This window comes from Pinus tabuliformis, chromosome 8, assembly GCF_031772625.1.
Source record: "Pinus tabuliformis cultivar Carrire ecotype Pingquan chromosome 8, CPIR1, whole genome shotgun sequence".
Classification (NCBI taxonomy): Eukaryota; Viridiplantae; Streptophyta; class Pinopsida; order Pinales; family Pinaceae; genus Pinus; species Pinus tabuliformis.
Genome location: NC_142294.1, coordinates 673,084,782 through 673,156,870, shown reverse-complemented (window position 1 = coordinate 673,156,870; position 72,089 = coordinate 673,084,782).

Here is a 72,089-nt window from a genome sequence, read left to right as displayed (position 1 = left end):
AACTACTATTATTTTACCATGGAAAATAGGTAATGTGCTCAGCTATATGTCATCTAAAAGAGCACAGAAAGCCCACTAAGACCATTGATTTGTATACAACTCCATATTGTGTTGTTGCTATAGAATATTATGTGTATCTTATGAGGGCATGTTTCAACAATGCCTATATTTTTTTTAATGTTCATGCTAGATTCAAAGATCACCTGTAAAATTGACAATAGTAAGGGAAGAACATCTCATCTTGACCAAAATCATAAAGTTCCAGGGTAGCTTTTGTGTTTGAAAAAATGAAAATGTTTACATCAGATATAGGACCTATGACTAAATGTTAATAAAGTGGATTATTTAGTAGTAAGATAGACTTATAGCCAACCTTTCACAAACCAATCTACCACGCCACATACTCTCACACCCATAAATAACATATTTATATGGATGAACATTCTACCTCAGTACTCGATCATATTCACATGGACGGATGATCCATCTAGTAGTCAATCGAGTATTGTTTCTTGAGAATTATCTTAAAAACTTAATAGTATTCCATGAAATTAATAATAGTATTCATTTTCTAGGTGCATGTTGGCCATGTGTTTAAATGCGTACCCGATATGCATGTAGTTATTGCATGCAACCCACTTGTCGTGTACCCTTTGCTAGTTAAAGCATGTCTACATAGCTCCTTTTCTAGTTTGGAATGGACACTCTAGATATGATGACGAGTCCCAGTGTTGTTCAGTAAGTTCTGCTGCCATGTTACTTAGTTTAGTACAATTCGCTGGCTATGTTACTTGGAATATGGTTTAGTATAGTTCACTCGCCATGTTACCTGGCATGTGTAGAACCTGTTATATGTACCCCTAGTACCAATAACAACAATGCTTGAGCTCCTCTTCTCTAAGTCACAACATGGGATTTTCATAGTTTCTTTATAAATTTTATTCAGAGTGAGGAGTGGTTAGGCTGTAGGAAGGTTTTGCTAATTAGTCGACCTCTAACTGGTTGCTAGCCTTAAGGATAAAGCAACCCCCACATAGAGAAGAAAGAAGAATTTATTAAACTACTCAGAAGAAGGAAGGTAATTTGGTTTGCTCACACTCTCGTGAAAGAGGCCTACTCCATTTGGCTATGGAGGAGGGTTCAACCATATTCCCAACAAAACAACAAAGACAAAGAAAATTCAATTTCCTGGTTACTTGCGACAACCATGGAAGTGATCAACACGCTCCCTAGTTTATCATGCATCTAGACCTCCCAGAGCAACGAACCCGCACTTTGGAAAGGCAAGAAGGTTGTTGGACCATGGAAGAAGGTAAATTGGTAGGATAATGTATTCACCCACAACTTAATAACTTTAAAAAACTATTTAATAATATTTGAAGCATTAATTAATTGAACTATTACTTTTCCTTCTAATAGTCAAGAGTTGTGTAACTGGTCTGGGGTGAGGGCACAAGGGGAAAGGAAAAAGTAGGGGTTATTGTCACTAGACAAGGGTAGGTGACTCTCACTATTACTAGTCATCCTCCCAATAATTCTAAATGGAAGAATTCTCTAATCCATGTCATTTCTTTGAGTTAAATATAATTTTATTGGTCCACTATACACATTTCTATTAACTATTGTTCGAAACCTATCTAGAGGTTTCCATTACATCATAGTTGATATGATTACAAAGTATATTCTTTTTAACATATAATAGATATGTGAGTAGCCTCTGTGAGTAAAAATCGAATAATTATATTTATTTTAGTTCAAACCTTTATTAAGTAGGTTTCACTTGTAAAGGTTCCCAAATTAATTTTTTTGACCTTTTAGTCTGCTTTTGTACTCTGAAAAAGCAACTAATTTGAAAAAAACAGAAATAATCATATAGTCCGGGATAGTCTAGATAGATTCATAAATATGCATGGCATACCAGGAAAAACTGAGCTTGAAGTAGCATTAAGTCATATTGACTTGGTTGGTCCTCTACCAAACAACACAAGAAATTTCAAGTGTACAAATAACTACTTCAATCTATCCATTCATTCGTTAATAATACGCGTAATTAAATTCAATTTACGCACATTTTCCACAAAAGATAAAGAATTATTGATGGCTCGAAGAAACTAACAATAAATTTGGAAATAAGGTCATCCTTTCATTTTTCTTTTACCTTTTGATAACTCGTGGGAGACCAAAAAAAATTTATTGAGATGGGCCTTTTCTAGATTTTCAAGATACAGTGGAGACTCCACTAAATATTTGTATTTGTATTGAAACAAATATAAACAAATTTTCTCTGGCCTCGATTTGACGCCAAATAAGACGATGGTTTTTTTGATTGATTAAAACGAAAAACCTTATTACGCTGATGGGTTAAAAGGAAAAAAAACATTTCATTAATATAAAAGGACTTTCATTAAATGCAACGAGATCCATTGGTTTCCGTGTCAAACTAATATGCACTATGAAAAACGATAACTATAGTCCCGAAAGCCTCGAAGGGTCAGGGACTAATAAGAACATACTATCAAAAAATAACATCTTAATTCCAACCTCTAATATAATGCTTATTTAACCCTACCTTGAATGACCATCATATTTTACAAGTGGGTCACTACATAAGGAAACAATGAGAGAACACATATGGTAGACCATTAAAACAAAATGTTTAAGTAACGAAAACCATTGAAAGAAGCAATACAATACTTAGCTAAATAGGTTTTCTAATCATCACAACCATACCTCATAAATTATAGTTCACTGGAATCATTATAAAAAAGAATCTAGCCTAAACCTCTAATGACATCATATACCTAAAGGGCAACGACACTTAACATGGTCAAATTTAATCACTAGGTCAATGTCCTTTTAGTCGATGTGTTTAATCAATGGTTAACTACATTTGTATTTGCTAATGCTTTTGATTATTAATTGTATAAAAATGTTTGTGAACGCACTGAACACCATCTGACTCTTGAGTGATTGGTAGCCTCCTGGTTTGCAAATTGATTTCATCAACCATTTTTTACTTATTATTAATTAGGATTCTCAGCTCTCTTATTGGCTTTACCTTGATTTTTTTATTATCATTTTGAAATTATGGTTTCTTCATGTTTTTATCAACCTATTAATCTTTGAATTCTTTCACGTGTTATTTTAAAAGCTTCTTTATTTTATTTTCTCCAAGGGACTATAGTATTTGTTCATAATATCATAAATTTCATCATTTTCCGTTGAAAACTTACCTTACCAAATCTAATGATGAAATCCATTTGACCTATCACTACGTGTACTCATTTCCACATCCATCATCCGAGAAAGAGCTATCCTATAGGGTTAACATATGAAAAAATGTGTGTATATTCTTGTACTTCTCAGGATCTTTATTGATCCTAAATACTGTTTTGAATCTTATTCTCATAATAATTTGTGGCCTCCACATGTGATTGCAACTATGATACTGTTTGTATTATTTCATGAATTTATTATGATATAGATACTCTAGGATGTTGTACTATATGATAAAAATATCATCCACCTCATCATCTACCTTTGGAAAAATCTCTTACCATGCCCAATGAGGAAATCCTTTTAACCCATAATTATATGTACTCATTGCCTATCCTTCATCTAAGAAATAGCTCTCATATAGGCTCATTCAATCAAAATATACATGCAACATTATCCATTGCTTCTTTAGATGTTCTATTAATCTATAACCCTTTTACAATATTCTACTTCTCATAAAAAAAAAATATGTGCCCCCCTCGAGAAATTATAAATCTAATACTTTGTGCATTATATCATGCATCTATTATGATATAAATATTATTATAGAGCATATTAAATTTGTCTACCCTAAATTGCAGTCATCCTATATCAGCTTAAAAAATGTATGTTGTATACTTATCAAGTTTACTTCATGCACTTTTCTATGAATATCTGATTATAGATATATATTATATTCAATCTTTTGATGGGGATTTTAGTTTTCCTCTACAATGATACTCTTCCTTTCATTCTCTAATTAAAATACTCATTGATCCATCTAATGGATCTCATGTCCTTATTGTTTCCATTCATATTATGGTTTACATTCATTTCCTTAATAACTTTCAACAATGTATTTGAATGGGTCATGACTTCATACAATTGTTTCCAATCACTTCCTAAATTATTCTTCCTTGGAACTACCATTATATTTAAGTTTCTGAGAATAAAACTATAGTTTAGTTCAAAATATTACCTTTTGTTTTCTCTATATCCCACATTTGACTATACTTCTATATATCTTTCACATAGAGGTTATGGTAGTTCTTATGTAGTATAATATAAAACATTGAAAAAAAAAAACAATGAAATATTGTTGACTTGAGGGCATTGTTTTGGTAGTTTCCACCTTAGAGTTGGTTATTCCCATGAGAAATCTTGACTTGTTTATTACTTTTAAGATATCCATGGTGGTTTTAATCATCATGTTTTGATTAATATTGGTTTCAGGGCACGCCTTATTTCCTATTTCCACCTCCTCTTCTTATGTAACCACACCTCCCATATCTACACAGTTTCATCGGCCTGTCAGGGTAAACTTTAGAGGGGGAACTACTATGACATGATCTAAACTCATAGTTCCCATTAAGGAATTGGGGTTGACCACAGAAGACAAAATGACTTCTCATAACATCCTACTGGGTCTACAGGTCACTCAGAGGCTGAGTAACGACCCCAGGTGGCCAAAACCTGAGCTAGACACCATTTTCTCTGACCTAGGTCTGCAATTGCTCCCAATAATCTATCCATATGGTGGAAGCCTCCAACCTCATGCACAAGCCTACATCCATGCGGGTGCAACCTAAAATGTCTAGTTCAGAGCATGTGGTCCCAAATTCTGAGCCTAAATTCCAGGTCAGCCTCTAGACCACTACCCAGAACTCATTGAGACTTTCCAAAATGATAAATAACATAAATACAAATCCATTCATACAAAACTTGAATAAATATTTGACCTAACTAGGCATAACTATGACAGTCATTTGATCAAACACATTGTGAACCTGTAATATACAGGTCATGAATGCATATTTAAACATAGCAGTCTGATACTTATTTGAGAATCGTCAAGGAGGTCTAATTCTCTCTCATAACAGGTGAAATAACATATATTAACTCATGAATTAATTAACCATTCATCAACAAATCAAAACACGTCAAGAGCCATAGCCAACATACATCATATAACCAACATATAACTATAAAATGAACAATATATACACCATGATAAACCAACCATTAGAGACACATAATAACAAGTATAATTACTCATGGAAATACATGAGGAAAAGATCTATTATTAACATATTTATATCCAACCAAGTCAGGGACTTCCACATGCAGATTTGGCTAAACTAAATTTCTCTTTCATCTAATCACCCCTGTGCCATATTCCAAGTGTGAATGTTGGATCTCATGGAATAAACAAAACAAAACCAAACCAGGGCCTCCAAACACCAAACCACCTCAACCTTCAACTAGTGATTCCACTTCATAATCGGACATCACTAACACCAACCAGATCAGTCTTTACCCAAGTTGTTCAGGGCTCCAAAATGTTTGTCCTGACTGCAGCTCTAGGAACTAATAACTCAACCCATTACTTTCTAGGGCTCTAGAGCATTTGTCCAACCCAGATCCAAGACCAGTAACCCAACCCACCAAGCTCTTGAGAGCATTTCTCCAACCTAGACTCCAGGACTAGTAACTCAACCCACCAAGGACTCGAGAGCTTTTTTCCAACCTAGGCTCCAGGACTAGTAACTCAACCCACAAAGGGCTTGAGAGAATTTTTCAAACCTAGGCTCCATGACTAGTAACTCAACACAAGTTCTTCCAGGGTTCCAGAGCTTTTTTTCCAACCAAAAGTTCTAGGAACTAGTAACTCAACCCATAAACATAAGGAACCTAAGCACCAATTAGAAACAAAAAGTGGGAAAACCCATAACACCATGTCTATTCACAAAATGGCAAGGCTAGGAAAACCAACTCTCAATCTAGGAAATCCTCCATGACAATGATAAATCATAACGAAATAACCACATAATACCATGCATGCAAAAACTAGCAAGGAAATCATACATGCAACTTAATACCTGCAAATTAATCCTGTTGTAGTTGTTGATCTTTTTGTTCGCTTACACTTCCCCACTTTCCTTTTCCTTCTTTATCCAAATCTAATGAAAACTATAGTGCTTCCATCATGCTCCAAGATTTTTGTATGTGTGCAAGAGTTTGATAAAGAGAATAGAATGAGAGTGCCAAATACTGGACTCATCCTCCCAGATTCCTGATATTCATTATTATATGAAAACTCCACGAATGGAAGATACTCTTCTCACTTTCTTTGCTAATGCATAACATACATTCTCAATATGTCCTCCAAAATCCTGTTTGATCCTTTATGTTTGTCCATCTATCTATGGATGATAATTTGTGTTGAAAGCCAACTATATACCCAAACCTGTAATTAATTTCTCCCAAAACTTGGAATTCAACTTGGCATCTCTGTCTAACACAATCTTCTTAGGAATACCATGCAACCTCATTATCTCCCTAAGGAAGACCTGTGATACCTCACTAGTTGAATTCGTCGATTTCACTAGAATGAAGTGAGATACCTTGAATCGAAATTGGCTACAATAAACCATCTGGATGCTTAAATTCTTCTTTTACCTATTGAAAATCCAAACATCTCACAACAAACCATGTCACCTCTTTCTTCAAATTTGGATAATGGTAGAACTTCTTAACCACTATAAATGTCTTCTAATATCCTGGGTGAACTGAATATGGCTTGACATGGAATTTCATCAAGATAGGATTCTTGAGATCACTTTTGTTTGGCACATAGATCATGTCCCTAAATAAGACCAAACCATTTATCATGAGATGATAGTCTGCGTCTTGTTCACTTGTATCCAACTATTGTAACTTGTGCTTAAGTTGTTCAAACTTTCCATCTTGTTGTCCATTCCTTCAAGATCCGATCTTATAAATCTATCCCATATGAACTCATAATTTCTATGTGATTTACTTGTACTCTCCTTCTAAGAGAATCTGTGATCCTATTCTCTTTTCCCTTAATGTACCTGATCTCGAAGTCAAACTCAATGATCGTAGCAAAACACCTAAAGTTCCTGGCATTCAAATCAAGTTGGTAGAATAAGTATATCAATCCTTTGTGATCGCTCATCAAGATGAATCTCATACCGAGAAGATAGTGTCTCCACATATTCAATGCATGGATGATAGATTCCAACACAAGATCACGTGTCACGTAGTTCTCATGCTCATTCAATTTCCTTGACTCATAGAATGCTACCTATCCTTTCTACATTAGGACTTTACGACATCCTCTCTAGCAAACATTTGTACATACCACAAACTCTTTGTCTGGATCTGCAATCCTTAGAACTACAACATTTGTAAGCAATTGCTTCAAGTTCTTGAAACTCATTGCACATTCCTCTGTCCATTCAAATTTCTTTCCTTTTCACTACAAAGATGTAATAGGATATGGAATCTACAAAAGTTCCTGATGAACCTCCTATAGTAACCTACTAATCCCATGTATGATATGGCCTCATCCACATTCCTAGGAGTTGCCCACTCCTTGATAGCTCTGATATTCTCCATGTCCACTACTATTCCTTCCCTAAAAGCCACATGCGCTAAGTAATGGACCTCTATATGAAATAAACTACATTTACTAAGTTTGGCATAAAACTAATGTTCTCTTAGCAGCCTCAACATTGTTGTTAAGTGCTTTGCATGCTCTTCCTCATTCTGAGATTATATCAATATGTGATTAATGAATACAATCACAAAATTAGCCAGATAAGGATGTAACACACTATTCATCAAACATATGAAAGTAGAAGGAGCATTAGTCAAACGAAAAGGAACCACAACAATATCATAACGCCCAAACCTGGTCCAGGAATCAGTCTTGTAGATGTCTTCTTCTTTGATTCATACCTAGTGATATCCTAATCTCAAAAAGATCTGCGAGAACACTACTGCTCCCTTCAATTGATAGAACAAGTCATCAATCTATAGCAAAGGGTTTATGTTCTTAATCATCACCTTATTCAACTACCTATAGTCAATCAATAACCTGAGAGAACATTCCTTCTTCTTCAAAAACAACATTGGGGCACCCCAAGGCAACACATTTGGCCTAATATATCCCTTGTTAAACATTTCCTTCAACTTCAACTTCAGTTCTGCTAACTCTATAGTGCTCATCTTGTATGGTGCTTTTGATGTTGGTGTTTATCCTATGTTGGCTTGTTGGGGCTTGACCCAGGTTCAGAGTTAATTAGCTAAACAAATCCTTGTACTACTGGCCCGTTCGGCAACAGTCCCTGGAGCACGGACTGAGGTCTCACCCAAAGTAGTATGGGATGGTGCTAGAACCAAGTTTCCACACCCTTGAGATGTCTGAGAGGTTCGACTTGTCCCATTGTTTGTCTCTGCACGCAGGTCACTTCACACACTTCCCTGATCCTCACGCCCCAATACACTGCCTTCGGACAGCCCTAACCAGGAGTTGTGGAGCTTCCGAGCTGCTTAAGCCATGCTCTGGGCTATTACCCGAGATCTTACTTATCTTCCTATACTAGTTAATTACCTCTGCATACTTGGATGTCTTACGTTATAATTATTTATACAAAACATTAATATAAGTTCACATAGCCAATAAATAGTATACTTGCAAATTATACCCAATAATATATTAAAACAGGAAAAGATGCACAGAAATATGGTAAACTTCTCTTTCGTTGATTCTTCCAACAGTTACAGAATTGACCTACCCTATTCACTCAGCTGCAGGGTTCCGCGCACTCAACTGCGGACTACTAGGCCTCTGCACACTCAACTGTAGAGCCTTTCCCTACTCTACGACCCAAAGACACACTTTACAGTTTTACTCAACCACTTCGACTTCTCATCCTCCTATTACACCCTTCTCTACACTTAGAGCCTCGCTCTATTTATATAATCCCATGGTCCACAGACCATGGGTAGGTCTATTAAGCCGACATTACATTACAAAATGAGGGCGGACAACCCTGTGACTCTATTATAATTTCACGCTCCACGCCCATAATTCGCGGAGCTTTTACAAAACGATTTGGTCAAAACTTGGGCTTTAAGCCCCAAAAAATGCCTTGGGGGGATTCCATGCCCAACAAGCCCCCATCAAAAACATCATGACTCGCCCTCGAGTCACTCTGTCGATGTGGAGATCTTCACGCAGAGACCTTCCAACTATGCTCAAACTGCTACAAGGTCGGCAACGCACTGAGTTGTTTCCTGCTCGATCTGCTGCATGGGTTGTTCCGAGACCGTGGTGTCAGAAGTGCTTCTCCGCATCTGTGCCTGTCTCCCCTACATGTGTGCGATCTTGCCTTCAATTTCTACTATGATGGTGAATTCCTTGTCGATCCAAGGCTGAACGCACGCCTTCAAGACTGCTTCCTTATGTCGTGCCACATCCACCTGTTCTTTCAGCGCTTTGGCCTGTTGCATGCGCGTGATCCACTGAGTGAGGGCCACCATCTGTGCAGTTCCTTTGACACTGTCATACTATTGTTGGAGTTCTCGTGCCTCTGTATCTAAGCATTAGATGTTGGGGTCCTCCTACAGATTTGTGAGGACCTCAAATGATTCTTTGAACATGCTAGTGCAGTCTCACACTGCACTGCCAATCTCATCCAGTCTTGCTGTAATAGCGGTAGCGCGTTGTTCTTTGAATTTCGGATGTGTGCCTCTGGTGGCCTGTAGATGCGTGCCTCTGCTAGCACTTCTACTGGGATGGACAGCTCTGGGACATTTTGACAAGCTTCATCTATTACCTGTACCAGCTGTCGATTCTACGACACCACTTCGTTAGGCTACAAGCTAAACTGTTCCATGTTGATTTTCTTCTTGCTGAGGACTTGTAGTGGGCAGCTCTCCCTTGCCCGCAGTTCTACAGTTATCCAATCCTACAGAACGTATAAGGTCTCTCACGAAAGTGTAGCGATGATGATGTTGAGACTCTTCAGCGTGCTAACTGTAGACTTGTCAGCCTCATTTGTTGTCACTAGTGCCCCTTCTAGCAGCATTATGGTATTCATCACCCAAGCGCGCAACATCTGTTGTGTTGCCGTTGTTCTGACTGAGAGGCTAGTCAAAAGGGTACCATCCCGGGGAGGATGCATTTGCAACTCCTGCAGCTATGCTCTGAGGCCCCCCAACACAATCTAGTTCTTCTACATAAAATTTTGGAGGGCCTCGGACGTGACATTGCGCACTATCTCGTCGATGTCGTGCAAATCACCCTCGGTTAGGGTGATCAGGTCAATAGACAACTTCGATGCCTTGACCTTCTTGTGCGGCCCTAACTGCTCAGTTGGGTGTTGGTGCTTCAACTATGTTGACATGGTTTGTGGGTCCCCGCCTCCCTCTTCTTCCTCTGCCTCCTGCCCACACGAAGGCAATTTTTGGCCCTCGCGCGCCTTCATGGCTACCTCCTACACTGCTGCTTCTACTGCTGCCTTTTCCTATTCAGTTGTTGTCTGTGCAGCATCCCGCACCACCCGTGCTTTTGCTGCCACTGCCTCCTTATCTTTTCTACCAACTGTGCTATGCGTAGTTTGGCCTCTTCTTTCTTCCTCTGTGCCACCAACTTCTCTATCTCCGCGATGCCTCGAGTGTGCAAATCCGGTGGCCATGTATCCAATACATTAAAGATGATATCGTCTGTGGCTACAAAGGGTAGCTTTCTCCATTGTTTGGCCAGGTCCTTGCACGCTCTGATGTATATGCTATGGACGTCCGCTTTAAATTCCGCAACACTCTGCAGGTTTTTGTAGACAGTGGGCGACAACTGCAACTTGCGGTTGATCCCCATTCTAAGGTTCATCTCCATGAACACCCAGAATATTTTACTGTCGTGGATCCTATTAGCATCCTTTGTGGCGCAGTGCGAAGCATACTTCACGACCTTCAACAGATCCCTGTCAATTGTGGGGAATTGACTATCTTCCAGAAATTCCCCTTCCACGAGCACCATGGACAACAGAACCCATGAATAATGGAATGTTTTGCCCTGTTCTTGAGCTTCACAAAAATTCTCCAAGAATTCCTTGCAGAGGAACTCGGACCAGTTAAACTAGACCCCCTCCGTGCACTGTTCAACAAGTGCTACCACCAACGTGGGTACCTCATCCGCGCGACACTTGCACATAACCTTATCGGCCAGTATTTGGGTCACCACTCGCACTACTCTATCATTGATGTTGGATATGGCGTAGCCCCTTTTCTTCTTTGCTAGCTTGTATTTCTTCATCATGGCCTCCGCGATGACCAAGTCACTGCTCTTCCCTTCCGAGATGTCTGTGGGGTCCTCTCCTTTGCATGGAAGTCGAGTAATGTGGTGAATCAAGTCTACCATGATAGGGATGGGATCCTCCATTCACAAACACCCATAATGCACCAGGCAGAGCAGCTGCTTGATGATGAAAATTGTTATTGGAGCACAGTGGAAATGCGGCACCTAGATCAGTTTAAGTAGCGCAGTATTTTCCACTTCGTGCAACCACTTTTGCGGCTCTAATTATATAACCCTCGTCGAGGTGTTCTACTTGGGCTTCATGAGGTGCGAGGTCTCAAGGTGAGGGAACTTCTCGTGGTCAGCGAGGTCCCAATCTTCAAATTTTAAGCTTAGCACCCGTCCCAGGTGCGTGCCCTCAAAAATAATGTTGTCTAGGAGGAGCAGGGTCTGGAGCAAGCTCTTGGTCTCATCAAGGTCCTTGGGCACTTTAGCCTTCCCTTTCCGCGGGGGGACATAGGCGGGCAACTTTGTCGAGGGGTGCGCAGGCTCAGTTTCCTCCTCCATGCCTTCGTCCTCGTCCTCTTCGATGATAAGGTCCTCTAGGTCTTCTTCTTCTTCATCAGTCTCTATGGTGACGAATTTCCCCTTCTCCTCCATTGACAGCTTAGTGCGCAGCAGGTTCTGCGGGGACACATTTACAGGAACTATTGATTGTTTATCCTTCTTTGCTCTTGGCGTGCATGGTGATTTTGGGATTTCTGCCACAATCCTGGTACCTTTCAAAGCATCCCCCACAGTCAGGGCCTGCGCGGCCTCTTCAGTGGTCATTTCTATTATTTCCATAACTTCCTTAACTACTGCCATTGTGTCCATCCAAAAATCTATCACTCGCGAACTCAGGGGCTCAATCAATGCTCGTCACAAAACAAACAGAGCTCTGCTCAACAGCTCAATTCACAAATGACCAAGCGTTGTTTGCTGGGTAGCCCTTTGTAATTTATAGCACTTTTTGAATTTGAATTCGACCATTCCCTCGAAATCTGGTTCATTAATGCTCCCTTGGTGGCAGATTTTCCCAAATCTTACCATAAATCGCATCTTAAATGCCTGCTACCCACTCCATTTGGTCTCAAGTCGAGCATCACATCATGAATAGTGACTTTAATGGTCACTTTCTGGCCAACCTGCGTGGCAGCGTAGCACCACGTGCGCAGTCGCAGACCTTGTGACTCTTTGCTTCTATGCCCAGTTCCAACATCGCGCAGATTCTGGGTAGAATAATTTATAGTCTCGCGCTTCCTTTCAACTCCCTAGAGCGCTAAGACTATACTTCCCTCAGCTAGTCAGGTGGTCGCACCACCTGTATAAAGTTTCATCCTGTCATCCATCACTTTTCCTGGAAAATACACACCTTTTATTGTTACAGGCTGCATCACATACTTTATCATCTGCAATGCGCTAACTTGGTCGATTCACTTAGTAATATGCAGTCCAAGCCAAGGCATCAGACTGACCAATTTACAACGATAGGCCTCAAACGTTTCAGTGTGATCGTGTGCATTTTGTCTTATCACCTTAGCCTTTTTACCGAGAAAATCTTCCTTTATCTCATCCATCAACTTCTTGACTTCCACATCTACCAGAGCGCTTTTCTTCCTTAATCGTACCCTTTCTTGTTCAAGTCCTTAGAGCCTAGAATTTCCCTGTTGGATTTCTCCTTCCAAGGTTTCGCACTATCGTATCTGCTGGTGCTATCATGCGCAGTCTAAGATTTTCATGTACTATAGGGCTTGCAACATTTTCTTTATACTCCAACCTTGGCAGTGCCTACGCTGTTAGGTTCTTGCACGTGGTCCTATAAGCCCATAGAACTGTTGGTACGTTCAGGTCCAAGTTAGTTGCTTCGCATTGTGGACCTTGTTCAACACTTCGCGTACTTTGTTAAGGGCTTCTGCATGGATATCCTTCTACACACTTAGTCTTTGCATACTTCGTTGTCCCAACCGGAGGGGTCGTTCGCGCCATTGCCTTACCCTCAACTGCTTACTGATCGTGTCTCCTACTGCTAGGACTATGTGCATTCGTATAGGTTTCACACCATATGCCTGTATCCACCTAGATAGGTGGGTGCGTGGGCTGTTTCGTCCAACAATCTTGTCTATTAATCACATCAGAGGCTTCCCAAACTGTGTATGCACCATTCTTCTGTAGTCGCACCAGTCCTCAAAACTTCTTTGGTGCATACCCCACCATCTTGCGGGCGTAGCTCATAGTACCCATTTCAGAGCATTGAAGTGTTGTTGTTTCGACATTTCTCTTTCAAATCTGTTCAGGAAGTCATCCACCTCACCTAACCCATCATATGTAGGAAGATCTCTTACCTATGTTGCTACGCAGCGCAATGACCTCATCATCATGTTACAGTTGAGCATGGTTATCTCGTGTAACTGGTTCTACCATCATTCTATCTCCTCGTCAGAATCTGATGAGCAGGAGGTTTCGCACTCCCATGAGATTCGGCCATACGCAGTTGGATTTACCTAGTCTTGCTTCCACACGGTTATCTTGTAGATGCAGTCCAGATCGTCGTCATTGTCGTAGTCACACACTGGCTCCGTGTAGCGCAATCCTTCTGCAGGGTCTAAAGGTACCACTATGCACATAGACTTTTTCTCAATGATCATCTTGTTCTTCTTCAAATTTATCACTCCATTCATGTCAGTGGCCCAATCTATTGCCAATAGCGCAGGGTAAGGATTGTTGTCATCAACAATCTCTATTACTTTTAAATCTGCTAGCGCGCTTGCTCGTTCGATATCTACTGTGATTCCTTGCAATCTTTGTACAGGTAGGATCTTTTGTTCGTTCTCCATTCGCAGTTAGATATGAGACCATTGTAGCGCAGGCCTGCCCATGCACTCCCATGTCTACTTTGGTAGGACGTTCGCATCCAATCCTATATCCAGAATCACTTGGTCCATCTCATATTCGCCAATCTACATGGTCAATCTCATCTCCCTTCCTATTCATATTGTGTGCTTCCCAAGCTTCCAGACTACACGCGGTTCTCCTGGTGTAGTCCCAGCGCATCTAGTTATGAGTTCTTGCAGCCCCTTTACAGCCTTGCTATCGTGCAACAGCTTCATGCATGTCTCCAAGAATGTAGTGAGAATTTATGGGTCCATTTCCAACTCCAGTCTATCTTTACTTCCTGAAGTGGAGGCATCAGCGAAGCTCCTCTTAGTTTCTATGAATGTCTCCTTAGCGTGCTCCAAATCAAATGCTGGTTCCTTCGCTGGAGCCTTGCGAACCCAGGTACATTCTTCAGGTTGCTTGCCTTTGTCATCCCTTGTCATAATTCCACTCCAGAGCACAATATAAACATTAGGGTCTTCCTCGTGTGGCTTAGACCTCATCATTTACAACTTCTAAGTTGGTGGAGGTTGGAGTGGTCCTTTATCGCGCAACCTCGCTATCAGTGTGGGACAATCCTCTGTATCATGACCAAACAACGTACAATACAAGCATGATGGTCGTGTTGGATTCATACTATCGTGAGCATAATGTCTTGGCCCTCCGCAATTGTAACATATTAGCTACCTATGACCTCCTCCTTATCCCCCTCCACCTCGGCCTCGTCTGCTCCCCTGAAATATAGTGTGCGCCATTCCTACATTTTGATTGAGGGGTCTCGTTTCGGCCAGAAGTCTATAGGTAGGAGTATGATCCATCATCAGCTCATAACTTCTACAGGTGTGCTCATCATGTCCCACTGACCTACAGAAATTATAGAACAACTGTTGTGAGTTTTGCGTATACTTCTGTAATAGATGGCAATTATCTGTAGCATTCTTTCCTCCTATCTGACAAGTTGTGCACCATAGTGCAGGTGTTGTGCTTGGTCCTGCTTGTGCCTTCGGTCTTAGTGGAATTGGCCCTCCTCCCAGAAGGTAATTCACGAACATTGGGCAGTGGTCCTTTTCATGTCCCTAGCCCTTGCATTTTATGCACCATACCCCATCGCACATCTCCAGGCGGGTTGTCCTGTCTTGTTTCAAACTCTGCATCTCAAGGCACAAGCTTTTTAGCTGTACATGAATCTACTGAAATCCTAGGTTGGGATCTTGTATCGGGGTATCGTGCAATCTCATTGTGAACTGCAAGGCCTCAGCTTAAGTGCTTAGCCTCTGTTGCGACAATGAGTTAAGTAGATGCGGTGTTAGCGATGCTACAAACCATTCGCGATGTTGCCCATCTGTTAATGTCATGTTCGCTTTGCGATTTGTGCACTTCAGTCTTTGATCCAACTCCCACACGGTCTCGCCTGGTAGCATTGTGATTTCCTTGAACCCAATGATCGATTGTGCCTCTGACTTTGGCCTACTAAATTCTTTTTTTATCGTAGCTTGGATATCCACAATCCCCACATTTGGATTGTCATTGGAATGCTTAATGTACTAGGTCAGTGCATGATCCTGCATAGTGCTAACCAATTTTTCCTTCTTTATATTGTCATCCGTGACTCCCTATGCTTCTCATATAGCTTTTATCATGAACCAAAACTGGTCCAGATCTTTATTCCCTACTCCCTTGAACACTGGTAGCTTTATCATGCTTGCCATACTGCTTTGCGGTGGTGGCAGAGGTGGTATGGGCGAAGACATGGGTGAAGACGGTGAAATTGGTGGTGGTGTGGGTAGGGGTGGTATGACCGGAATTCTCTGCCCTATCAGATTGATCACACTTCTTGGAGAGACCTTTGCGAGCTCTTCTTTGCCCCCTCATGGATGTGAAATCAAGGAGCTAGTTTCTAGTTCTTCGCTTCTATAGATTCTCCCACTTCGCGTAGCCCCAAACATCAATTTATTCACATAACCCGTTTTTCACATAGTAGCATTTTAATCCAAGTGTTTAAATATTTAACGTACTTACCTTGCAGTCCTTTGAGGAAGTGTCATTCTGCCTCTCTATAACTGATTGAAGTATCTACTGTGAATTCAGTGATGAATCCTCCTTTGATTCGATCAAGCCAGTGATCGACAGTGTGTGCGATCTTATCTTTCGATACTTCTAGTCTGCGCACCAATTCTGGAGTCCACACAATAGGTCTGTCGAGTTTACAACTTCCTTGGCTATCTGCTAGCTTCGTTATCCACTCGTATAACTCAGTGGGGAAGGATGCGAAAAAAACTTCGTGGATCTCTATATATAAGTAGCAGTCTAACCACTCTTCCTTTGACAGTCACGGATTCCTATTTTCTTGCACCGTGAATTCGTGAATCTTCCTGTCCAACCAATCTTCAATTCCTTTCTTTTTCGGATTCCAGTGATACGACATCAGACATCTCTATGTAGATCCTAGTCCTAGCAATAGAACCATTTTCTGGTTTGTTGGGGCCTGACCCAGGTTCGGAGTTAATTAGCCAAACAAATCCCTGTACTACTGGCCCTTTCGGAAATAGTCCGTAGAGCGCAGACTGAGGTCTCACCCAAGGTAGTATCATAGGGTGCTAGAACCAGGTTTTTGCACCCTTGAGATGTTTGAGAGGTTCAATTGGTCCCACTATTTGTCCCTGCGCGCACTTCCCTAATCCTCACACCCTAATACACTACCTTCATGCATCCCTAACCAGGCGTTGTGGAGCTTCTGAGCTGCTAGAGCCATGCTCTATGCTATTACCCGAGATCTTATTAATCTTCCTATACCAGTTAATTACCTTCACGTACTTGGATGTCTTACGTTGTAATTATTTATACAAAACATTAAACAATATTCAATATACTTTCAAATTATACAATGATATACTTGCAAATTATACCCAATCATATATTAAAACAGGAAAAGATGCACAGAAATATGGTAAACTACTCTTTCAATGATTCTTCCAATGGTTACAGACTCAACTTGCCCTGCACACTCAGTTGCAAAGACTTCCCCTACTCTACGACCCAAAGACACACTTTACACTTTTACTCAACCACTTCAACTTCTCATCCTCCTATTATGCCCTTCTCTACACTTAGAGCCTCGCTCTATTGATACAATCCCATGGTTAGTGAACCATGGGTAGGTCTATTAAGCCGACATCACATTACAAAATGAGGGCGGACAACCCTATGACTCTATCATAATTTCACGCTCCACGCCCACAATTCACAGAGCTTTTACAATAAGATTTGGTCAAAACATGGGCTTTAAGCCCCAAAACATGCCTTGAGGGGATTCCATGCCCAACATCCTAGCATCAACTCAATGGAAAATTCCACTTCCCTATGAGGTGGTAACTTTGAGATATCTACTGGAAATACATCTTGAAACTATTGCAAAACTGGGTAACTCTTCAAGACCTCGACATCCTCAACATCGTTACCTTTATCACTAGAAAAATGCATTGCGAACAAGACACACCCTTTCCTACTACTGCACTTGGCATGCATAGTTGTAACCATTATTATTGATGTCGCCTTCTTCTTACCCCGCAAGATTCCCTATTCTCCATTGTCATCCAAGAACTCAAAATCCTTATCATAGCATTCCACCTTAGTCTTGTGAATGTATAACCAATCCATACCTAATAGCATATTGCATGATCCCAACAGAAACACATTTAGATGCACTGATGTCAACATACTCTTCAACTCAAATGAACAAGATCATACCCTATGATGAACTCTTTTCTTGGTACTTGTAGCCAACTACACTAACCAAGACTCCGCATGCACTTATTTATTCAAACCACACTTATCCACTAGGTCAGGATTGGTATAACTATAGTTGGTTCCAGGTTCAATAAAAATAGAAACAACCTTATCATAAATCTTACCTTCCATCTTAATAACAGATATCTGATGATCAACCTACCTATATCCACAACTATTTGTACCTACTGAGAACTATAGATCAGTTTTCTTCCATCCTGATGTTGTGGACAATCTCTCCTATGATGATCCTTGCCGCAAGTCCAACACTATAAAGGCTTCCTGTCATCACCCTTGTTCTACTCTTTTGACTGAAATCCATATCCTCTGTCAACCACATTGAACTTCTTATATGGCATTACATTCTCATTGTTCTATGTATCATGTTGTTTACCTATATTCTTAACCCAATTTCTCTTATTCTTATCATTACCTTTCCAATCCTTCATGGACTCATTCTTGTGCTTCGATTACTCATAATAGTGTTTTAACTTTTTGATGGCTTCCTCCAATGAACTAGGCTCCTCAAACTCAATCCTATCTTTCAATGATACTGAAAACCCATTGATGAATATTTGAATCTTTTCTTTCTCCTCCTTAAGATAAGGCAAATATCTCAAAAAATCCAAGAACCTGTTATTATATTCCTCACAAATCATAGATCCTTTTCCATGTCATCGTAATATCTCTTAGATAAGTAGTTCTTCCTGAAAAGTCTCTCGAACTCACTCCAAGTCAACTCCTCTTCTTGAATGCATTTCACATTCTTCACATGTTCCCACCAAATTTCTACTTTTCCTTTAAGATTGAATGTAGTTATCCTGACTTTCATACTCTCTGAGTAATCATGTAATTTGAAGAACTTATTCATCCCAAGCAACCAAGCTTTTGAATCTTGTGACTTTTTCATTTCCCCATCAAATGTAGGGGGCTTTTCTTTCTTGAATTCCTCTCATAAGTATTGATTCTCACTCCTCCTATACAGATGGTGACGGTGATGATGATGTTGTCTCTCTGAACTAGAACTAGAATAGAACCCATGGTTATTACCCCCCTGTCAGGTGTATCCAAGAACCTACTATCCCTGATTGTATGATTGCTATCAAACCTGTATCCTGACTAAGACCTATTGCCATATTCCCCATTGGTCCTTTTTCCTATCCATGAGTGATACTAAGTGGTCTTTATATATGCAAGTCTGATAGACTGTGAAGGATGCCTATATTAACCACTGCTTGCTTTTCCTATGCTCTAGTAAGTATTTCCTATGACTAAATGATCCTATCATTATCTGCATTACAATTTCTGATGTCTTATTTCAAACTTCTCAATGTATCTTCTAGTTAGGGGAGTACGCATCGCCATGTTGTTCATCTAATCTATAGGAAGAACCATTTGAACTAGAGTCCACCATTTTTCTTGTCATCTTTGATCCTCTACTTCCTGCAAACATACCATGTCACTGATAAAACCAAACATAAACATAATCAACATACCTCAGTGAAGTTCATGGGAGGCTATCTCATCTACAAGATTAATCCATAATAGCACTATATATATATAATGAAATCAACATACCAATCATCTCAACATTGACATCATCAACCTCTACATCATGACACTACCACAACAATGACAATCACAATGCATGCATAACAAAAACATATACAACTGACATGCATGCATGAAAAACACATTCTTCCCATCTAGTCCAAGTGTTGAACCTGGGAGTTCTGATACCATTTTGTAACCACCTCTCCCATATCTACCTAGTTTCACCACCCCGTCATTGTAAACTTGAGATCAGGAGCTACTATGACATGACCCCACCTCCTAGGTCCTATTAATGAAGTGGGGACAACCACAAAAGAAAAACTGACATCTCATAACATCCTGCAAGAGCTACAGGTCACTTAGGGGTCGAATAACCACCCTAAGTGGCCAAAACCTAAGATAGACACCCTTTTCTTTGACTCGGATCCCGAAATTCTCCCACAACATGACCTCAATGCGGTTGGAAGCCTCCAACCACATGCATAAGACTACATCCATGCAGTTGCAACCTAAAATGTCTAGTTGAGAGCATGTGGTCCCAGATTCTGAGCCTAAATTCTAGTTCAGCCTCTAGACCACTGCCCAAAACTCAGTGATACTTTCCAAAATGATAAATGACATGAAGAAAGGCCATTCATAAAAAAATTGATAAAGGACTTGACCTAGATAGGCCTAACCATGACAATCATTTCTTCAAACACATGTTGAACATGTAATCTATAGGTCATGAATGCATATTTAAACATAGAGACATAATACTTATCTGAGAATCATCAAGAAGGTCTAGTGACCTCTCATAATAACTACAATAATATATATTAGTTAATTCATTCATTATCCATTAATTAACAAATCAAAACACATCAAGAGTCATAGCTAATATACATCATATAACCAACATATAAACAAAAAATGCACAATATATATAACATGATAGACTAGCCATCAATGACACCTAATAACAAGTACAATTACTCATGGAAATAAAGGAGGAAAATAGCTATTATTAACATATGAAAATCCAACCAAGCCAAGGACTTCCATGTGCCACCAGACCGTAGATTGGGTTGAACCAAATCTCTATTTCAGCCAATCACCCTTGTGCCATATTCCAAGTTTTACGTGGGATATCATGGAATAAACCAAAAAAAACCAAACAAGGGCTTCCAGAGGCCAAACCACCTCAACCATAAACAAGTGATTCCACCTCACAATCGGACATCACTAACATCAACGAGGTCGGTCTCTACCCAAGTGGTCCTGAGCATTCGTCCCAACCATAGCTCCATGAACTAATAACTCAACCCACAACCTTCTATGGCTTCAGAGAATTTGTCTATCCTGGCTCTAGGACTAGTAATTCAACCCAGTAAGGGCTCTAGAGCATTTTTCTAACCTAGGCTCCAGGACTAGTAACTCAACCCAAGTTGTTCCAAGGCTTCACAGTGTTTGTTCCAACCAATGGCTCCAGGAACCTGCTAAACTCAACCCACAACCATAAGGAACCTGAGAAACAATCATAAACAACAAGTGGAAAACCCCACAACAACATGGCTATACAGGAAATGGCAAGGCTAGGAAAATCCACCATCAATCCAGAAAATCCTCCTTGCCAATGATAAATCATAAGCAAATAAGCACATGCATATACCATGCATGCAAAAACTAGCAATAAAATCATACATGAAACTTGATACCTAGAAAGAAATCCTTCTATAGTTGATGATCTCGTTGTTCCCTTACAGTTTCCTGCTTTCCTTTTCCTTCTTTCTCCAAATCCAATGAAAACTAGAGTGCTCCCAACATGGTCCAATAATGCTCCAATATTTCTCTAAGTGCGCAAGAGTGTGTGTGAGAGAGAATAGAATGAGAGTGAAAAAGACTATGATGAAAAAAAAGCTTTAACTTATCCTTAGAAGTGTTTTTATTATTGAGGCCTCTATTTTCTTCCTTTTTCCTTAATTTTCCTCCAATTTCCTACTCATGCAATTATGCGACCTTTCATCTCCCTTTTCTCTTAATTTCCATTATTTTCATAAATAAAATGCAAATTAATCTCACTTTTCCTTTGTCAATTCCTTTACCAATTTCCATAGTCATTTATTAATCACAAGTGATCCCCATCACTATGTTTTTTTCACAACATTTAGCTTGGAATACATGTTCCATGACCATGGTCTTATTTTTATTTATTTACATAGGAAATCAACCAGGGTTTGTTACATCTTCAGAACAATTTTGGGTTTTTATGTTTCATCATATATAGCTACAATGATCCATATTTCATTTCCCCCAATAACCTTGGTTATTGTATAGTGGAATGATTGGTAGGATATTTGTGTTTGAATTTTTATTAAACATTAAAGTGTTAATATTTTCAGAGGATTGGCTAGTATGATCTTTCTGTTTATTCATATGTTATCTATGGTAATAAGGCTAGATAGGTTTCATATTTAAATTTCTCATTCTTCTTTATATTAAGGTAAAAAGGTTTTCTTTATTGATATGTGCTTATGTATTCTCCTATTAATGTTGTTGGTCTTGATTCCTCTTTTAGTGGGTTTCGAGTCTATCTTTATGATCAAAATTTCCTTCATTTCGGTTTATTTTTATCATTTCTTTTTTAAATTATTTTACCATTTCATCTCATATTATTTCAAAGACTTTTCCTTTTCTCAAATGTTTTTTTTTATTTGGTTCATAGACCCTAAAGATGAGTGACTGCTATGCCCACAAAATATTTGTACTAGGTAGATCCACCCAAAGGGATCACTTGCTATCCACTTAACCATAGAGCTTGACCCTAAGTGTGTCAAGAGATTTGAATTCATGACCTCTTCATAGGAAAACTGCTTTAATAACATACACTTAACCAATTAAGCTAACCTTAAGGCTTTTCTTTTTCTCAAATGTTATTGTTTCTTATTAACCTATTTATCACAATTCCTCTTTCCTTCAATTCTTTTCTATAATCTTCGATTATTGATTACTTTATTGTTTAAAATGTTACATGCTACTAAATGAACCATGTCATAAGAAGTCACATAAACTGAACGTAACATTAAGCTCATTTCTGTCGTCTAACATAAAAACTAACTTGTACTTTTCCTAAACAAGGGCAATATGCAGTGTTGCTACTTAGTACGTGCCTCTTATGCGAAATGTAAGACGTTATTGTAACTAAGATAAAAAAAAATACTACGGTATTTCAAAAAACGATTTAGGCTATAAATAGGAAAAAATAATATCATTATTTTTAAAAGTTATTGGTATCATAAACAAATTGGATGCCTCATGGAAAGATTGAAATTGTTTCTGGTTTGCTGATTAGTTATAGTTTAAGGGTTGTCCTAGCTGCAAATTCCGCTAATTCATACATAAATAATGTTTAATGAGATTAAATTTGGCTGATGGAATTTTTTTTCCACTTTAACAATTATTTTATTTTTTCATTTAGCGTATGTTTGATGAATGGTGAATAATCTCAGATGTTGACACAAAAAGAGTTTATGATACATGACCTATCACATTAAATTTTTTCTTGCTTTTAAAAATAGGTTTGCTTGATGAGTAGAGAATACTATCATATGATAAGATGAGGGAAAATATTTATGATGCATTACTTATTATATTATAAGTTTTTTTTTTAATTAAAATTATATTTGAATTGCATGATTTTTGTTGATGTGAAAATATCTTTTTATTCTAACACTAATATGCCATGATGCTAGTGAATGATTCAATAAATTGAATTAACCATTTTATGATATATATAAAATAAAAAAACCTAAATAATTAACTCAAGTTATTTAAATTTACACACTACAACCATAATAGTAAAAAAACAGTAAAGTAAAATTCATCCAAATCCCTCGGAAGTAAGTGTAAATAGTAACATATGCTCTGTATGCTATTCGTGAAATGTAATAATGTGTGAAATAAATTACAACGAAATTGACATTATTTATCATTAGATTTAAATTAAAATTTGATCTGATTTGATACGATGTTAATAGGATTGTCCTTAGAAATTAGTTCTTATAATGGATGACCATTATGAGGATATTGCTCGAAATTAATACATAATTAGTTCTTATAATGGATGACCATTATGAGGATATTGCTCGAAATTAATACATGTCGGTTTTATCTCAGATCTATTGAATTGGAAGCCATAAATTTATTGAACATAAAGCCATTAAATTAATATGGTAGGACTATAAAATTCAAATATAAGTTCGTCCATGTTATTTGCATCATTGTAACTTGTGTAGGGTAATGGGCAAAAGTGACCATTTAAAATATAGTAATCTAAAATAAATGAAGAAGTGAGCACTTAAAAAAGAGTAAACTCTAAAATAAGTGACGATTTTTCCATACAACACAAAATATTTTATAAAGATTGGATTGTAGACATTTAATATTAATTCAGCTTTAATATCCAAACTTAATGATGCTGTACATCTATGTGTAGTTATGGTTTTTTTTTCAAATTTTATTATTTAACCAAAAAAAATATGACATATGAATGGTAAACCCCATAAAATTAGTCATATACATGTTTTTAATTTATGATTAGGTTAAAATATATTTTTTTATAAAAATCATTAATTATTTTTAAATTTTTAAAATATTTATATAAATATTTTTTTCTCAAAACTTTAATAAACTTTAAAAAATTTGTTTAAAATTGTGAAAACTGATTGAAAGTCAAATTCGTTTTTACCTAAACAAAAACAAAAACAATATAACATTCTATCGATAAGTATAATAAACTATAGAATAATAATTTGTATTCACTAAACATAACACTTAAACCCCTTCCCACACTCTAAAATAATATTCCTTTATAGAAACTAAAATTCCATTTGGATTCTTTACCATAACTATTTTGTTTATGTGAATTTTCCATAAAAACAATGCTACATTTTGTTAAAAAATGGAAGATTAGACTTATATTCTGAAACTACTAGCTCACAAGTGAGCAAGCTACACCTGGAGTGCTCAAGAAAAGAATGCTCTACAAATTAATCATTAAAATCAGAATATATAATAATAGGGAGAATTAGAACTGACACCTAGAAAATAGGAACTAATCCTAATCTAGGACACACACACAACCATGAAACAAAATCTCTCCAATAATACATATTCTCCATTAATTTCAACACTCCCCCTTAATGCAGAAAGGGTTCTCCTGTACTCCTAACATCTTCCTAAACATTTCAAATTTAATCCTCCCAAGGGGATTGGTAAAAATATATGCTGCATTATCACAATTATTATAATATTCAATAAGAATTTCTTTAGATTGAACCTTCTCTCTAATAAAGTGAAATTGAGTACCAATATGTTTTATGTTTTTGTGAAACGCGGGGATATTCTCCAGCTTGATTGAGCTTTGGTTGTCACATTTGATAATTGTTGCATCTTTTTGTTCTTCTCCAACATGATGGAGAAGTCTCCTTAACCAAATAGCCTCACACATGGCTGCACACATTTCCTGATACTCCACTTCTACAGAAGATAAGGAAACGATACTTTGCTTCTCACTGCTCCAAGGAATTACCCCAAACCCAATATTGAAAGCATAACCTGTTATGGATGTTTTTTCATCCAGGTTTCCTGCCCAATCTGAATATGAAAAACCTGTCAAATTAACATCAGAAGAATTAGTGTACCTAATACCAAAATTAATGGCTCCTTCAAGGAATCTCAAGCCACATTTTGCTGCCACCCAGTGGTTCTCAAGAGGTTTTGACATAAATTGACTTAACACGTTGACTAAGAATTCTAAGTTTGGTCTAGTAGTAGTCAAATAAATCAGACTCCAAAATAGTTATCTATACAACGTTGCATCCACCTCTTTAGAATCATCCTCAATCTGAAGTTTAAGATTCTACTGTAAAGGCACTGAGTAATTCCAAATTTAATGAAATATGTGCTACTCTGAACTTTTTCAATAACCCTCTGACATACTTCCCTTGAGTGAGAAAAGTCTGCCCAGAGTCCCTCCAAACTTCCAAACCCAAACAATAATGTAATTCTCCAAGATATTTCATTTCAAAAACTTGCGACATCTGCACTTTGATTTCTTTAATCAACTCATGAACATTATTAGTGATAATTAAATCATCTACATATAAAGAAATCAAAACCATTTTCCCATTTTCATCAAACACAATATATAGATTTAGGTGGTTTTTTCTTCTCTTATAACTATGTTGCAAGAAAAATGAGTCAATTTTTTCATACCATGACCTGGGTGCCTATTTTAATCCATATAATTCCTTCTTTAATTTGCAGACTAAATTCTCTTGCCCCTGTTTTATAAACCCTTCAAGTTGTTTTAAATAAACCTCTTCTTTCAATTCTCCATAAAAAAATGCAGACTTCACATCTAGTTGATATAGACTCCAATGATACTTTGTAGATAAATCTATTAACATTCTAATAGTGTTTAAATTTGTTACAGGACCAAAGGTTTCCTCATAATTAATTCATTCTTTCTATGGGTAACCTTTAGCTACCAACCTAGCTTTATATTTGTCTACACTACCATCTGCTTTAAATTTACTTTTATATAACCATATACAACCTGTAGGTTGTTTCCCTTCTGGTAGTTCAACTAAATCCTGGGTTTTGTTCTTAATTATTGACTCATATTATTCTTCCATGGCTACCCTCCATTCATCATACTGACTTGCTTCATTATAATTTAAGGGTTCATCAACATTTAAGATACTAGTTATAAGAGCATGATATCTATATGTTGCTAGTAGTTGAGTCTTCTTACTTGATTTCCTTAGTGGCGGACTTTCCTCAAATCTGTTGTCCACACTCCTTAGTGTACTTGGCTTGCTCAGTGTAACCGCATCACTTTGTTCTTCTTTTTGTTGTTGTTGCACATGGCTATCTTTAGTTTCCTCATTGTTTTCCTCAATCAACAAAGGAATGTGCCACTCCTCATAGCCTTTCTCTTTGTTTCCTTCATCAACCTGCTCATGGAATATAACATCTCTACTCACAAACACCTTGTGAGTAGATGGATTAAACAGTTTGTATTCCTTAAACTCAGAACAATACCCTACAAATATTCATTTTATGGCCATTGCAACCAATTTCTTTCTATCCTCCTTGGGAATATGTGAAAAAGCTTTTGAACCAAATACTCTTAAATGACTAATTGCAGGCTTAAAACCATATAAAGCCTTGAATGGAGTCTTAAGATCAAGGCTCTTTGTTGGACTCCTATTCTTTAAATAGACTGCAATATTAATAGCTTCTGCTCAAAAGCCATTAGATAGGTTCTTACCTTTCCACATGCTGCGTGCACACTCAACCTGAGTTTTTTTCTTCCTCTCTACAACCTCATTCTGATGTGGAGTGTGGGATACTATAAACAATTGAATTATTCCATGGTCCCTACAATGTTTGACAAAATTTCCACGCTTATATTCTCCCCCTTGATATAAGCAGAGAATTTTGATGACCTTCCCTGTCTGTTTTTCAATCATACTTCTAAACTCTTTAAAATATTCAAATGTATGACTTTTATTTCTTAGAAAATATACCCAGGTATATCTTGTGCAATCATCAACAAATAATAAAAAATAATATGCACTGCCTAATGATCTTGTCTGCATTGGTCTATATAAGTCAGTGTGCACAAGCTCGAGGATATCTCTCTTTCTTATATTTGAATTTGAGGGAGATTCATCCCTATGCATCTTCCCAAGTGCACATCCTTCATAGTCAACATGTGAATTTTTTAAAATAAGGAGTCCATTAAGCATACCTTGCTTTTGTTGCAACAATAAGTCAGGAAGATTGATGTGTTTGAATCTTTTATGCCACAAATTCTTTGTTGTCCTAGATGTTGAAGTTAATGCTTGATGTGGTGCGCTCTTAACATTCAACTTGTACAAGCCTCCAACTCATATTCTAGATGCAACTGGTTTCTATTTATCTAGAAAATCCTTTATGACACAACAAGTCTTAGAAAGCTCTACCTTCAGGTTCTAATCTACAAGCATAGAGAAAAATATCAAATTATTTTTAATGGCTAGTACATACATCACATTCTAGATGCACCTGATATTGCCATTAGGCAGTATCATAGGAATGTCCACATATCCTTTGATCTGATAGTCTCTGTCATCACCAAGTTAGATATTAGCCCCGCTACTGGTTTTTTTAAAACTTTGAAACCAATGCTTGCTACCTGTCATGTGAGTGGATGCTTCAAAATCCACAAACTAGGTTTCAGCCTCATCAATTTCAATAGAAAGAGAAGAATCAAATAAAAACAATTTGAGTTCATGATTCTGGTCTTCATCGGCAAAGTTCCCTCTATGTCTCTTCTATCTATGTTGATCTTCATCAGTCTTTTTATTCAAACAATTTCGAGCAATGTGACCAGATTTACCATAGTAAAATCACTTGGTTCTTAAATCATTTGTGGTTGAAGACATGCCTTAATATGGCTTTCACTAGGGTGTACCACCACCTTTCTATCGTGTGCCTATTTTCCCTTTGAAAGCCTTTTTCTTCACCATCAATGTGAGATCCAAATTTTTGGGTTTCAGAGTCATCTGCCTCTCTTCTTCTTGCATCAAGATCCCTATCAATTCTTCAAAATTGGGGGCTTTCTCCCTCGCATTCAATCCTGTAATAAACATCTGATAATCATTAGTCATACCATTCATGGTAATCATGACAAGATCAATGTTTGCCACTTTCTCCCCTATGTCACCCAACTTATCTCTAAGATCTTTTATCCAAAAGATGAATGTAGCGACTGATTCATTCTCCTCCATTTTAATGAAGATATTCTTGCTCTTTAGTAACAATAAGTGATTTTTATTCTTTATCTCATATGGATCCTTGAGAGTAGCCCAAATATCATTTGTTGATTTACACTCTCTAATGTGAGGGATAATGCAATCTTCCAATGATAATTTCAACAACAATTTCTCTTTGTTCTCCCTCTTCTCCCAATCCTGAATTGATGCAGTTGTTCCTCCTTTGGCTATAGTCAACTTCAATTCATCCCCATTTGCAATCACCTATGCACTTTATCCGTCAAGCAGTGTCTGCAACTTGAATTTCTAGTTTGAATTATTTTACCCATTGAGCTTATTTCTCTCATTCAGGTATGCTTCTACAATGTGATTAGTCATTGTGATAAGATCGATTTATGGATCTATCACAGAATATACAATCTCCAACAATTGATAGCGATGCTTTCAATAAAAAATACACACAGAAGCGATATACGATCTTGACCAACAACAAAATTGGATACACTAAGATTAGATCAAGTGCCTACAATCTGTGGTTAAATGTAAATCCGACACATACCAAAACATCAGAGGATCTTGGCAATTTCACATCTAAAACAAAAATAGTGAAAAAAATCTCAGATTGAGATTTTGACTCCATTTTCACATAGCACCACTTAATGTCATATCATATTTTAGAGAGGACCACTGCGTGGGCAAAGCAGGATGAACAATGCCACAACCAAAACTATAAATATGAGAGGAATCCGGTGATCCATGTTTGATTTTATTACCGTATGTGCAAGTCATTGCACGACAAGGTTCTCGGAACCAAGGTTATCAACATATTTGGCATCAAAAACTTCAAAACACCCACAATCACAATTTTCCACTATAAATGTTGCGTTCAACGAACTTCGTGCCACCAAGAACCAAATACTCTTAAGCTCTCAAAAGTGAAAATTCAGCAGTTACCAAAATGCCTCTATGATACCATGAAAATCAATGAGCTCGAGCTGCCACTTTGAATCAGCAGTAAACCTACCACTTTGGCCACGATGCAACTAATGCTACACTGCCACTCTTACTCAGCCTCCTGTGTAAAGGAACCACTGCACCAGGCAGACTCAGGTCTACTCACACATCCACCTGTGTTCAGCTGCATGAACAACACCACCTTTCTCATGAACATCCACCACAGAAACAACCGCCAATCTCCAATTTTCTAATCGATCCACGCAGATGGCGATCTGCCAATCGTTCCACATAGCTCACCGCACAAGGGATCTCTTCCAAATCACCGGACGTTCCAACTGACCACATTTGCAACACGCAATTAGGAGGTCAGATCCACACTTCCTTGGAGTGTTGAATCAAATTCTTGTAGGGGATGGTAGAACAATGCGTAAATGAGCCTCAAACTCACGCTAACCTCGACCAAATCTTAGTTGACCAACATGTAAATTATGTCAAAATTCCACATTACTCCAATCTGCGCAAGAGAAAAAAAAATGCCTCTCTCCAGCCACCAAGGCTCTTCAATTCTTCCACCAAGTCACTCCAGCAACCAAGGCTCCGCACTGCCACTAAGGCTCACGATTCAGCCACTAAGGCTTTTGAATCTAGCCACCAAGGCTCTGCACTGCTATTGGGGCTCTCCAACCACCAGTGCTCAATTCTGCCACTAAGGCACTCACTTCAGCCACCAAGGCTCGCCATCTCTCATACCATGTTAAAAAATGGAAGATCAGACTTATATTTTGAAACTAGCAGCTCACAAGTGAGAAAGCTACACCTGGAGACTGCTCAAGCAAAGAACACTCTACATATTAATCATTAAAATCAGAATATATAATTTTACATCATAATAGGGAGAATTAGAACTAACACCTAGAAAATAGGAACTAATCCTAATCTAGGAGAAACAAACTCTCTCCAATAATACATATTCTCCATTAATTTCAACACATTTAAGACTATCCAAGGAGAGAAAGTATCCACATAAAAAATTAATTAGAAAGAAGTACCATGTTTTTCTCACACATGGAGATCTGCTTAATAATGAAAATATCATCAACATGGATATTTGCTTAGTAATGAAAATATGCTCACATATAACAATATACTAGAGAATTTGAAATTTTTTTTAATCTATTTGATTATTACAATTTTTTCATGGTAAATTAAGTCATTTAAAGTAATTCTCAAAAGTCTTTATATCAAGATTTAAAAAAAATATCGAATTTAAATAGATTTTTTTTAATATTTGAAATTAAAAATGAAAATAAACTCACTAAAATAGTGCTTTATACATTCATCGAGTTGTCTTAAAACTATTTTTATTTGGTTAAAAGTTCTCCTTTTTAAGAAAGGAAATAGGTTAACGACCTAAGACCTGTTAGCATTCCGTAATTTCTTAAGGCTATGAAAGAAACACATAGGTAACCATAGAACCACTTTTAATCTTAGAAGCTAGCCCTTCTAAACTAAAAGAGGGATCTCTCTATTGGATTTAGATTTGTTGTTGTGGGATTTTAGGCTAGTTTCTAGGTTTAGAGTTTGGTTTTTTGAAATGTTTAGCTAAAACTGCAAGAAAAGGCAATTGGGCAATGGATTCAAATTCATAGGGTGATCAGATACAGAAATATCATAACAGATTGAAACAAGGCAAGGTAGGCAGGCTATTATATCTTTCAATCTTTGTGGAGTGAAAGGGAGGAAAAGATTTCGATTCAATCTAACATAGAGAATTGTAGCATGAATTCTATATTTAATCTTAGTTTGAAAAAATATATATTTATTAAAATAAAGGACAGAGTGTAATTAAGCAAGTTCAGCCCTTCATCTTCTTTTAAACAATAGAGAAAGGAAAGGCATATGAAAAATAGAGATATAACAAGTTTACAAGAGAAAAAACATAACCAATTTTCCTGACACATGAATCTTGGAACGATCTCCTATATTAATGAAATGATCACTTTTAGCTCAGTGAAAAAATTTACATCAAAGTCTTCTTTCTTGATAGAAGTCCCAATATTTGTACTTCAATTTATGAAGTAATTATACAAAAATTATCAAAAATATCTTTATTTGAAATATCAATATTTTTACAAAATATCCTAAAACAGTTTACAAAAATAGAATAGGAATGTAGGCCACTAAACTGTTGTAGTCCTCTAGCACTATCTTCGAGGATTGCTATTGATGACTCAACCTGAAAATGTGTTGCTTTTTTGTTGAAGGCGAGAAATTGTTTTACCCAAGTAACTGGCATAATTTGTCCCATCTGTCTTCATTTGGAGTGGAAAATTTAACAAGCTTCCTATATGTTTCATCCACCTTGATGTACATTTTAAAAGTAGGCTTGAAAATGAATAAGTGATTTATCTCATGTTTTGATAAGAAAATCAAAATCCAAAGCTTCCATGAACATTTTTCTTATGATGCTTCCTTTGATAGTGGAAAAATTTGACTTATCCCTGGCTATGGTATAAAACTTCTTCTGATAATCATCTAACCTAATCAACTTCTCTCCAATTCCTATCAAACCTGGCAACCCCTTTAGATTTAGAATATTGGATTTCATGTAGAACTTCTAAATGCTTGACTCTAAATTGTGGCACTTGTTTTCCAGCTAAAGGATAAGGTTCCTTTTTGTAAGAACCCTCCTCACTTACAGAATTATCTCTATCTTGTCTTCAATTTCAAGGTCTTCAAATTCCTCTTTAGTATTTGAATTTATAATCCTGATCAGAGTAGTAGCTTCACCTAGCTTCTATCCTAAATCTTCTTTCACCTCTTCAATGACTCCTTTAGATCTTTGTACTAATTCCTCCTACTCAAAAATTCTCTCAATAGACTGCCATATTTAAGTCATGGTCTCATTCATTTCTATCCAAAAACTTTCTTTTTCTTGTGTAAGTGTTTGTGCCATTGCAGACTCATTCTCCAACTATTCAATTTTCTGAGTTAATTTATGAGTCTTTTCCAACTCTACTAGGTACACACTATCAATTTTCAACTTCTACTCCAAGAGATTATTTAGCTGAGTTTTCAGCTTCTCAATTTCCTGCCCTCTGATTGATAGTTCATCCATTTCTTTGATTAGTTCTTCTGAAGAATTTGTAGATTGTGCCTCAACTGTGATGGTTGTTGAAGTGGATGCCCCTGCTGTTGATGTAGATGCAATAGGAACTGCTGTGAGTGGAATGGCTGCCAACTGTGTTGATTGTTCTCTTTCCTTTAACAATTTCTCCATCTCAACCTCCATTTCTTTTATCTGTCCACTTTGTTCAATAATAATTCTGAACATGTCTTCCTTTTCCTTCTCTAATTGTCCAACTTCCTTAGTCTGTGGGTCTTCTATGGAGGGAATCTTGAGCTTCTTCTTGAGTGCTGCAATGTCAGCATTCCTCCTTCTAATAACATCTTCTGCAACTTTCACATTGCTGCGATCATATGCCAGTTTAATTACTAGATCTTCTAATTTGAGTTGTGATTGAATGCTTTTGACTGAAGCTTGTAGCCTAGAAGCTACCATTGCTGAAGTTGTCAAGTTCGATTACAACATCTCCCCTATTTCCTTAAGTATCTCTATTTGATCAATTGGATGATTTTGATCATTATTGAACAGAAAGATTGATTTCTTGTAATCTTCTAGAGTTTTTGGGAAAGGGACCTTAGCCTATAGGAAGGCTAATTGGATTTTCCCTTTCTCCGTGTCAAAGGCAGAGAGTAGTGTATGATGTGAGGACGCTATCTAATTCCAAAAATCTGTATAAGTTGTATCTTTTAGAATCTCATTCTTCTTTTTAATTTATATATACTTAACAAATATATTTAGTTAAGCTTCTTCATGAACCAATTCACCTGTCTGATAGGTATCTAGTGGCTCTTGGGAGTCCGTAGTGGATGGATATCCTACAAAAATATCTTCATTCCTAGGAAAAGTATGCGAGCCTTTCAAAATAATAGTGGACTGTACATTTTCCTCTTGAAAGGATTCTTCTATTTGATAGGCCTTTTGTCTATTCTTGTAAATTTTGAGCTCCTTTCCCTTGATTTCTATGACTGAAGGGGAAAGCTCATCCCTTGGCCTCTTGTCCTGCTTCTCCTGTGGTGTAGGATTTTATGCTATAGTTGTTGATAATACATATTCTTCTTCCTCCTACAAGGTGTTTTCCAGCCATTGATTCTAGTTCATGAATTTTTCAATCTCTGGCCTGGGAGTGTGAATGTAGGAGTAGTTTTATGTTCTACTCGTAGCTTTGAAAACACTCCCAAGGGGTCATATGACTAGGTGAAACTGATTTTGAATTTTATTTACTTTAGGAGGATGTATACTACTTTAGTTGCTGCTCTGGTATGGTAGATGAAAGGGCCCACCTGTGTTTTGATCTCAAATTGGGATTTCTTCTTTGCTACCACAGTATGCAACTCGTCCATGTAAATCATCCATCTTATGTACTCTAGTGAGAAAATTCTCATTGGGACAAAATTTGGAGACATGTAAGGTGTAAATTCACACTTATACACCCTAATCTCTGTGTAGTTCCGATAAAAGTATGAGTCACCTGTTTTGGTATGCTCACTGAGATGAAGAAATCTTTTGATTTCAGGTCCTATCCTTGGCTACACATTATTGTTTAATAAGAAAGATATTGTATATAATAATTGATCCTCACAAAGGAAGTCTAATGAATTACTAATCGAGCATTTCCTTGCTCATCCAATTTTTGTAAGGGAAACTAAAGCATATTTAAAGGTTCCCTCTATAGAAAATTTTAGGAACTTCTCATGAATTGCATCTGTTAGAAACTCATTGTAGTTGAAGATGATGGAGAGTTTCTCACATGTTGAAAAGTTTGACAAAAAACTTATGATGGCCTCATCAACCCACTGATCAGATTCATAGTCTAGTAAACATGAAAAATTGGAGATAATATGTTTTTTCATCTCAGGGAACATGAAGGATGAATAGGGAGGATTTTTCTTAGGAAATTGAGCATCCTTAGGGAGAGACGTTTCAAAAATTCTTTCTCTATGAGGGAAGGTGAGGTTCTTGTAGAATTCCATTAGGGAATCTATTGTAAAAGGTTTCAGAGGTGTGGAGTTTAAAGAGAATTTGGGAGATAGATTCAAAGGTGATTATGAAAATCATGTTATTATTTTGGGCCACAATTTCCCTATGACTAGGAATATATTGGAATTGGCACCATGAAACAAATTCATGGAAGTGGTAGGTCTGAGCGTAAATGAATTGGGGTAGGGAGGAGTCCCACAAGCCGAATTCATCACTGAGGTCATTGAATTTATGTTTTCACTAGTTGTGGAGTTTGTAAAGGTTGAACTCACAACTAGTTTCAATGATCTTATATTATTGGTCTACTAGGAGTTGATGATCCAAATCAATGACAAGGGGTAGAAGTGGGTTTTCCTCTGTAACCTTAGTTTTGCCTTTAGCAGACATACTGGACAGAAAATAACTGTAAATTTTGAATTTACCCACAAAATGTTGGTTGAAGACTAGTGGTTGGTCATACAGAGGTAACTCATTCATTGATTGGTCACAATGGTGGGCTGGTTCAATGATTACACATTGTAATAGGCTCTGTTGACTTACCAGATACTGGAATAGGATCTGATTACTAAGGTATCAGAATAGCACAAGGAAGGGTGAATGAATAGTCTTTGGCTTATTTTATAAGAAAAAATAGCTTACGTTTGTGATTTGGATGTTTAAACGGGAATGGGTCTATTATTGTGGGGATGAGTATGGCTTGAACAATTGGATAATGGGTGCATAGAGGTGCCATGTGGTGTGGTTGAGTTGATGTGGAGTGGGAAATGATGCAACCATGACGGGAGAGGAGAAAAGTGGGGAGCATCATGTGGCGACATTGTATAACAATGAGGTGGGGATGGGAGGTGCCACTTGGCGGAAGTGGAGTGGAGCGGGAGTGTAGGGGTGAATGGTAATAATAGACGGGAGAGTAGAAAGGTGGATTTCGGAGGGGGGTGGGGGGCTGTAAATGATTATAGGTGGGGGGTGGGTGGGGGTGGTGTCCGAAATGAGACAGGGGGTAACATGTTACAAAGGCAATGAGCAGTGAAATTGCTTTTTGGACCCCCCCACCCCGCCTTGGTTATCCATCGGAGGGGTGGGGGGGGGTCTGAACTCATCACCCACCATTGATCTGGGTGGGTGAGATCACGACCTTCCATTTGTGCATATATTTTATTAGAAATGACAAAAGTTGTTGTATCCAAAAAACCTTTATTAAAATTCTAATTCCGGTCTATAGAATGCGATTAACTAATATAATAACTTAATTAACACTATTTTGAGTGAGATTAGACTATGTGCTCCAATATTTATCTTTATTTAACTATTTTAACCACGATTAAATTATGCAATCAAATGTTTACTCTATTTACCAAGTTTAATCATGCTTAAATGATGTGATTAAACCAACTAACCCTACTTATCTAGCTCTAATGTGGCATTTTAACTAGTAGCACATCATTCTAAAGATATTTCTCATGCATTATTTTTTATTTTTTGAAATGCAGTGGCATTTAAATTTTCTCACTTATTGGGGTTTTTTCATTTTTTCAACATGATGATGGTGCTAGACTCACCAACATTCAGGGGATTTCCCCTGTATGAAGTCCCAACTAGACCTCATACCATTTGGTGTGGGATTCCCATTCGGTATGATGGTTCAATTGCCATTATCTTAAAGACATTCCTTAGCTTTTTCTTGTCATCACATGAGAGTGGTATACTCAGTGTTCAAATAATGAGGTTTGTGTGCTTGGTGAGTGCTTAGTGTCGCTCGTGTCAAATTTCTTTCACTACAGAGGGAGAGGGTGAGAATGAGTCTCAAGTTGATAGGTAATAGTCCCAACTCTGTCAGAGGCACACAACAGAACAAGATCTATGCATATTTCGACAGAGTAGTCCATATGGCTACGGCAGTCACAAACAAAAAGTGAACAAATAACATGTACAACACCAGATGGAATAGTCCACACAAGTGCGATGGTCATTATAACAAGTTTACAAGAATGAATATGTCGAGTGTCCACTAGAATAGTCCACATGGGCGAGACAATGTTAACAACTGATACAACACATTTCCAGCGACATATGCACTAAAATAACCAAAATAGTTTAACTATCTTAGTGCAGGTTAAAGAAACATGCATTGCAATCGTCCAAAGAATAGTCTTACAAATGAATACAATACATGTGCGAAAATGTGCTGGCCTGTTAACAGGCTTCTAAATTAAGCAAAAGTTCCAACACACATCCGTGCACCATACATCACTAACCCTGATAGCATGGTGTTGGAGCCACTGCTTGCTCCTCTAAGAAAAGACTACAAAATCTCAAGGTTATGTGGGAGGAGCCAAGGAAAAGAGTCTTTTACATGTACAAATGAGGGGTGTATATAGCCAAGGGTGAAACTGACCCTTGTGACTCTTCGACTTCCCTCACGACTGTTCGACTTACATGACTCTTTAACTTCATCCGTGGGCCTCTTGGACTTCTATGTTACAGTATATTGATTACACAATATGACCCAAAATAGTGATTTGGTCGAGGTGACTCATGACAAAACTCGACATGACATTGTTGGTATGTACATGTTGTCATGTCGAGTTGTTGTACTGCTGAGTGATGGGTGTGCCCATGGTGTACCATAGTTTAACCTCCACATGGAAAAGTGTACAGAGTCTTCAATGGTCTTGGGGTTCACTTGAAGGTCCATGCATCTGCATGTGTCTCCTTCGCCTGCTACTTGGTATTCTTCGTGTGTTCCTCCAACCGCGAGCAAGTCTTCTAGCATGCGCTCCTTGTTAACCCCATTCATCTTCATGCCATGTCTCATCAATGTACTTGTTTCTGCAATCACTTATGATGAGACAACATCAAATCCAAAAATCCCCTAGTCTACAATGATGCATTGTCTTTTGTTTCCGGGTGTAGGTGACTGAGAGAGAGGACAATTCTTTGAAACAGTGCAGAGCACATGTCAGGGCAGGATGCAAGTTCCGAGACATTATCGGGAGAAACTGCGTAAAGGTCACTAAGAGGTTGGGTTGAGCGGTCTGGTACAATAGTGACATCTATGGGATCTGGCTCAGCTGGGAGGCAGAACTGCACAATTTTTCTGGGGAAGGAAGTGCGGGCAGTTGGGACATAGACAATGAACACTGCATGTATTTTCAGAGTAGGTCAGGATTAGGCTACAAGATATTGCTGGCTAGAACTGCGCAGATCTAGGAGGTAGTCATGTAGGACATGTCTGCACTGTTTCTGGGCTGAATAGAGTACCAGGATGCATGTGTACTGTCCATGAAAACTGTACAATTTTTAGGACGAGTAGAAAGCAGGCTGATAGGGGCACTAACTGATAGAACTATGCAACTCCTAGAGATAGTGCAGTGATAGGCAACGGGTGCTTGTCCCTCTTGTTTTCATAATTTCTTCAGGTAGTGCAAACATGCAGGCTCGTAGCTTCTGCACAATTTTTAGGAGTGAAGCCTAAGGTCATTGCCCAGTCAAATTCTCTGGTTGACTAGTGAGAGGCTTGATGGATAGGATTGTGGGAAGTTCAAAATGAGATATCTTATTAGGAAACTTTTTTTCTATTCTGGGTGACAGTCAATCAGGATGATTCCAAAATTTCAAAGTGAAAATTACCTGGAGGGCGGCCTCAAGTTCTGCGCAGTTCTAGGCAACAGTGCTTGGTCACTGAGGGCTGAGACTACACAATACAGCTCAGTGGAGGTCTAGCTAATGAAGGGTGGTCCGGTTGACAGAATTTCAAAAAAACTTGCTAAGCATCCGAGCGAGTGAACTTGTGTATACATGACCTTCCAAACACACACTCAACATGACTCGATGATAAGACACCCCAAACTATAAGACAACACATGCTTAGTGTGACTGAATGCAGGACTCTCTAATGGTGAAAGCAATAAGTGTGACACTTCAGATAGACCTTCAAACCACTGTGACAACACTTATGTGATAATGGTTACAACATTGTGTGTGAGTGCGATAGATGTTTACATGGCGAACACAACTCATCCATAAAACTTCAACATCACCAGAAAAACATTGCGAGCATGACATAGCAATCAACACGCTGAAGATGACAATTGGTCAAACAAGAAAAAAGGAATCAAGACATGTGGAAGAAACACATTAAATTACCTTTTTGTGTTTTCACACAAGCATGTTACTGAAGACATAATGAAAAGAAGTCTTGCAAAATCAACTAAGAGATATTATTCGAAAGGTTTTCTTTACTTAACATCAATATGGTCATGCATCCGATAGAGTTTGGATGCGGTCCTGACCTTTACCATCACTTAGTCTCTTGTTCTTTCTTCTCAACTCCTTGGGAGCAATCTCAGAATGTCACCTTTTCCTATTATCACTGAGATATAGATCAGTGTTGTTTCAACAGGCAATGACTGCTGCCGGAATGATCTGTGTAGTTTTACAAAACAAAGTTGGGCTTCCTTATCTACACAATTTCTAAGAGCAAGGCTACTAAGAAGTTAGGACAGCATTGCATAGTCTTGAAATGTAAGACACTGATGCAGGATGAGGTCCTAGGACGACACCTCTGCGCAGTTTATGAATGCAAGGTAGTCAGACTACTTTGTGAATTTTTGGAGAGCAGTGCTGGATGTTTGACTACTATACATAGTTTTGGAGAGTAGTGCTAGCTGCATAACTGCTCTGTGCATTTCTGGAGAGTAGTGTTGGAAAGGCAGCTGAGGGACAACACTACACAGTTTCTGAAGATATTAGGTTCCACCTGGGAAGGACACTGGAGGAAACCATTGCATAGTTCTGGATTCCAAGGGAGGTTGGGGTCTCTTCTCACTGTGTTCTTCCAGGAGGGAAGGGAAAAATATTAAGGGTTTCATACGAAAAGTGCATAGTTCTGGGAAGCCAGATGAGGCTAGGTTGATCAGTAAATTGGCTAAGTATGAGATCAGGGAACATATGTAAACAGTGATAGGACTTGACTATGATCACACATGAACAGTTAGTGATACAACGTAGTCTATCTATAATGTATAAAACATACTCAGCTTGATGCACAAACCTTCATGACAAGAGTGCGTGATGTGAGTGCGAAACATGTCTATGTAATGAAAACAACTCATACACACAAGATTTCCCTTGAAGCAAAACAACACTCCCTTTGTGTGACAAACAACAATCCCTATGCCCAAAGATGACACATACTGCATAAAGATGAGAACCTGAATAACTATTAAGATCAAGGAGGAGGCTTGAGATCATCACCTTACCAACAAGTGACCAAGGAATGATCGATCACAGGATCCAAGATAGGCTATGAAATTTTCATGCAAGCCAAAATTTTGGAGGGTGGTTGTAGCGGATATAACAACACATAGATATATATTTTTTCTTTTGTATCCCTTTTTTTTCTTTTTCTATTTTTTATTTTCTTTTTTCTATTTTTTCTCTTTCTTGGAAATAATTAGTAGGATGGAATATTTTTTACAACAATCATAATCAGAAAAATTAAAAGATAATCAACTTATGATCCTATACATTATAGGACTCTAACAATGGCTCAAATGGGGATGGAATCCTCCTTGTGAGGTGTCAATAACATTGTAGATCAGTAGCCTTCATCCAGTGGGAAAGTTGTTCTTATTCTGCACTTGAATTGATTTAATTGTTGTTATTCTTAAATATGGGAAACAAACCACCAGAAGCTTAGGGCCTTCTCTTCGGGCTTCAATGCCTGATGTTTGCCACCCTCACTCTTGCAATAGAATAGTAAAATGATATTTACAATTATTCTAAATGAAAAATGATATATTCTTGAGGAAAGTAGTGTTTGATGAGTCTTCCATTGACAGGTTTGTTTGGCATTCCTTCTCTAATGCATTGTTACCTCTAAAAGTCAATTTTGTAGGGCCCTTTCCACAAACTATTGAATTTACCATGCTTACCTTTGTCTTCATTCCTTGATTCCCATTTTAACATAAGATCATCTATTTGGAAGTCATCGGCTTTTATCCTTCTCTCATGGATCTTCTTAATTTTATCCTAAATGAGTTGAGTTATGTTGTAGACCTCCTTCCTAGACTGCTGCAATTATATGGTCTGGTTGTTCCTTCTCTGTAAATCATATGTTTCCACTTGTGATTCCTACAATAAATTTAGCATCGGGATTCACAGTAAAGTAAGAAAGATTCCACCTACTCCATATACTAATTGGAGTGGAGACCTCCCAATAGACTTCTTAGTGCTAATTCTGTCATCCCATAAGGCATTAATCAACTTCTTATGCCAGGATTTTTTATTTTCCTGCAATAGTTTTTTGATGTTGTTGAATAAAATCTTGTTAGAAGACTTAGCTAACCCATTCCCTTTTGGATAGTAGGAAATTGAGTGTCCTAATTTTATGTTATATTTATGGAAAAAATCAATCATTCTCTTTGACTTGAAAGTAGCAGCATTGTTAGTGATGATCTTATCCGAATCTGGCAAGAATATTACCTTCTAAAAATTGAATAATCACCGTGTCTGTGGCCTATCTGATTGGGATAGCCTCAATCCACTTGGTGAAGTAGTCAATGGCTATCAAGATCCACCTGTGTTGTCCTAAAGATATTGGATGGATTTCCCCAATAAAATCCAAATCCTGCTACTAAAAAGGAACCTCAACTGAAATGGGTTTCAGAGGTAAAGGCAACATCTTTCTCTCACCTTCAAAATTTTGACATTGATGGCATGTGGTAAGTTTCTTATGAACATATGTAAACAAGGTAGGCTAGTAAAAACTAACCCGCAGGATTTTGTTGGTTGTGGTCTTCTCGTACAAATGTCCTCCACAGTCTCCTTGATGAAATTCTTCCATGACCCTGTCTGCTTCATCTTTCCACAAACAGTTTAGAAAAATACCTCCAACATCTTTCCAATATACAATCTGATCTAAAATGCAATATTTAATAGCTTTCAACTTGAGAAACCTAGCTTTTGTCTTTGTTAAACCATGAGGTGTTTGTAAATTTTGTAACACAAAGATAATGGCTACATGCCACAAAGAGGTAGCAAAGGCTTCTGATACCTATGGAGTTTCCTGCTCTTCCTGTTCATCAAGTGCAACAATAAAATTAATATCTAGTGCATGAAAATTGGACTCAGCCATTAACATAGCTAATCCCTGACCTTTTATGATCTTGGCAGGTCTTATCTCAATGCCATATTCTAGGATAAATACAATCCATTTTCCTCTTCTTCCATCTGGGTCAATTTGTGTAAGGATATCCTTTACCACAACAGTTGGAATAAATGCAATGATATGGGAATGTAAGATGTACACTCTAAAGTCTTTCAGTGCTTTCACCAAAGAAAAGTCTTGTTTCTCCATAACATTATATTGTAATGAAGCAACCCTTAAAGCTCTGCGAAAGAAAGCTATGGGTTGTTTCATGTCCTTTAGTGTTTTTCTGTAACAAAACAACTACAATAGTATGTTCAGATGAAAATAAAAGAATCATAAAATCCTTTGTAAAGTCAGGGATAATTAAAACATCAGATGTGGTTAAAGCTAACTTTACTTCACTAGAAGATTTCTTAGCTTTAGTATCCCATTTTATTTCAATAAATTTCTTTAACATGTTTGTAATGGCTCTTAAAATCTCGACCATATTTGGAATAAATATCTAAAGGAAATTTATTCTACCTATAAAGGATTTAATTTCTTTCTTGTTTCTGGGAGGGTCAATTTTGAGTATGGCTTCGACTCTGTTAGGATCTGTTCTAATGCATTTTTTCGAAATAATATGACCTAGAAATTTTCCCTCCTCTAATCCAAAAAGAGGTGTCTTAGGGTTCAAGAAGATACCATATTTTCTGCATTTTTCAAAAAAAAATCTCAAGTGTAATAGGTGTTCTTCATCTGTTTTTAAAAAGACAATGCTATCATCTAGTTAAATTGCAATGAACCTATATATATCATCAACAAATGTAATCTCCATTTATTTTTGGAAAGTGGCCCCAACATTCATAAGGCCAAAGGACATTTTGACATACATAAAAGTTCCCCAAGGTGTGGTAAAGGTTGTTTTGTGTTGATCATCAAGATGAACTAGAATCTAGTTGTATCCTGAGAAACCATCTAGCAAAGAAATCCTACCTGAACCAACTACTTTTTGCAAGATGTGATCCATTTTAGGCAGAGGGTAGTTGTATTTGAGGGAGACTTTGTTTAGATTCCTAAAATATACATAAAGATTTATTTCTCCTATTTTCTTTCTGGTAGGCACTAGATTAGAGACCCGTTTTGAAAATCTTATAGGTACAATGATTTTTGCATCAAAAAGTTTTTTGAATTCTTTTTCTATTAAAGGTAATAAGATTGGATCCACTCTCCTCAATTTTTGTTTGAAGGGTTTTTTATCTTCCCTAATGGGAATAGTATGTTGTATAATACTAGTATCATATGATATTAAATCTTCATAGCTCCATGCAAACACATAAGAAAATTCTTTAAAGACTTGAATGTATTTTTGTTTTTCTTTAGGAGGTAAGGTTTTAGACAGTTTCACAATTTTAGGACTCTTGAGTTCCTATATTGCAGTACTCTACCTTGGCTCCTACTGGTTTTATTTTAGGCTTCTTGGCTACATCGTTGAAATAAAAAATTTCTTCAAATGGCAATAATCCTCTTGGCAACACTTTGTCTTTTAGTTGTAAAACGTCAAGTTCTTCTGGATTATCATCAGTTTCATTTTACACTATTTTTTTATTCTCATCTACATCATTATCTGTGTCAATATGTACACACTCAAATTCATCTTTCAACTATAAATTTTTTTCTACTTGCTTATTAGTATTAAAAACTTGCCAATATCTTATATTATCTGGAACAACTGGCCTATGTTTTACTTCCACCTCATACTTTCTATTTGGATGGAATGAAATTTTACAAGTACTAGCTAAAGTGGCTAAAGGATCAGCTAAAATATTATGGCCTATAGGAATAAGAGACAACTGATATTTAGGAAAACTGTTTAGTCAATTTAGTGTTTCTAAATTGATGTCATTAATTGTCAACCAGGAGCTCGTAAGCTGATGAAGTGAAGGTGTACTATATGTACTTAAGCAACCTCTTAGATCTTTTTGTCGTTTGGGGGTGTTGTTTGTGGTCAATTTATCTTCCTAAGATGGAATGGAGATTTTATAAACAGATGAGTGAGTGTGTGTGTAAGGTGATTTCTAAATGAGTGAGTGTGTGTTACAGGTGATTTCTAACTACCTTCTAAACTTGCAAAGAAAAAGCTTGAAAGAAATAAATAACTTGAAATGAACTGAAAGCAAAGAACCACTTTCTAATGGCACTAGACACTATTCATGCTGCTGCAAATAAAAAGGTAAGAAAAACTACTTTAAAGACCAGTTATAATATTCAACTCTTCCTAACTCTCTGCTTTCAACATATGGAATTATGAGAAACACGATTAAGAAGTAGTGAGAGATAAGTCTAAAAAGTAATCAAAAATGAGAAAAATCTACTTTAAAGACTAGTTATAATGTTCAGCTCTTCCTAACTCTCTGCTTTCAGCATATGGAATTATGTGAAGCACGATTAGGAAGTAGTTAAAGTTTAGTCTAAAAAGTACTCAAAGCCAGCTGTAATTTATTAGTATTCTGATCTCTAAAAGATGAACAACTTATGATAAAGAGACCATCAATATGTTAACATACAACTTTGAGAAACTAAACTAGAAATCAGCTATGAAAATAGAGTAAAGGCAGCAACTTTGAATATGTCAACTGAAAATACCATTAGATATAAAGCAAATACACAAAGACAAAAACAATCCCGGGTTAAAAACCTGCAAAAGAACAATACTGATCAGTTTAAAATAAATGCTAGAAATAAAATGACATGAGATCAAATGGTACACTATTATACATGATGAAAGAAATAGAAATTGCTGAAAGCAGGAAAATGAAATCAAACACTATGTACACGGCTGTCATAGATGGGGGCCCTCCATCCACGCAACCAACTTAAAAGATCAGCTACGAAAAGGTGAACAGAACAGTCTTCTTTTTATAAAACCAGCATGTCAAAATACAGTGAAAAGTGCTGTAGGAACAGCCTTCTAAAACAGAATCAGCGCAGCAATTACAATATTCAAAAAGCTAATCTATAAGCGTTGGCACACGGTTTATTTATAAGCACAGAGGCAACTACTCTCTGCGTGAATTAAGCAACTTCAGCCTAAATTATTAACTACGCAGCAACACGCAGTCTTAGCTAATTAACTTGTGCAGCAAACACGTAGGCAACTCCGTGCACTTTTGAGGGAAACGGTCATCATGGGAGACAAATCTATGTTTGGATCCTGTCTTTAGCTGTCTTCGTGGCGTGGAGGAGGTGCCAGCTATAGTTCCGTGTCCCAACTGCTCACGGCTCCCGTGCCACCGTTTAGAACTTGACCATTTGACCGAGGGAATACCTGCGTTGACCAAGGGCATACGTGACTGGTTTGGCTCAGCCAATAGCATACGATCCATGTGTACATCCAACCCAACATGCCCATGTGGCTCGTTCCTTGAGAAGACACGTGGAGCATATCAAACAACAAAAAGGCTGCGGAATCTCTGAACAGCTGCGGAATTGCTGAACAGCTGCGGAAACTCTGTTTATATGTCAAAAATCTAAACCAACAGTAAAACATAAGCAAAGTTAACCAATTATGCTTAAAGACATCAAATGTAATGATCTGGGTAAGTTTATGCGGAAAATAGAGCAAAAGAGAGGGATAAGTGAGGAAAAGCTGTAGGTAATGATGGATAATCAAGTGCAAGTTAGAGGCTCTACATACCCCCACTACGAGGGTGTTGCATGTCCTCATGCAACGAAAACATTGTTTAATCCACCTGCTGAGATGCCTCTGCTAAGACATCTAGTCTTCTCCTCTTCCTCTGTGTGGCCACATTGACTCTTGGTCTTTTCATCAAACATCTGAATTTTAAATTGATCAAAGCTCTGCTTAACTTCCTGCATTTCTTCTTGAGCTTTTTGTTTTCCTTTTGCCAAAGGCCCATATGAAGCATGGTATTATCTTGGACCATCTTGTCCACATTGCTCTGTTCCTTTAGTTTTTCATTTTCTTGTTTGATGTGGCGATTTAGTACCTCTAGCTCAAATACTTCTTGCTTCAATGATTGAACTTGCTGTTCAAGAGGTAGAACAGTGCTTGGGCCAGCAACAGCTTGTTCTAATGTTTCCAAGTAGTTATATACTCTCTGCTGGTCTGGGTCAATCTCTGGTGACCTCTTTGGACTAGGCTCATGCTCAAATTTAGGTTCATGTTCAAATTCAGGCTCATGCTCAAAAGGACTTTCCTCACGTGGAGGGCTAGTCTCAACATGCTCAACATGTGGAGAGCTTTTCTCAAAGTCAAGTCTTGTAGCAACCTTTTTAGGTGTGCTCAAGTCAATAAAGAATGACTCTTTGTTCTTGGTGGCCCCCATTTTGCTTTGTAACCTGCTGCTCCTTCTCACGGTGGTGATGCTCTGTTTTTCTTTTTGTTGCTTCTGTTTTTGTTTTTGCATCTTCTTGGAAAGGGCAGCCTCATGAAGTTGGGCCAACCTATGTGCCAATGGTTGAGTGTCCTCTTCACTGGAATTCTCAGGAGTAAGGTAGGATTCTTGGGCTATGGCTTTTCCTTTATCTTTCTTTTGTTTCTTCCTACTCTCCTTTTTCTTTTGAGCAGCTTCTTGTACAATTTCTTGCAGGGTTTCTGTAATGATTCCTTGGGCTGTTTGATCAATGTCTACAACATGTTCAGGGTCAATTTCATGTTCAGAATGATGGGCAACATTTTCTTCTTCAACAAGTTCCTGGACAGTTTCTTCTTGGACAACAGTTTCTGGGGTAACCTCTTCTCTTTTTCTTCTACTCTTTCTAGGCACAGAGGCTTCTCCTGCCTCTTCGAAGTGGTTTCTCACCAGAAATCTTTCCCAGGTATCCCTTTTGGCCTTTAACTGTTCTTCAACTAGTATTTTGACAAGCCCATGATGGTATAAATGTGGCTCAATGTTTCTTGGGTTTCTTTGGACTATTGAGCACATTTTTCTAAGGCTTGAGAGTAAAAAGTATGGAAGGTTAATGTCATGCTCTCCTAAGAAATGCATCATAATTTTGGCATGATAAACATATAGAACTCCAAACCTTCCCTCACATGTAAAGAATTTTTTTACTAGTAGAAGCAGAGCTGTCCATTCTTCTTTGACAAGATTAACAGGGATTCCTTTTGTAAAGATGCTAGTGTCCATACCTGGATTCTTCAGAATTTGCTTCCATTGCTGGTCTTGTACTGATCGGTTTTTGAACCATCTCTCTCCAGTTTGTGGTAGTGAAGTGGCCTGTGCCAAACTGCTCTCGGTGACTGTGAATTTCAGATCTCCTATCTCCACTTGGTTGTCTTTCTCTTTGAAAGAACGTGCAAAAGTCTTTGTGACCTCTCTATGATAACCCTTGAATTTTTGAATGCACTGGAGCCAATTTGCCTTTTGCAAAGGGTCTTTGACTTGGGGATATCCTTCCAGAAATTTGGAACCCTCTGGCTCTGCCCTCAGAAGTTTACCCATCGATTCTCTGGCTCTGTTTTAATACTTTTGAGGAAGGGTTATACGGTTTCAACAGTGGCTTTAACTCAACAGCTTTACGGCTTCAACAGTGGTTTCTACACAGTAGACTTACGGCTTCAACACAACAGCCGTAATACATTCACAACAGTGGTCAAAGTTTAGCAGAGGAGAGAAACGAAACAGAGTATGGTTACGATGACAGAGTGGTGAATAAGGCAGAGCAGTGAAAAGCAAGGAAAATGTGAAAGTGAAACAACTGCGTGAATGAGATAATACATGCGTAGGAGGGTTATGAATGATGGGAAGAAACGGTTAAGTCCTTAGACTTCGGTCATGAGTGTACATTTGGCTGCGGAATCATAACGCAGAGAGTCGTAGTACAATTGTCTACGTCACTTAGGTACGAAAATTTAAATGGAAACGCAGCCGTGTGTGGGCTTTTAAATCGTGATGAATGGTGGCTGTTAAGGCTGAGAGATACGGGGATTTTGGTCGAGTAATGGAGAGAATTGGAAATCATTACATTGAATGGCAAAAAACACAACCCGTAAACTATGCAAAATGTTATAACCATAGGTTTAGAAATTAGATCATACCTTAGGTGTCCGCGTTTTGATTCCTTTTGCTTATCTGACATTAACTTTTCATTGTTTGTTGCTGCTACATGACCTTTCAATTTTTGCTGATGACCTTTGGACTGCAGATTCCTTCTTTAAACAGATTGTGTTTTTTTTTTATGCAGGTGCAGAAAGTGTATTGGCTGCGGAATTGAGATATTGGCTGCGGAATTGCTCCTCAGCTGCAGAAACTACAGAAATACCCTTCTGACTGCACAAAACAACTTTAGCTGTGTAAAAATAAATCTGACAATGACTTTATTGGTGGAATGGAATGTAATGGATGGATGAATGGAAAGAAATGAGGTGGAGTGAGAGTGGTTGAATGAATAAGATGGTGAATGAAGTGGGTGAAATGGCGAAATGAGATGGAAGAGAGAGAGATTTTTTTTTTTGGAAAACATGAGGTGTCAGGTGACCCTGATTTTCACCTCAGGTTTTCTGCATAAGACTGCCAATCAGAGATTGGTTTTCAGGCTTATACACTTATTTTTTTTTTTCTTTTTTTTTTTTCTCTCTTTTTTTTTTTTTTTTTTTCAAAAACCAAAGATTAGGCTGATGGAGGAGAAGAATCCTTCTCCACCAACCTGATTGCAGAATCTTCTTTAAACAACTTGACAAATTCCTCTTTTGAGAGTGGCCTCTGGTAGACTTTCAATCTATGGCCATTCACAATAAGAGGTGTTTGAAGCTCATCAATGGTCTTCACTCGAACTGCTCCATTTTTAAAGACTTCATCAATCTCATATGGCCCAAGCCAATGAGTTTGAAATTTTCCTTTGAAGTCCTTAAATTTTGAATCAAACAATAGAGCCCAATCTCCTTTCTGAAACTTTCTTTCTTTGATATGACGATCATGCCATTTAGATCTTTGGTGCTGAACTAGATCGGTCCTTAGAATTGCATCTTGTCTTATTTCATCTAGCTCATTTAGCTGGTCCATTCTGTGTCTTTGGGCTTCTGTGAGGCTCATCCCCAATTGGACTGCCATCTTGAAGGTCTTGATTTGGAACTCAATGGGGAACATGACTTCCTTCCCATAAACAAGTTCATAGGGAGAATGTCTTGTTGTGTTCCTCCATGTAGTTCTATAGGCCCATAAGGCTTCAGGAAGCCTTTCCGCCCAATCTCTTCTATGAAGATGAACAGTCTTAGTGATAATGCCTTCAAGAACTTTATTGGTAGATTCCACTTGGCCATTTGATTGCGGATGGTATGGAGTAGATGTTCTATGCTTGATCTTATATTCCTCCATCAGCTTCTCCATCAATTTAGATGTAAATTGGCTGCCCTGATCTGTTACAATTTCCCTTGGGACACCAAAACGAGTGAAAATATCCTCAAAAAGAAATTGAACAACTGAATTTTCAGTGGCAGAAGGCAATGCCTTGGCTTCTACCCACTTAGTAACATAATCAGTACAAACCAGTATATACTTCTTTTGCTTTGATGGCGGATTAATTGGTCCAACGAAATCTAGAGCCCATTTCTCAAAGGGTTCGATGCATACCTGAGGCTGGAGTGGCATTTCATTTGAAGGAGTTGGTCTCCCAACTCTTTGGCAGCTGTCACACCTTCTAACATACTGTTTTGCATCTTTAAAGAGAGAAGGCCAATAATATCCTAGAGAAAGGATTTTATAGGCTGTCCTCTTGTCAGCAAAGTGCCCGCCGCATGGTTCATCATGACATGCCTTAAGGATGTCAGGCATTTCGTCTTCCCGAACACACCTTTTGATTATACAATCTGGCCCTGTTTTGAACAATTCATTAGAAATCCAAGAATAATGTGAACTCTCCTGAATGATTTTCCTTTTCTCATTAGGAAATAAGTGTAGAGGTAGCTTCCCTGTAACTAGATAATTAGCCATATCTGCATACCAAGGAGTCTTGGTAGTTACTGCAAACAAGTATTCATCTGGAAACTTATCTTCTACTGGAGAATCTTCATTAGTGTTTTGGATTCTAGACAAGAAATCAGCTACTGTGTTTTGTTTTCCAGGTCTATCTAACACAGTAATGTTGAATTCTTGTAAGAGTAAAAGCCATATTGTAACTCTACCATTAGTAACAGGTTTGTTCATTAAATATCTTATGGCAGAGTGATCAGTATGGACAAAGGTTTCATAGCCGGTTATGTAGTGTCTAAACTTATTGATCGCATGTACCACAGCTAAGAACTCTTTTTCTGTAACAGTATAATTTAACTCAGTGGGAGTCAAATTTTTACTGGTGTAATAAATGGCATAAGGGATCAAATCCTTTTGTCCCAAAACAGCTCCTAGAGCTGTATCTGAAGCATCAGTAGAAATGTGGAAAGGGAGTTTCCAATTTGGCCCCCTTAAGATGGGTGCTTCAGATATTCTAGTCTTTAAAGCTTCAAAGGCAGACTGACACTCAGGATCCCATTTGAACTCACAGTCTTTGGTAAGCAATTTGAAAAGAGGAGATGCTATCTTAGTGAAGTTTTCAATAAATCTTCTGTAATATCCAGTAAACCCAAGAAAACTTCTAACATCTTTCTGGCAATTTGGAACAGGTAACTTAGAGATGACTTCAACTTTGGATCTATCAACCTTAATCCTATCTCCTGAAATATGATGTCCTAAAACAATCCCTTCAGTAAACATCATAAAACACTTTTCACGACTTAAAGAAAGATTTGTTTCCTTACATCTTATCAGTACTTTTCCAAATTTTCCAAAGCTTCTTCAAATGTATTACCATAAACTGTGAAATCGTCCATGTATACCTCTACACAATCATGAATCAGATCTGAAAAGATTCCTAGTACAACCCTTTGAAATGTAGCGGGTGCATTGCACAATCCAAAAGGGAGTACTCGGTAGGCAAAAGTTCCCCAAGGACAAGTAAATGTGGTTTTGTCTTGATCTTCAGGTGCTACCTGAATTTGATTATACCCACTAAAACCATCCAAGAATGAGAAATACTTTTTACCTGCTAAAGTGTCTAGTACCTGATCAATAAAAGGTAGAGGGAAATGATCCTTTAAGGTTGCCTTGTTCAATTCTCGATAATCAATGCAAACTCTCCATTTACCATTCTTTTTGGGCACTATAACCAAGGGAGAAACCCATTGGCTATCTGAAATGGGGTAAATGAAGTTTACCTTGAGCAATTTCTGGAGTTCTTCTTTCATGATTTCCCTAAGGTTTGGATTCATCCTTCTTTGTGGTTGCCTAATAGGTCTGCTGTTTTCTTCAATATAGATGTGATGAATGCAAGTCTTAGGATCGATTCCTTTCATGTCAGTGTATTCCCATGCAAATGCAGTGGAATGTTTTTGCAACAGTTTAGTTAATTCTTCTTGTTGTGGTCTTTCCAAGTTTTTGTTAATGTTCAATGTTTTTCCTGGAAGGATTTCAACTGTAGAACTACCAAACTCTTCCATTGAGAAGAGAGACATCTGTCTAGAGGAGAGATATTCAATGTCTGCATCTAACTGAAACTGTGTAGAGTCATATTCTAAAGGTATTTCAAATTTTTCTAATGTATTTAGAATTTGACTATCCTCACTGATCTCAGAGATGGTTAGAACAGGTTGAATAGTATCCTCATCATCAACCCACTCATCTTCTCCTATTTCTGTTATTGCCTTTGCTGGAGGATACAAGTTGAATTTCTTGGTGGAATTACCATCTGATATATACATGTCCCCAGACCTACAACTGATAAAAGCATCAGTTGTTGCTAACCAAGGTCTTCCTAAGATAAGAGGATGTCCTCCTAGATTGTTCTTGGGAGTTAAAATCATAAAATCAACTGGATATTCCCAAGAGTCTAGGGAGACTGGAATGTCTTCCAATACACCATCAGGTTTAATGATTGATCTATCTGCAAGTTGCAGTAAAGTAGGTGTAAAGAGAAGGTTAGGAAGCTTTAACTGATCCATGGTCTGTCTACTCATGATGTTGATCGCGGCTCCTAAATCAATCAAAGTATTTGGGATTTCAACCCCATTAATATGAGTCTTGACAATAGGGCTACCGGGATCCACATACTTTTGCATGGTAATCTCACCCATCATAATGTCTGCAATTTTTCCAACTAGATGTATCCTTTTGGTATCTCTGGTTCTCTTTCCTGTTTTCTTCAAACTCAACTCCTTTATTGTCTTCGCTAGAATGGGAATTTCCTTAATGGCTTGTAACAAGGGGATCTTGATACAGACATTCTTCAATTCATCTAGAAAACTATAGTCAGGCACCCATATTTGCTTTTCCACTCCTTTGTCAATTTGTAATCTTTCAGGAAAAGGAGGTGTAGCTAAAGGTGTAGGTTGCTCAACTATGGGAGTTGTAGAGGTTGATTCTTTTTCTTTTTCTTTTTGGATATTTTGATTTTGAAGTGATACTTCAGAACCTTTATTGACTTTGAGAGATTCTTCCTCAGAAATGCTTGGTTGTTGAACACTTGTAGAAGGTTGATCTAAGATTCTACCTGATCTGAGTTGTACTTCATTGAGAGGAACAACCGTATAGGTAGGGAATGGTTGGCCTTCCATCATGTAAGCATTTTGAGGGTTCCTATTATTTTGATTTGGTAATGGCTGAGAGGGAAGTTGATTTGATTTCTGCTGGGATTGAAGCGATAGTTGAGAATTTTGATTTTGTGGAGGAGGTTGTTGTTGTTGAGGGTATGGCAATGATAGTTGTTGACCTTGATTTGGAAGTTGTGGAGCCTGCTGATTCTGAAATGATGGAGGATATTGATAGAATTGAGCAAATCTCCCATAAGGATTTTGCATGCTTTGCATCCATGCTTGAAAAGCATTTTGAGGTTGAGGCCAAGGTTGTTGCCAAGGATTCCAATTTGGTTGGGATTGAGAATTCATAGAGTTGTTAAACCCTTGATTCTGTTGCCCTTGCCAAGGTCTCCTTGCAATAAAACAGAGAGATTCAAGTGTATTTGGATCCTCTTGAAAGACTGCTTTGAGGCCAGGTATTGAAGGACAATCCTTAGTCTCATGAGTTTCTGAGCAAATTACACATGTTTCTACAACGTGTGTGTCCAAGGGACATTCCCTTAAAGCATGTTTCTTTCTACATTTTGGGCAAAAAATGGCCAAAGCCTCAGCTTCTGCTTTTTGTTTATTGTGAATCTTAAGGGTATCTAGTTGTTCACTAAGACTCCCTAAGATGTCAGTTTTGAATTCATCAAGCATATTGCCGATTTCAGCCCTACTTACTGATCCTGTTGCAGATTTATTTGCTCTAAGGAGAGAAGGATCTCTAGGCCCTTTTTGAGTTTTTGATTTGCCTCTTGAGAGATGGATACAAAGTTCTGCTATATCATTGAGTGAAAGTTTAGAAATATCCCCTTTCCCCATCATGTTTAAGATATCTATCCATTCATCCCTAATGGCTTTTAATAAGAGGGCTTTTAAGGTCTCTTCATCCAAGCTACTCATTTTTGCTCTTTTCAAATTATATTGAAATCTTTCAAGTAAATCTTCTAAGCTCTCATCTTCTCTTTGTATCATTTTAAAAACCTCGTCCTTATGATTAGTAGGCATACAATAGTCCAAATACCTATCCAAAAATGTCTGTTTCATTTCGTCCCAAGACCTAATGGATTGAGTGAGTAACCCCATGAACCATTTCAAGGCTTGATCCTTCAGTGTTGAAGGGAACAATTTGAGTTTCTGAGAGTCATCCAGGTAGTCATAAGTTTGACACACCACTTCAAACTCAAATAAAAATGTTTCAGGGTCCTCAGTCCTTAACCCGTGGAAATTTGGGAGGACAGATGGTGATATGTTTTTCATAGTGGCTCGGGAATCCTCATTAACAATGGGAAACCCAAATGAATTATCCCCATCTCTATTTCCTCCTCCAAGGGGACCTCTACCTCCTCCATTATTGTTGTTGTTTCCTCCTCCCCCTCTACCTCTACCTCTACCACCTCCTTCTTCCTCTGCCATGATGGTTCTCCTAGGGATTTCAAAATCTTCTGGTTCCTCTACAAAGGGTGAATGAGAAGAGATTTCTCCTTCTTCTTCAGATGATTCCACTTCCTCAATTACAATTGGTCTTTCTATAGGAGAAAGGGGAGAGTCTCTTCCTGGTTCAAATTCAATAGAAGGTGTAGGAGAGTCAACTCTTGGCTCTTGAATTCCAGGAATTCTAGGACTAGGAGTATCGGTTGGAGATAAGGGAGGTGTCTCTTGTCTATCCCTTGAAGTAGATGGACTTGTAAAAATTGAACTTCGAGCTCTAGCTAAAAACCTTCCCCCAGAATCTCTAGCTCTATGCATGTCATTTTTTATTATTTTTCTTCAAGTCAAGTTAATAGTTCTTTTTCTGATCTTCTAGTTCACTATAGGTGCAAGAAGAGAGCATACTCAAGAAACTACCAAATCAATAACTTTCTCTTTTCTGATCCTCCAGATCACCTTGAAGTGCAAGAGGAGAGCATACTTTGATAGGTTATCAACTTCTTTCCTTGAAATTTTTATGTTTTTTTTTCTCTAAGAATATGGCTACTTAATTTCACTTCCCCGGCAACGGCGCCAAAATGTTTAGTCAATTTAGTGTTTCTAAATTGATGTCATTAATTGTCAACCAGGAGTTCGTAAGCTGATGAAGTGAAGGTGTACTATATGTACTTAAGCAACCTCTTAGATCTTTTTGTCGTTTGGGGGTGTTGTTTGTGGTCAATTTATCTTCCTAAGATGGAATGGAGATTTTATAAACAGATGAGTGTGTGTGTGTGTGAGGTGATTTCTAAATGAGTGAGTGCGTGTTACAGGTGATTTCTAACTACCTTCTAAACTTGCAAAGAAAAAGCTTGAAAGAAATAAATAACTTGAAATGAACTGAAAGCAAAGAACCACTTTCTAATGGCACTAGACACTATTCATGCTGCTGCAAATAAAAAGGTAAGAAAAACTACTTTAAAGACCAGTTATAATATTCAACTCTTCCTAACTCTCTGCTTTCAACATATGGAATTATGAGAAACACGATTAAGAAGTAGTGAGAGATAAGTCTAAAAAGTAATCAAAAATGAGAAAAATCTACTTTAAAGACTAGTTATAATGTTCAGCTCTTCCTAACTCTCTGCTTTCAGCATATGGAATTATGTGAAGCACGATTAGGAAGTAGTTAAAGATTAGTCTAAAAAGTACTCAAAGCCAGTTGTAATTTATTAGTATTCTGATCTCTAAAAGATGAACAACTTATGATAAAGAGACCATCAATATGTTAACATACAACTTTGAGAAACTAAACTAGAAATCAGCTATGAAAATAGAGTAAAGGCAGCAACTTTGAATATGTCAACTGAAAATACCATCAGATATAAAGCAAATACACAAAGACAAAAACAATCCCGGGTTAAAAACCTGCAAAAGAACAATACTGATCAGTTTAAAATGAATGCTGGAAATAAAATGACATGAGATCAAATGGTACACTATTATACATGATGAAAGAAATAGAAATTGCTGAAAGCAGGAAAATGAAATCAAACACTATGTACACGGGCTGTCATAGATGGGGGCCCTCCATCCATGCAACCAACTTAAAAGATCAGCTACGAAAAGGTGAACAGAACAGTCTTCTTTTTATAAAACCAGCATGTCAAAATACAGTGAAAAGTGCTGTAGGAACAGCCTTCTAAAACAGAATCAGCGCAGCAATTACAATATTCAAAAAGCTAATCTATAAGCGTTGGCACACGCTTTATTTATAAGCACAGAGGCAACTACTCTCTGCGTGAATTAAGCAACTTCAGCCTAACTTATTAACTACGCAGCAACACACAGTCTTAGCTAATTAACTTGTGCAGCAAACACGTAGGCAACTCCGTGCACTTTTGAGGGAAACGGTCATCATGGGAGACAAATCTATGTTTGGATCCTGTCTTTAGCTGTCTTCGTGGCGTGGAGGAGGTGCCAGCTATAGTTCCGTGTCCCAACTGCTCACGGCTCCCGTGCCACCGTTTAGAACTTGACCATTTGACCGAGGGAATACCTGCGTTGACCAAGGGCATACGTGACTGGTTTGGCTCAGCCAATAGCATACGATCCATGTGTACATTCAACCCAACATGCCCATGTGGCTCGTTCCTTGAGAAGACACGTGGAGCATATCAAACAACAAAAAGGCTGCGGAATCTCTGAACAGCTGCGGAATTGCTGAACAGCTGCGGAAACTCTGTTTATATGTCAAAAATCTAAACCAACAGTAAAACATAAGCAAAGTTAACCAATTATGCTTAAAGACATCAAATGTAATGATCTAGGTAAGTTTATGCGGAAAATAGAGCAAAAGAGAGGGATAAGTGAGGAAAAGCTGTAGGTAATGATGGATAATCAAGTGCAAGTTAGAGGCTCTACAAAAACATTGAAGAAAATATAAAACTGTATTTCTATAGGCTCTTAATCTAGGGTGTTTAACTGAGTACTCACCTTTATTCATGATGAGTTTTGAATCTCCATGCACATAAATTATTTTTTCCCCTAACCTCTTTAAAAGTTGCAGCCCTAAATTCAATGCTTCATATTCATCTATATTGTTTGCACATTGAAAATTTATCTTGTGAGAGTGTTGAGTCAAATTATAGACTTGTAATTTGTCAACATAAATAATCAACCCAGGGCTGGTAAGTTTGTGAGATGTTGTGCAAAATATATGCAGGCTTAATACCTCGAGTGCTTACTAATCACCAGTCAATCATACACAGAACTAATGTCTCTTTTATGCATCATCATTTGGCAAAAAAAGGCTACGGAGTGGAATTAAACATCCCTCTACAACTCTTAGTATTGCTGATGTTGATTAGAAAATATAAGAAATCAAACTTATAGAAATAAGGAAATCAATTTAACAATGTAAATCAAATCTTTGATTAAATGAAATCAACACATTAACACAAAAAATTAATCATTCAATCAATACAACATTGTTGCTGAAATGCAAGAAAGAGTACATCAGTTGTGTAAACAAATTATTACTGCATAAAGAATTAAAATGCACACACACTACAACTAAGGGAGTTGTGAGCAAAGGGGGGCCTCCCTCACTCACAACCCCTTCAAAATTAAAAGGGCTTGCTCAGTAGAATAGACAGAACATAAATTATTATATTAATATGAAGATATTACAGTCGAGTACAATTTGATATGTGCTATCAGCAAAACCCAACCCAACCCCATACAATATAAAACATAATTGAATTTATACATGTTTGAAAGCCCATATTTGGCTCGAATGAGGAAAACTACTAATCTGAGCTATTAGCTATCAATACTGGTACAGACTGTCAAAATTAGCTCTACTAAGTCTAATCCATGACTGAAAGCATGGATTAGACAAAATTCATTACATAGTTGGAGTTTCTCCTCATGCGGCCAACGAGAAGAGGTCTGCAAATCTGGGTAGTTTCGATGGTGGATTTGAAACAACCAATAGGACAACATCCATGTATGATGAATTCCCCACAAAACCCATGTTCTCATTTGATTTGGAAGTGAGTGGAACATAGCTAATCGCCAATTTTTTTCCAGGAAATCTGGGCAGTTATAGGAAACCCGCGTCTGCATGAATTTCAGAGCATCTACAGGAAATATGACCACACGAGCTATATACAGGAAATTGCGGGATTTTTTCGAACCAAAGCAAAACTGCATAAGATTTCTAGATTAGTTGGCATGATAATTCAATAAGGAAACAACTAGCTTAAGGAATGCTTAAGATTAAGGTAAAATGGCACTTTTTATGTTAATTTGCATACCTTAAGCATATAGCACCCTTTTGGCCAAAAGATAGATGATATAACAAAAATAAGCACAATTAGGGGTTAAGGAGAGTTCAAAATGGGAGAGGTAAAGTCTAGGAAAGCTGTCAAAACTAGGCAAAACTTGGTCTCAACATCTCCCCCACACCTAGCTTCTTGCATGTCCCTTATTCAAGAAAAAATGTTGCACCCTCCAAAAAGAGGAAATCATTCCTTGTCCTAGGCTGCAACTATTGTAACCAACTGATCTAATTGGTTCCCACTAGATTCTTCCAGAATATGACCTCTGTATAACTCATTTTTCTTCTTCAGATGATCAATCTGAGCCTGCTTCTTCTTCATGATTTGGGCCGCCTTCTGAAGCCATTCCTCATGTTCTTTCTGCATGTGTAGGTTGTTTTCTTTCAGAGTCTCATTCTCCTTCCTCAAAGCCCATTCTAAAATAGTGAGCTTAGTGATAATCTCCTCTAATGCCTGTACATACCTCTTTTTCTGGGGTGATACTTCCCCTTCATGATTCCCTTGGAAAGTTTGGGGCGTACTAAGGTCCTCCTGTCCTTGCTGTTCTTTTGTTGTTTCATTTTCGCTTTCATGTAGTAGGGGATCCTGGAAGGACATTACTTCTCCACCAATGAATTCAACCGACTCTACCTTTTCTTTTCGTTTAGGTGGGCCATGAATCTTTTCTTTATTTTTATCATATTTCTCGCACAATACCCCCCCTTCTTCATGGTCCTTTATAGCCAGCTTGACAGCTTGGTTCCTTGTGAATCTCTTAGTGGGGGTGGAGGTGCCCTTCAACTTAGGCTTTTTACTTGTAGTCTCCCTAGTCACCACCATTTCTTCATCTTTTTCTTCCTCCTTTGTCTGTGACCCATGGGTCCATGGCTTCCTCCTTGGCCTTTTTATTGGCTTTTTCTCTGTGGGATATAAAGGGTCAGAGTCTTCATCCTCCACGAAATAATTCTCAGCTAGAAAATCCTCCCACGTTTTCTTCTTATCCTTCAGAACCTCCATGAGGATGATTTTTACTAGCCCATGGTGATAGAGGTTTTCCTCCAAGTTCGTTTCCCTTTCCTTAGCGACCGTAGAAATTTTCACCACAGACATCTTCAAATAATATGGAAAATTAAAAGGCTTACCTTGAAAATGTGCGAGAAGCCGAATGAAATAAAAATGTGAGCCCAAAGCGACCTTCGCATGTTATATACTTCTGCAGGAAAAATAATAGGTGTCGATACTTACTTCTTAGGAAGTCCTGCAAAATCCCTTTTCTCCTGTCAAAGTTTGAATTCTCCTTCTGGAGAAAGGATGCACACATGCCCTTATTGAAACATTGATTCTTAAACCAATGTTCCGCCTCCTGTGGAATTCTGCATGCCCAAGCCACCAAACCCTCTGTCAATCTGAACTGGATGTTCCCGACTTGTGCTTTGTCACCATTCAAATTCAGGGTGAAGGACTTCATAACGTCTGAATTGTGGCCACTGAATTTCTGAAAAAATGGTAACCACCCTACTTTCTCTAGTCTCACTTTACTGCGAGGGTCAGCTTCCAATAGTGCAGGGCCTTGCAGCTCAAATCGGACAAGGGCACGCAACTTTGACATAATGAAGGACAGGAGAGAAAGGATAAATGAAACTCACAGAAATGTCATGCTAAGACTCTGTAATGAATCGCTTGACAAGGGAGGGTTAAATTGGAAATATTAGAAAGCACAAAGATTTCGAGAAACAGGTCGTGATCATGATTATCATCATGATCTGACCTGCGCAAGGATATTGAGAGTACAACCACAGGTCATGTTAGAGTCATGATAATCGAGCATGGAGCTTAATTTATGATGCAACGGTTTATAGCCATGTTTTTCTGCAAGAGTTACCATAGCTTAAATCATACCAATTTTTAAAATTAAAGCATTAGCTACCTCTTACCTTAAGTGTCGTGTCATTGGTTGTACCTTCTAATGGTCCAGTCCTTGGATGACATTTGCTTGATTCTTGAAATGATAACCCACTTAAAAATTAAATCAAATGTATAATCTCACAACTCATGACCTCAACCAATAATAAAACTATCAGTACTTTATCAAATAATTTAAAATAATGTTCTGCCTATGAATTTTGTTCTTTAGGAAACGTAGGACGTTCCTGAAGGAAATGGAACCCTGACTGCTGAACATTCTGCATGAAATTATTCTACAGGAAAAATCGTTTCTCCCCCATTTATATACATTTCATTGCACATGAGTAAAGGTGTTGATGTCAAATGTGCAATGATCTCATCGGATTACCAGCCATTAAGGTCAACTGTTAACCAATGCAAGGCCCATCACCATTCATGAGAGTGAGGACCAAGGAGCCTTGATGCATCCTACTAGGTGTTAATTTATTAGTTGTTGTCGAACCCCTGTAGGATCCAACTATCAAGGAGCCATAGTGATTACCCATTGTTGTTGGAGAGATAGCCCATCATTAGGGCATAAAAGACTCAAGGCATCATAGGACTCTGATCTTACACCCAGATAATTTGCTGATGTCGATGGGCCACGATTGTTGGAAGGAGGGTATTAAGAAATCCCACACCAGTCCAACACGAGCAATCAAGAAATTAATTGAAAAACAAAATTCATTGAGAGGTTCCCAAAGGATGTAATGACCTGTAGTTTTAATGAACCTAGGGCAGTCCATGCTCGCTAGCTTTCAATTTTAGAGAGTCTAAAATACTTTGAAAAGAAGACTCCAAATGGGCTCCTTTTCCGTAACTAGTCCACTGGGCCCCGAAAAAGGAATAAAATTGTACCCAATAGACATTGCTTTCATGATTTACTGAGCACAAGGATGAAAAAAGTCAGCTCATTGTATCAACAAGAAATTAGGAAGAGATAGTGGAAGGAATGACTCCTTCTCCCACCATTTTTGGCTCTTTTTTCTTCACAATTTCTTCCACAAATTCATGCTTAGATTGTGTTTTTTGATATAACTTGAGTCTGTGCCCATTCACCAAGAAGGTAACATTCTCATCATCAATGGTTTTAACCTGAACAAATCCATTATCAAAAACTTTCCCAATTTCATAGGGGCCTAGCCAATGTGTGTTGAATTTCCCTTTAAAGTTCTTAAATTTTGAATCATACAACAAAGCCCAGTCTCCCTCTTTAAACTGCTTCTTTTTAATGTATCTTTCATGCCATTTAGCCTATTGTTGTTGGATCAATTCAGTATGATGAAAATTAACTTGCCTAATATCATCCAACTCATTGAGCTGCAAGATTCTCTGTTGTTGAGCTTCATCAAGATCTATACCCAAATTTGTTGCCAACTTGAAAGTCCTGATATGAAATTCAATGGGAAATAAAAATTTATTTCCATACACCAATTCATATGGAGAGAAGCCAGTGGTATTTCTCCATGTGATCTGGTAAGCCCACAATGGTTCAGGAAGTTGATCGGTGTAGGAATTTACAGGGTAAGTTCCTCAGAAAGAACACCAAAAGGACACCACTCACAACCAGATCACAGATCAATACACCAGTATTTTTGACGTGGTTAAAACCCTCAAAGAGGGAAACAGTCCACAGCCTGAGCCAACGCGGCCACTTCAGGCAATTTATTAATCAAAGAATGAAAATTTACATAAGCTTCTCTCATGCACAGATTACCCTACAAATGACCCTCCATGCGCTTTAAATAGAATTCATGGACCAATTGGGTGTCAAGCCACGGATCAAGTGTCGGTAATACCGAGGAGAGAATGAACCGTCGGATCACTACATATCGTGACCATCGGATTGTAAGTTACAAAATGTACAACGGTAAAGAAACACACTTTACCTAACTCTATACCTAACTCTACACTAGACCAAGTTGAACTTAACTATTTCCTATGTGTCAGAATATCCTAACATCCCCCCTTAAGAACAACTTGGGATAGGATTGAAGGATTTACAAATGTGACACAATAGGAGAAGGAAGGAGGCACTAGAGCCTATCCCCCCTTAGTGACAACTTCCTGAACTCCAACCATAAATCGAAGTTTAGTGAACTTCGCCTCTATGAGAGCCTTTGTGAAGATGTCTGCAACTTGATCATCTGTTGAACAATATTGCACTTCAAGAACATGGTCGTGAATGAGCTTTCTGATGAAGTGCATGTGCAGTTCAATGTGTTTGCTGCGCTGATGTTGGACTGGATCTTTGCATAGCCGAATGGCACTTTGATTATCACACCAAAGTGTAGTCGGATGCTGCTGCTGAAAGCTAAACTCTGACAGGATCTAACGAAGCCACAAGGCTTCCTTACTAGCTTCTACGGCACCACGATACTCTGCTTCTGCTGATGAAAGAGAAATGGCACCTTGTTTCTTACAAGCCCATGTAATAGGTCCTGAACCAAGAGTGAACACATAACCGACAGTAGACTTCCGATCATCAGGGTCACCAGCCCAATCGGAATCAGTGAAACCAACCAATAGAGGAGATGCTTTGGCACTGTAATGAATCCCAAACTGAACTGTACCTCGAACATAACGAAGTATTCTTTTGGCTGATTTCCAATGACTTTCACGGGGGTTTTGCATGAACCGAGCAACAAGGCCAACAGCAAAGGAAAGGTCAGGACGAGTATGGGTTAGATACAAAAGTTTTCCTACAAGTTGACGGTATAAGGTAGCATCAACTTCAGGAGAAGTACAAGTGACTGAGAGTTTGACTCCAGACTGAGAGGGAGAAGGGGCTAGCTTACAGTCTTCCATGTGAAAATGACGTAGAATATCACAAGCATACTTGGACTGGGAAAGGGAAATACCCTCCTTGGTTTGCAAGACTTGAAGACCGAGAAAATAGTGTAAGTGTCCTAAGTCTATCATTTCAAATTTCCTTTTAAGGCTAGACTTCACATGGTTTATAAGGTTGGGATCACTACCAGTAAGGATAAGATCATCAACATAAAGAACAAGGATGATAAGAGAGTTGCCCACTTTCTTGGTGTAGACAGTATTGTCAGAATGACACCTAGAAAAGCCAGATTCTAAAAGAAAGCTATCCATTTTGGCATACCAAGCCCGAGGAGCTTGCTTGAGACCATAAAGGGATTTCTTAAGTCGACATACAAGGCTAGAGTCTGTTTGTATGAAGCCAATGGGTTGTTCCATATAGATTTCTTCATGCAAGTCCCCATGCAAGAAGGCAGATTTAACATCCATCTGATGGACTTCCCATTTGAAAGAGGCAGCAAGGGAAAGAACAAGGCGGATAGAGTTCATTTTGGCAACAGGGGAGAAGGTTTCAGTGTAGTCAATGCCTTCAACCTGTGAAAAGCCCTTAGCAACAAGACGAGCTTTATGTTTATCAACTTTCCCATCTGGTCCATACTTGGTTCTGTAAACCCATTTGCATCTAACAAGTTTTCGTCCCTTTGGTAAAGGAACAAGATCCCATGTATCATTTGCCAATAATGAATGATATTCTTCATTCATAGCTGCTTCCCAATCTGGATGGCCTGAAGCTTCTGCAAAGGTGTCAGGATCATAATTTACTAGAGCTTGAGCCAGTAAAGAAGAGGCTCTCTCGAACTGAGAACGTGTGCGTCGCTGATCTGTAGGATCACCGGCAAGATCACCTGCTGCATCTTGAGTAGCATGAACCCATTTTGGAAGCTCAGGAGCTGAAGGAGGATCCTGAGATGGTGGGGGAGGATTTTTATCCTCACTTTCATCATCTGAAGAAGAAATGTTTTCAAAGGTAGAAGAGATAGAGAGAGGTGGCACATCCGCCGGACTAGGCTCGTAGGCCGATATATTTTCATCAAATTTTACATCTCTTCTAATGATAACATTTTTGGACTTAAATGGAATAAGTCTATAGCCTTTGACATCTTCAGAATATCCAACAAAAGTACATTTTTCACTCTTAGGTTCTAAAGCTTTATGCTTTTCATCTGGAATATGGGCCCACGCTTCACTTCCAAAAACACGAAAGTGACTTACATCTGGTTTGATTGAGCTCCATGCTTCTTCTGGAGTGATATTCTTTAAATCCTTAGTAGGAGTGCGATTTATTATGTAATTTGCACAGTTAATTGCTTCTGCCCAAAAACTAAGACCAAGTCCTTTAGATTGTAGCATACAATTAGCCATTTCCTTTAAGGTGCGATTCTTCCTTTCAGCTACACCATTTTGTGTTGGAGTATATGGAACAGTATGTTGCATTTGAATTCCATTCTCAGTGCAATAGTTGATGAATGTGTTTTTAACATATTCTCCGCCATTATCAGATCTTAACTTAAGAATTTGATGTCCAGATTGTTTTTCAACAAAGGCCTTGAAGGCCAAAAAAGTGTTAAATACTTCACTCTTGAGTTTTAAGAAGTATACCCAAGTGCGTCTGGAGAAATCATCAATGAAAGTGAAGAAATACTTGCAACCAGAGAATGACACAACTGGAAGTGGACCACATAAATCACTATGCACAAGCTGTAAAGGGGCGGAGGCATGCCAAGAGGCACGTTTTTCAAAACTGTCCCGATGATGTTTTCCGAGTACACATCCGGAACAAACACCATCTCTGCAAGATACCATAGGAAGACCTGTCACCATATTTTCTTTACATAGATGCTGAAGGGAGCGATAGTTTAAGTGACCAAATCGCTCATGCCAAAGTTTGCTCACTTCATCGTTATGAGCAACAAATATTGAGGGAAGATTTGATGACACAAAGTTGTGAAACTTATACAACCTTGTAGAATCATCAGCAATGCCAGTAGCCAAAATCTGTTTAGGATCTTTTAAGTCCTTGATTACAACATCATGAGGTGAAAATTCAACGATTTTACCTTCACCTGAATGAGTTATCTGATATACAGATAGAAGGTTGCAGGATAAGGTTGGAACACATAATACATCATTAAAATGACCATTGTCTAGATGAACAGTTCCAGTCCCTACAACATTAAGAGATCTATCATCACCAACATATATATTTTTGGTGTTATAATCATTTAAAGAAGAGAACATGGCTTTGTTTTTGGCCATGTGATAAGAAGCTCCAGAATCAATGAGCCACTCATGAGAATGAGAAGAAGAAGATACATTTAACGCATAGCCAGACCGAGATGCTTGACAACCACATGCAGAAAGTGCCATTCCTGAAGATGAAGGTGAAGTTGAAGATTGCCCCAAATGGATGTTATGCTTCTTCATTGCTGCTTCTAAGGCTTCCATCTTTTTAAAGCATTTTGATTCTAAGTGGCCATCTTGATTACAAAAGTTGCAATGTCTATCAGTCTTCTTCCATTTGTTTTTATTGGTCTTATCATTTTGCTGAAATGATCTTTCATTTTGAGGCTGAGTTTGCTTAGGACCCTTGTTTGGTTTAGGACCATTCTTTTTAAGATATGACTTCTTAGGATTCTTGGAATTTGGTTGCTGCTGGGCGGCTAACGCTTTCTTGGAAGAGTTTCCAATATTAAGAAGACCAAGGTGTAAGAGTTTTTCTTGTTCTCTTATTAAAGAATCACAAAAAGAGTCAAAGGAAGGGGGCTTGTAGTCTTTTCCTTGAGAAATGAAGGCTTCTCTTGTAGAATGGAAGGTGGAAACAAATACAGATTAGGCTGGTCCCAACTTAGTAAGGATTGAATAAATAAGGTTACTATCTTCTTTCTTAACCTTAACACCTTCCAAAAGATATCTAAGGGTCTTGAACTTAGACAAGAAATCTTCAATGCAAGAAAAATTATTAGGGTCCAATGTAAGCAACTCATTTTCAAGTTGATGGGCTCTAATTTCATTTTTAATCCCAAAAACTTTATTGATTTGTTCCATTGCTTCATGAGGAGTTTCAAGTTCTGCAATATGGAATCTAAGATCTAGAGAAATAGACATCCCTATCAAACCACGTGCTTGATCTTGTCTATTTTCCCATTTAGCAGCCTTGTCTTCATCTTTCGGTTTCTTTTCTTGGCCTGTGGCTATTCGGTAGAGACCTTTACTTCTAAGTAAATCCTCCATGTAGGACAACCATTGGAAGTAGTTGGTGCTGTCAAGGGTAACTTGGTATTGACTTTCCATTTCAACAGAAACTGAAGCTGAAGATGCTGAAAGTAAGTGTTCCAATGGATAGATCTCGAAAAATTAGGCTGGTTTAAAAAAAACGGCTCTGAAAAAGGCTTCCGGATGAAGAAGTTATGGCTTTTTGAAAAAAAGTTGTTGAAGTTGCCGACAAAGTGCGGGAATGTGCGGAGATGAAAAAGTCCGCCCCCACAAAATGGAGACTTGAACCCAAGACCTCTACTCTCTTAAAATAGCTTTGAACCAATTGATCTATACAAAAAATTTGAGAGAGAGAGAGAGAGAGAGGGGGGGGGGGGGGTGCTTTGGGTTGCGTGCTTTCTTTGAGAAAGCTCTTTTTCCCTACAAAACAAAAAACACAAAACCCAACATGGACATGCAAAGAAAACGAACCTTACAGCTCGAAGTTAGCTTTACCCAAAAAACTAAATATTTTCAAAAATGAACCTTGCGGCTCAAAGTTAGCTTTAGCCGAAAAACTAAATATTTTTCTCAATGTTTCTGATTTTCCGAGATCACACTAAGGTGCAGGGAAAAGAGCATACGCATGAGAAAAATTTTTCCTTTCTGTTTCTGATTTGCCCAGATTGCACAGAGTCGCAGGGCAAAGAGCATACGCAGAAATGAAAGGTATAGATCCGGTTAAAAAAAAAGCTAAATAAACCGAAACCGAAATAAGCAGAGAGAAAATAACAGTAAACTGCAAATAAACACTGTATACCTCCAGATCTTAAAAATGACGCAGCTAGGGCTACCGGAAACCTTTTCGCGTGAAACGAAAGGGGTTCCTCACTGGAACAGATGCTCCGAACACAACAGAGTAGTCCTCTTGGCCCGAAAGCAGTTAGAAACAGCAGATCTAGGAAACAGCAGTCGGATGCAGTTCTACCGGCTTCAGATTTGGATCACCAACGGAAGCGGCCCTCAAATAGCTTTGATACCATGTAGGAATTTACAGGGTAAGTTCCTCAGAAAGAACACCAAAAGGACACTGCTCACAACCAGATCACAGATCAATACACCAGTATTTTTGACGTGGTTAAAACCCTCAAAGAGGGAAACAGTCCACGGCCTGAGCCAACGCGGCCACTTCAGGCAATTTATTAATCAAAGAATGAAAATTTACATAAGCTTCTCTCATGCACGGATTACCCTACAAATGACCCTCCATGCGCTTTAAATAGAATTCATGGACCAATCGGGTGTCAAGCCACGGATCAAGTGTCGGTAATACCAAGGAGAGAATGAACCGTCGGATCACTACATATCGTGACCGTCGGATTGTAAGTTACAAAATGTACAACGGTAAAGAAACACACTTTACCTAACTCTATACCTAACTCTACACTAGACCAAGTTGAACTTAACTATTTCCTATGTGTCGGAATATCCTAACAATCGAACCAATCCTTCTTATATAATTGCACTGTCTTGATAAGGGTTGTCTCCAACACCTTATGTTTTTATTCCACCTACCCATTGGCTTGTGGATGGTAAGGGATGGACTGCTGATGTGTAATATAATATTTTTTCACAATTCCCTACATAATATTTGACACAAACTGAGTACCTCGATCAATAACTATCTCCCTAGGTACCCCAAATCTTACAAAAATATCAGTGAAAAGAAAATCTACTACTACTTTCTATCTTGCTTAAGGTAGTGCTCTTGCCTCCACCCACTTCGTAAAATAATCACTACAAACTAAAATATACTTCTTACCTTTGGACATAGGATTGATGGGACCTACAAAATCAAGAGCCCACCTCTCAAAAGGTTCGATGAGAACCTATGCTTGCAAAGGCATCTCGTCTAATTGTATAGTCTGCCCCATTCTCTAGTAGCTATCACACTTCTGTACATACTCTTTTGCATCCTTAAAAAGACTTGGCCAATAGTAACCCGAGCGGATGATCTTATAAGTTGTATGCTTTTCTGCATAGTGTCCTCCACAAGGTTCATCGTGACAGCATCTCAAGATGTCATAGATCTCATTTTCCCTAACACACCTATGAATAATCAGATCAGGTCCATTGAAAAAGAGATATCCCTTAACCCAAGAATAATCAACACTTTTCCTAAAAATTCACTTTTTCTGATTAGATGAAAAGTAAGGTGGAAACTTTCATGTAGCAAGGTAGTCGACCGTGTATACAAACTAAGGTGTTTTGAATGAAATAGAAAACAAATTTTCATCAAGAAAACTGTCATTAACAGGAATGTCCTCACCTGCATGGTTGAGCCTAGATAAGAAATCATCTACCTGATCTTCTTTTCCTGGTCTATCCAATATTGTGATGTTAAATTCCTACAGCAACAAAACCCACCTTGTAATCCTTCCATTAGTGACTGGTGTGTTCATGAGATATCGAATGGCAGAATGATCAGTGTGTACAAAAACTTCATAGCATGTGATGCAATGTCTAAACTTATTAATAACATAAATTACAACGAGGAATTCTTTTTCAGTTGCCGTGTAACTCAATTTTGCAGGAGTTAAATTTTTTCTACCATAATAAATAGCATGGGTTACAGGATCTCCTTTTCACCCGATACTACTCCTATGGCTGAATTAGAGGCATCAATGGAAATATGAAAGGACAATTTCCAATATGGGCCTCTCAAGATAGGTGTTGAAGAAAGATTTTCCTTGAGTGTATCAAATGCAGCTTGACACTCATCATTCCAATGAAATTTAGATTCTTTAGTCAATAATTTGAACAATGGAGAGGCTACCTTTGTAAAATTTTCAAGAAACCTTCTGTAGTAGCCTGCATTTCCAAGGAAACTTCGAACTCCCTTTTGACTGGTTGGTGGGGGGATATTTTCAATAACTTCAAGCTTTTCCGGATCAACGTTAATTCCTACAGTAGAAACATGATGACCCAAAACATTACCTTCAGTCATAATCATAAAACATTTTTCATTAATTAATGAAATATTAGTTTCTCTACATCTCTACAAAACTTTCTCAAGATTATGTAAAGCCTCTTCAAAATTATCACCCATTACTGTAAAATCATCCATATAGACCTCTACTCAATCATGCAAAAGGTCAGAGAAAATACCAAGGACTGCCCGCTAGAATGTGGATGGTGTGTTGCATAGACTAAATGGTAATACCCTATATGCATAGGTACCCCAGGGACATGTGAATGTTGTCTTCTCCTAGTCCTCTGGAGCTATCCTAATCTGATTATATCCGCTGAACCCATCTAGGAAGGAAAAAAAAAAATTCCCTGCTAAAGTGTCCATCACTTGATCTATAAAAAGGCATGGGAAAGTGACCTTCTAAGGTAGCTTTGTTTAGTTCCCTACAATCTACACACACTTGCCATTTACCATTATTTTTGGGGACAATAGCCAGTGGAGATACCCACTGGCTATCTGAGATAAGATAGATGAACCCTACATTTAACAATTTTTGTAATTCATTTTTCACAATCTCCCTTAAAGCAGGGTTCATCCTCCTTTGTGGTTGTCTCATAGGCGTAGCATTTTCTTCTATATATATATGATGGATGCATGTGTTTGTGTGAATGCATCTCATATCTGTATATTCCCAAGCAAATGTATCTGAAAATGTTTTCAATGCTTGAATTAACTGTTTTTCTTATTTAGGGATTAAGGAAAAATTAATATCTAAGGATTTTTCAGGAAGAATTTCAACTACCTTACTCCCCCATTCAAGCAAGGAATATGTAGGAAATGTAGGTAAGAGGGTTGAATGTAGTTTGACTGCTGTACTATGCTCATAAAAATCCTACAGATCAGTAATGATATCCAAATTATGACTAGATTGCCCTTCTAATTGCTGCGGAAAATCAAGATTAGAAATACAACAATTTATCAAATTTTCTTCTACATTTTCTTTAAGGTTCATGGCTTGGGCTATTGTCAAAACTGGTCATGTACATTCTGAATCATGCTCCTCTTCTTCAACCCAATGTATATTTTCTGATCTCAAGAGGGGTTGAGCAGGGGGATACAAATTAATGTGCTTTGTTTCAACTCCATGAGTGATGATCATGTTTCCAGACCTACACCCTATGTAGGCATCTTCCATGGCCAACCATGGCCTCCCCAAGATCAAAGGATGCCCTCCCAAGTTAGTTTTGGGTTGAAGAACATAAAAATTTGCAGGGTACTCCCAAGAATCTAATGAGATGACAATGTCTTCTAATACCCCCTCTGGCTTTAGCTTATACCCTTCTACCAGTTCTAACATGGTGGGAGTAGGTAATAAGTCAGGGGATCCTATATGAGATAAAGCCTCTGTAGTAATCAAATTAATGGTTGCACCTAAATCAATTAAAGTGTTCTTTATGGGATGTCCATTGATAAAGGTGGTAACCACAGGGATTTTGGGCTCTGCATATTTTTCAGTAACAAATCTGGTAGACATTAAACTTGCAAGCTTCCCACCTACTTGAATTGTAGAGAGTTCTCTCTTTTGTCTTCCTGGTTTCTTGGTACATAGCTCCCTCACCGTTTTTGCATAAATTGGGATATCCTTAATTGCTTGCAGTTACGGGATCTTAATGCACACATTTCTTAGTTTAGACACAAGATCAGACTCGAGTTGTTGTAATTTCGTTTCCAACCTATATGGAAAAGGAGGCTGGACTGTATGGGATGAAGAAGGTTCTTGTGGCCTTGAAGTAGGTTGTTTTGCTGGTTTAGGTGTGGTTTCAACTTCAGGCATCTCCAAAGTATCTTCCTCTACAATCTCTTCAATCCTTCCAGACTGAGTCACCACTTTTTCGGATCTAAGCTGAATTTCTTGTAGCAACCCAAGAAATTCCTGTAACACAGTAACATAAATTTCCTGTAGCAGTTGTGGTGCAATAAAGTAGGTAGGAAAAGTGGGATAAATGACCAATCTAATGTTGTGAGCAGATTGGATGGTTTTATTGGTGGGGTTAGACACTGGTTGAGCAGGAAGTTGTGTGGGACAAGGCTGATTTGGTGGGGTAGGCAACTGAAGTTGTTGTTGTTGAGGTTGAATCATTTGCTACGGTGTGGGTTGCAGTGGATAAAAGTTCTGAAAGGGAAAATTATGTGCAGTAGGGTAAGAAAAGTTCCCGTTCCAAGGCTGTTGTGGACGCCAAGGATGTCAGGGCATTGGAATATTCCACATCTGATTCTTAGTATAAGGAACTTGAAAATGTGATTGAGACATACCTGTAGGACGTGGTTGTCATGGTATTTGAGGTGCCATTGCATAAACTGCATTAACAGCTCCCTGATCTGCTAGATATGCTCCTTTAATATTAGGAAGTGAAGGATATCAATCAATGGAATGATCAACTTCATAGATTCGTCATACCTCAATACTATCTGCAGGACATTCCCTTAAGGCATGCTTCTTCCTGCATTTCGAGCAAAACACTGCTAGTGCTTTCTCCAGTTCCTCCTGTTTCTCCTATTTCTTCTTAGCCTGCAAAACATCTAATTGTGAAGATAAAGTGCTAAGAATATCAGTTTTAAAATTTTCAAATAGATACCCATTTTAGCTCTGGTTACTCCAGATCTAGTAGCTGACTTGACAAGCCTGGAAGAAGTATCTCTTGTTCCTCCTCCAACTTTCGAAATTCGTCTTGAATATCGCTGACACAGCTCACACACATCATCATAACTTACCTTTGATATGTCACCTCCTCCCAATAAGTTCAAATTCTTCATAGATTCTGGTCTGATTTCCCTGAGCAAAATTGTTCTCTTGGTGTCCTTGATTACTTGATTTATCTTGGATCTCTGTAGATTGTACTGTAATCTTTCCACCAAATCCTCGAAACTCTCCCCTTCCTTCTGAGTCATGCCAATGATTTCTTCCTTGAGGTCCCTAGTTTTTCAATAATATTGATATTTCGTCAAGAATACCTTTTTCATGTCATCGCAAGTTGTGATGGAGTTTGAAGCCAACCCCTTAAACCACTTGGGAGTTGCATCCTTCAATGTTGCAAGAAACAACTTCAACTTCTGAGCATTGGAAGAATAGTCATATCTCCTATATAAACAAAAGGGCATCAGGGTCTTCATTGGAGACTCCACAAAAGTTAGGCAAGGCTAAGGGAGGAATATTCTTCATCTGAGTTGCTCCACCAGTCTCCCTGATAGGGAATTCAAATGTGACTAGTTCCTCTTCCTTCTCATCATAGCCTCCATCTGTATTACCAGTTCCTTCTTCATGAGCCATATTGGACCAAAAAGGAGTAGGACCTTTGTAAACTATAGATTCTGTAGAATCAATGGTTTGAAATTCTGGTTCTTGAATAGGATTAACGAGGAATTCCTTTTTAGGATAACCACTGAGCAGAGACATTGTCTTCCTTGTAAGGGGAGGTTCTAAATGGGCAGCAACAGAATATTTTCCTGCAGAATATTCTACTGTGGAAGTAGGAATATGCTCTGGGCTGTTTTTAGGACCATGGACCTCCTATCTGGACTCTTCTTCCCTTGTTTCGTTGTTTCTTGCAGACTTCATTTTTCTTGCAAGTTTATTAGTAAATGAAGTGGTGCTCACACCACCACAAAATACATTTGTAAATATTGGACCCTAA